The sequence below is a fragment of the Pongo abelii genome, chromosome 21, assembly GCF_028885655.2.
Source record: "Pongo abelii isolate AG06213 chromosome 21, NHGRI_mPonAbe1-v2.0_pri, whole genome shotgun sequence".
Lineage (NCBI taxonomy): Eukaryota > Metazoa > Chordata > Mammalia > Primates > Hominidae > Pongo > Pongo abelii.
In genome coordinates this window covers 60,445,940-60,518,028 of record NC_072006.2, presented here as the reverse complement: position 1 = coordinate 60,518,028, position 72,089 = coordinate 60,445,940, and the positions used below count along the sequence as shown (strand labels likewise).

At 40.7% G+C, this 72,089-nt stretch overlaps 2 long non-coding RNA genes across 2 annotated transcripts; one reads left to right on the top strand and one right to left on the bottom strand.

Moving 5' to 3' along the window:
• Positions 1-13,871: 13,871 nt before the first annotated feature.
• Positions 13,872-22,775, bottom strand: LOC129052157 (uncharacterized). The gene is made up of 4 exons (XR_008517029.1): positions 21,526-22,775; positions 20,822-20,995; positions 19,792-19,921; positions 13,872-14,367 (listed from the first exon to the last, which is right to left on the bottom strand). It is a non-coding gene; the product is annotated as an uncharacterized LOC129052157 (long non-coding RNA).
• Positions 22,776-25,917: 3,142 nt separating this feature from the next.
• On the top strand, positions 25,918-59,622 carry LOC134760789 (uncharacterized). The gene is made up of 3 exons (XR_010138766.1): positions 25,918-26,153; positions 32,582-32,709; positions 59,551-59,622. It is a non-coding gene; the product is annotated as an uncharacterized LOC134760789 (long non-coding RNA).
• The last annotated feature ends 12,467 nt before the right edge of the window (positions 59,623-72,089 follow it).

The window sequence follows — 72,089 nt, the reverse complement described above, 5'->3', positions numbered from 1 at the left end:
TTTCATGGCTGTATAGTATTCCATGGTATATATATACTGCATTTTCTTTATCCAGTCCACCATTGATGGGCACCTAGGTTGATTCTATGTTTTTGCTCTCATGAATAGTGCTGTGATGAACATGGGAGCGCATGTGTCTTTTTGGTAGAACAATTTGTTTTCCTTTGGATGTATACCCAGTAATGGGACTGCTGGGTCAAATGGTATTTCAGTTTTAAGTTCTTGAGAAATATCCAAACTACTTTCCACAGTGGCTGAACTAATTAATTTACATTCCCACCAACAGTGTATAAGCATTCCCTTTTCTGTGCGGCCTTGCCAATATCTGTTGTTTTTTTGATTTTTTAATAATAGCCATTCTGACTGGTGTGAGATGGTATCTCACTGTGGTTTTGATTTGCATTTAGCTGATGATGAGTGATGATGAGCATTTAAAAATGTTTTTTGGCCACTTGCACATCTTCTTTGGAGAAGTGTCTGTTTATGTCTTTTGTCCATTTTTAAATGGGGTTATTTGTTTTTTGCTTGTTCAATTGTTTAAGTTCCTTATAGATTCTGGATATTAGACCTTTGTTGAATGCATAGTTTGTGAACATTTTTCTCCTATTCTGTAGGTTGTCTGTTTACTCTGTTGATAGTTTCTTTTCCTATGTAGAAGTTCTTTAGTTTAATTAGGTCTCACTTGTGAAATTTGTTTTTGTTGCAGTTGTGTTTGAGGACTTAGTCATAAAGTCTTTCCCAAGGCCCAGGTCCAGAATGGTATATTTCCTAGGTTTTCTTCCAGAATTATTATAGTTTGAGGTCTTCCCTTTAAATCTTTAATTCATCTTGGGTTAATTTTTGCATATGGTGAAAGGTAAGAGTCCAGTTTTATTGTTCTGCATATGGCTATCCAGCTATCCCAGCATCATTTATTAAATAGGGAGTCCTTTCTCCATTGCTAACTTTTATTGACTTTGTCAAGGATTAGATGGCTGTAGATGTGTGGCTTTATGACTTGATCTCTCTTAATTCCAATTTCTTTATTAGTAAGTAATGTAATGTTGCCTGTCTTACAGAAAGATGGAGTTGAGCAAATTATTGACGGAATGGTCTAATGTAATGCATTTAGCACATACCTGGCACCCAGTGCATGTTTACCCAAGGATGAGGATGAGCCTGATGATGATGATGATGATGATGATAATGATGATACATAGCAGCACCCATTCTTCCAGATATATTCTTATAAACATCTAGGGTTGGTAGCTGGATGGGTAGGCATAGGCTTGGGCTTGAATCCTGGATATGCCATCTATTAGTGTGATGTTACACACATTGCTTAATCTCTGTGAGCCTCAGTTCCTTTCTCCGAATAGAAGAGGATAATAGAAGCTTCTTCACGTTTTGTGTGTGTGTGTGTGATAACCAAATGGTTTAATATGTAAAAGTCTTAGCTGAGTGTCCCAGAGAAAGTGCTCAATAAATGGTGGCAGTAATTGCTGCCGTTGTGATTATTATTGACAAAATGTAATGTGTGAGCATGTCTATCTTCTATCCACGTTAGAAGACTGAAGGCTTGATGGCAGTTCAGCTCCGGTATCTGCAGTGAGAGAAGCATTCCTTGCTTGTGATGGAGCAAGGGTGGGATGCTTAGCTGCACAGGGTAAATGGCTAGGGGCAGACATGCTCGCCCAAAAGGGGAGGTACTTTGAAGAAACTCCAAAGCGGGATAGACTTCCCTTTCAGACTTATTATCTCCAAATACACAGTAACATAAGATTTTAGTAACGTTTTCAACAATGTAGAACTGAAAAGCACACATTTTCTCAGGCTGAACTGTTAGTAGTTTGTTGAATTTCCTCATAGACCCTTCCCCATGCACACAGAATCATTTAAATTACATATATGTAAGTAAAACTTACATTATTGATTATGATTTTTGTTATTTTTAAGTGGGATTGTGTTACATGTGTTTCTTTAATCTGCTTTCTTCCCCTAACCCTGTATCATGGACATCTTCCTAGGCTTTAGAATACATGATACGTTTTACAAATGAAAAAGCTAGAATAAGGGAGTTGGATGATTCTGTTTCCTTCTGGCTTTGTGGTATGTTTGTCTGTGTTTGTCTTAGGTATTGGTGAGACGACAGGAAACAGAACCAAGTTTCTCTCCTGTTAGTATCCATGAAGGTAAGGGGATGCAGGTCTGTGCGTGGGGACAATAGCTGTCCACTGAAAGCTGCTAAACAAATTGTACGCACAGCAGTTTGTCCAAAAAAAGATGGAAGGCATTTCTAAGTAGAGCTTTTAATGATTTCTCAAGATCTGGTATCTTTAACACCAAAAAACTTCTGATGTTATTCCTCTGGCTGTGCCTTAGTGGAGTATAATGGTTAAAATTTTGCTCTTTGGAGTACGTATGACTTGAGGTCAGTTCCTAGCTTTACTACTGACTTGCTGTGTGACTTTCAGAAAGTTACTTAATCTTTCCAAACTTTACCTCTTTAGTTGTTAAATAGGCAGTAGAATAGTTCAGACCTCATAGAGGGGTGGGAGGATAGATTGAGATGATGCTCGTGAAGTGGTCAGCATGGTGCCTGCTGATGGCAGGTGCTCAGTAAATGGAAAGTATTCTCAGAGCGAGCTTTGAACCATCTGGGTGCACTAAAGAGGCTGGAAAATAATATGCAATGATATGGGACATCTGGCCAATAAATTCTACCAAAGAACTGCTTGCTGAACACCCAGCGAGTGCCCAGTGCTATATCCAGCAATAGAGTGAATGGGAAAGTGATGGTAGCCATCCCTGTTTTGGAATAGTTTACAGTGTCTTTGGGGAGGGAGATGAATTAAAGCCTAATTCAAACAACCAAACAATAAAAATAGGCTCAGAAGAAGACTGGATGCATGTTCCAGGGATGCTGAGGAAGGAGCCATATGTAATTCTCACCATGGAGATGGTTAATTCTTGTCTTACCGCTTCTTCCTTGGTACCCACCTCTTCAGTAGCTCAAGTTGCAAGCTCAACTTAGCCAACTGATGTGCTTTGCTGTTTTTTTTAATGTTCTAATTTTTAAATTGGCTGTAAATAATTTGAAAAAAATCAGGCATATTTTGCATAAAAATACAGAATTCCGGCTTTTCTTGAAAGGTAATCAGCTGCAGTTGAGTAGTTACTGCCTTTTTTTTTTTTTTTCTGGGATGTACTTTCTTGTTTCCTAGTCCCCACCTGTCCTGCTCCTTTCATGCATGTCACCTGTCTGGTCCCTGCTGTGATACCTTGTTCTCTCCAAGGGCACAGAACCATTGCTTACACATGCTCTGTCTTTGGGACACCCTGCCCTCCCTCGTTTGCCTGGTTAACTTCTGCTCTCCTTCCCATTCGGGCTCCAGCTGAACATCTTCCTGGAAGTCTTGCTGAGTGACCTGATTGCTTTTGCAATCTTGATTTCCCTCTTGTACTCTCTCATCCCATGGTGAATCTAAGAGGAAGGTTGGTGAAAGTGCTCTACCCCAGGAGGAAGAAGAATTTAATTAGCAATAATGTTTGAGTTTCTGACAATAAGAAGACTGACTGACTTCTAAATCCCCTACAGACAAAGCACCACTTACTGCCTGCACCTCAGAGAAGACCACTCCCACTGCCCTGCTCCACTCACCATGCCTCTTATTCAATATAAATACAGTACGTTTACTTTGTTTGTCTAATCATTTGATTCAGATTTATCTCTCCCACTGTAAAATTTAGCTCACCATTGTGTCTGCTGAGCCTACCACATTGCCTGCCCCACTGGCAGTGCTTAATGAATATTAAATAAATGAAAAACTAAGTAGTTTGGTTGAATTCTTCACTTGAGAAATTGCACTGCATAATTGGCTCTGTTGATTTGGTCACGGAAACTTCCTGAATATTTATGTTCCTCTCAGAGAAGATGGGAGGTATCAAGGCAAATTCCTACTTTCTCCTCAAGACGAAATTAAAAATTAGGAGGGAAATTTGCACCTCTGGATCAATATATGGCAAAATTTCAGCTCTGTAACCTTAAAACCCTAGCAATTAACTTTGTTTGAAAAGGTCAATGGTAGTTGTGCTCTTCTTCTCTGACAAGCTGAGCTGTCCAACAGAACTCAGTTTAAATTAGAAATATCTTTAGCAAAGTTAATCAGACCTTGCGTAGACTGTCATCCTGCAGGGGAGGTATATCTCTCAGGATTCCAAGCTGCTCTGGGGAGCAGTTTTCTTTTGCCATTCTGAATACGGCATGGAAATCTTGCCACCACCCATCAAAGAACCTAACAATAAAAGTAGCCGCTGTTTTTGAGTGTCTGCTCTGGGCCAGGCCCTGTAAATTCCTTTATATATATTCATGAAATTTTCATCACTTGTGAGGTTAACATTATTAATATTCTTATTTCAGGCAGGGGAAACTGAGGCTCAGAGAGGGTAAACCACTTGTCCAAAGTCACACAGTAAGAGATAGAACCTCTTACTGCTCAAACCTGGATTGTCTGATTCCTCCATCCACGATCTCTCAAATTCTGGGCTGAGGGAGAAATACCTTGGGTTCCAGAGGGAAAGCTGGCTCATTGTATTATGTCCTGAGTATTTGTCCCTTAAATTTCCTGCATGTTTATGGCTTTGGGGTAATGCAGTACAGTTTGGACCAAAGAAACATTCCAAAGGAGTCTGGGAGAGTAAAGGGGGTAGAAATAAAAACTCTTTCACGGGTGTCTTAGTCTGTTCAGGCTGCTATAACAAGTATACCATAAACTGGGTGGCTTATAGACAACAGAAATTTATTGCTCACAGTTCTGGAGGCTTGGAAATCCAAGAGCAAGGTGCCTGCACATTCAGTGTCTGGTGGGGGTTCAGTCTTGGGGTTCATAGATGGTACCTGCTATCTGTGTCTTCATATGGTGGAAGGAAGAGCAAGGCAGCTCTCTAGGGCCTCTAAAGGCACGAATCCCATTTATGATGGCTCCACCTTCATGATCTAATCATCTCCCAAAGGCTCCATCTCTTCATACCATCATCTTGGGGATTCAGACTTCAACACATAAATTTTGGGTGCACACAAAAAATCAGACCATAGTAGTGGGTGTCACTGTAAGGAAATTCTGTATTAAATGTAAACTCTGTCTCCATGTAGTAGACAGGAAAGACAGTAGGTCATGGGGGTAGAGAAGGATACGGACTTTGGATCATCTGGGACCCAAGTTCAAGTCTCAGCCTTTTCACCTACAAGCTGGGTGATCTTGGGCAAGTTACTTAACCTCTCTGAGTCTCAGTTTTCTCTTTCACAAAAAGATCTTTATCTATCTCACAAGGTTGTTGTGAAGACAGAGACATTGTTGAGAAGCCACTAAAATTCTGATTTGGCTTACGTTGTGTACTGGCTATACAAAAGTTTATTGTTGTCATAGAACTTATAATGTTGGGGAAAGATGAACCAAAAAAGACAACTATAATAAGGTGTGCTAAATGCTATTATGGGGGAAATATTGCAGGCTGTGTAAACAGAGAGGAGTCTCTAACCCAACTTCAAGGTGAGGGTGTAGTGGGTGGGAGAGACCTGAAGACAGACTAGCAATGCACACCAAGATTCAGAGGGGGGCTTTCAAGAATATATTATTGTTGCTATTAATATCCAGTTGCTCAGTGGATATCTCCACTGTGTGTCTTTTAGGCATCTCTCATTTAACATGCCCATTACTCAATTTTTGGTTCCCCTCACTCAAGTTACTCCATCTCCCTACATGAAACTCCATTTTTGCATTGGTTATACCAGCAACTCTGAAGTCACCTGTGATTCCATGCCTCTTTTAAATTCCATTTCTAATCCCTCCATAAATCCTGTCAATGACATCTTCAGAATGAGACCACTTCTCATCACCTCCACTGCTGCCTCCCTGCATCAAGACACCATCGTGTCCTGTCTGAACTGTCTTGCGGTGGAATCCTAACTGGTCTTCCAGCCTCTGTCCTGGCTCTCTACCTTCCATTCTCTGCCCATCAGCCAGGATGGTGTTTCTACTGCATAGACAAGGTCGGCTCCTCTGTTCAAGCCTGTCCAGGGCTAATCCTGTACTTCAGAGTCATTGCCAACATCCTCACCCCTGGTCTCCTGGCTGCCTGCTAATCACACCTCCTACCACCTGGCCTTTCACTCACCTCTGGCCAAACTGGCTTCCCTGCTGCTCCTCAGATGTGCTGGTCAGGCTCTATGGACTTTGGATCATCTGGGACCCAAGTTCAAGTCTCAGTCTTTTCACTTACAAGCTGGGTGACCTTGGGCAAGTTAGATGGACGATAAAGATGGCCTTTGCCATCCATCATTGATTCTGCTGTTTGGCATATTTTTCTCCCCGGATAGACAAATTGGGTTGCTCCTTCATTTTATGCAGGCCTTTCCCAAGCATCCACTCTATTTACAGACCCTCCTGGGCTTCCTGTGTATGTGGCCATTTCATACCGCCATTCTCTGTCCTCTTTCTCATGGCATCCGTGACCACCTGCTATGGCATGTCTTTGCTTACTGCCTATCTATCTCCTTCAACCACAGTATCAACTGTGAGAGTAGAGAATTTGCCCATTTTATTCTCTGTGTCTTCAGCACATAGAACTGTACCTGGCACACAGTAGAGACTTAATGAACCTCCAGCATCCTTGGAGGGCAGATGTGTCTCCAACATTGTTCTGGTTATGAAGAGTTTCCTTGGCACCCTCAGCCAGCAACAGAAAGGATGGAATTCTTTTACTAGGACATGCTTGTTCTACCCAACAAGATAAGAAATTCCACGTGCTTTTCACAGTGGGGCTGGACATCTAGTCTATCCTGCCATTTCCCAAAGGACGGCATGTGGGGAGCAAATGAGATGGTGGGAGGTGTTACTTGGAAAAGATCAATTGCAATAGTTATTCCTTTTAATGTGCATCAGCTCCACAAACCATGTCTTATGGCTGTTACTTCTTAGATCCTGGCTTCAGCAGTGGAGAGGACCATGCTGTATTCCAAATGGGTAGTCCTGGCTTATGTGAGAAGAGGCCTAAAGATGCATTACAGGGTGATTTTACCATAAAATGAGACTGAATAACACAGTCAGAAAGTTACCCTGTTATCCATTCTCTTTTAATGTTTCTGATTACAGGAAGAAGCATCTAGCTTGGTGCTTAAACACTTGCCAACCATTTTTATTAAGACAGTAAGTTCAGGCTTAGACCATTCCACAGGCAGTAATGTCTAGCCAGGATCTAGCAACAGGGCTTGTTTTCATTGTATTTATTTTAATCGCTGCTTTCTATTCATGGCAAATGATGCTGGTTTTCCATTGGTGGTTGTGATATAAAATGGCAATCAAAATGCATTAAGATATTGAGTGGACATAAATAAAGAAAATTAAGTAAATAATAGAAGAGCAGGATGTGAGTGATAAAAAAAAAAATCATGAAGTTAGGGCACAAAGGACCGCTGCTGGGGAAGTCTTGCTCCAGCCTGCCTCATTGCAGCAGGGGTGGCGAAGGCCAGGCTGAGCTGGACTCTGGGTTGAGTTGTGCCATCCGTCTGGGTAGGCTCTGGCTACTGGTCCTGTTTCGAGCCCATTATCACCTCCCAGTGACTTCGAATTGGGTCCATCAGCTGCTTTTCTGCCAGCGATTCAGACCTTGCAGCCTATCCCCTGTCCTCTGGAAACCATGGTGACCCAATTACTCCTGTTTAAGTGGCCCTCCTGTCAGCATGCAGGGACTCATTAAAACATAGTTGGAGCAGTCATAAATGTGGCATACAATGTTGCCCTTTCTAAGAACCACAACCTGAAGTCAAAGCACGTTTCTGGTAATGTCACCATGTGCAGATTCCCGTTTTCTTCTTGTCCTCCCTCATGCTTTTGCACATTCAAAGACTTGTCTGGGCAAAGTGTGACCTCAGGAGGAGCATATGTGATGTGACAAGACTCCATGACCAGTTCCATTCTCTGAATGCCACCAAGGGGCTGGACAACTGCAGCAGTTGAACGAGCCAAGTGATTCTTTTGAACCAAAAAGTCGAACACATTATTGGTGAGCAATGCTCACTACAGCAGCTCCGCAGGGCTTTGTTGCATGAAAAATGGGTTAGGTGGTATCTCTGTGGACGCTTCTGGCATCCTCTGTGTGTCTGCCTATTGAACTAGTGATTACCGTAACACCAGGGCTGCTGACAGTACAAATGGAATTATGATTCTAGTTGGTTTAGCAAAATGAGATACTTTACTGATGGAGTTCTAGTAGTGATGATTTAGTGGGCCCTTACTATGTACCATGTGTCTTATATAAGTAAGCTTTCATAAGTTTATTATCATTGAATTTAAAAAAATTTTTTTTGAGATGGAGTCTCACTGCGTTGTCCAGGCTAGAGTGCAGTGGCATGATCTCGACTCACTACAACTTCTGCCTCCTGGGTTCAAGTGATTCTCATGTCTCAGATTCTCGAGTAGCTGGAATTATAAGCAGTTGCCACCACACCCAGCTAATTTTTGTATTTTTAGTAGAGAAAGGGTTTTTCCTTGTTGGCCAGGCTGGTCTCGAACTCCTGATCTCAAATGACCTGCCTGCCTCCACCTCCCAAAGTGCTGGGATTACAGGCATGAGCTACTGTACCCAGCCCTATCATTGCAATTTTATGTTGTGTGTGGTATTTTCCCCACTTTGCAGATGATGAAATTGAGATACAGAGATTCAGTCACTTTCCACAGGATTTGTAAGCAGCAGAGCTGACCTCTGGCTCCATTTTGACCTGATCTGTTCACTCTGACCATGTGAGGGCACATCTCTAATCTCTGTGCTTATGCTATCTGAGAGGAGGAGTAATTGATTCATTAAAATAAGTAATTTCAAGGTCCTGAAACTTAATGTCCCAGAATTGTGTCTGTTAGCACACTGGCTGGAATGAGATGGAACACTCAAAGTGGATGAATAAAAAGAGTCAAAGGAAAGAATTGTTTATAAAGGTGTGGGCAGAATTAAGGAATATTAAGTTGGTGCAAAAGTAATTGTGGGTTTTGCCATTACTTTTAATACAAGCTGGGACTGGGGAAGTGCCCCAGGGCCAGCAACAGCAGAAGGCAATTTATGCCTCTAGGCCTGACAGGTGGGGGATGGGGGTGGGGGGAGAGAGAGACAGAGAGAGAGAGAAAGAGAAAATGAATGAGAATGAGAGAGAATCCTGAGAGACCTGAAGCTATAAGAAAGGGATCAATTGCTAGGAGCTGTGGCCTTGGGTAGAGAAATGCAGTCAGTGTCAAACTGCATCCTAGCAGGGAGAGCTGAGATATGCTGACCCCTGTTTCTTTCTGTGCTCTGACTGTCTCCTGGGGCCACCCATTGGCCAAACCAGAAGCCGGAGCACAAGGAGGCTGATTGAGTAGCTCATAGAATTCACTTCCAGGGCAAATAGAGATAGTGGAGATTGAATCTGCAGGGGTCAAGGGAGAATATACAGTACAGAAGCCTTAACCTTTCTGAGCCTTAATGACTTGCATTTGTCGTCTATATGCAGTGCAGCACATTAGCACAACACTCAGAGGCTTGAAACAATAGTATTTATAATCTCACAGTTTCTTTGGATCATGAATCCAGGAATGGCACAGCCAAGTCCTTTGCTGCAGAGTCTCTTAGAGGCTGCAATTAAGGTGTTGGCTAGGAAGCAGTCATCTCTAGACTGAACTAGGGGAGGGTGTGTCTCCAAGCTCACATGCTTGTTCACAGGACTCAGTGTCTTGCACACTGTTGTTCAGAGGCAGCCCTCAGTTCTCTGCCATGTGGGCCTATCTGACACACATCTTGCCTCATCAAAGCATGTAAGCCAAGAAGGCAGTAGATAGGATCTGCTAGCAAGACTGAAGTCATAACCTTTTGTATCCTAATCATGAAAGTGACAGCCTTTGCCATATTCTGTTGGTTAGAAGTGAAGGGTTGGGCTTATACAAAGGCATGAATACCTTTGTTGCGGTGATGGGGGCACCTTAGATGCAGCCTACGACAGTAACCTCATCTGAAAATGAAGACAATCATATAGTGTAACATAACCCAACAGATTTTCCTTAGAGGTATGTATGAGCCATTGAAAACAGAACCACACACATAGGATACCTTCTGAAAATTTAATTCCCAGAAGTATTATGGTGAGGGTCATGTAACATTGTTTATATGAAAGTGCTTTGCAAACAAACAATTCTCAGTAGTTACCAATGACCTCTGTGTTACAAAATCAAGGGGCATATTTTGAACCTAAGCTTATTTGGTTTCTCTGCATATCTTGGGACTCTTGAACACTTCTTATCTCCTTTACTGTGTCATTATATGTGGAGAAACCAAACTCTTGGCCCTATACCCTTTTCTCTAGGCAGTTGTATATGTGTGGATGGCTTCAATATGCACAGTTTGCAATTTTTCACCCACAGATCCCTAGTCCCCAAACATCACACTCATATGTCCAACTGCCTACTTGATATTTCCTCTTAGATCTTTCAAAGACATTTCAATTTCAGCTTGTCCCCAATTCACCCCTGATATTCTTCCCCAAAATGGTCCCTCTCAGTGCTTTTATTCTCAGGGAATAATTTTACTTTCGTTTTGTTATGTAAGGGAGAAATCTGGAGAGAAATCTTCCATGACGTCTCTGTCCCTCACCGATGCTCATCTATTACCGGGTCCTGTTGATTTCCCTTCTAAAATAACTTTCAAAGCTGTACTCTTTTTTCTCGTTCTTAATTTTTTATTTTTGAAATAATCTTAGATTTATAAAAGAGTTGCAAAAGCAGTGCCCTCACCCAGCTTTTCCATAGTACATAACCAGAATGTCATTAGGGAAACTGGGAAATTAACATTGATACAATACTATTATCTAATCTACAGATCATTTTCAACAATTGCCCATTTGCCCTTTGTCTCACTAATGCTGTGTTTTTTTTTTTTTTTTAGATGAAGTTTCACTCTTGTCGCCCAGGCTGGAATGCAATGGTGCAATCTTGGCTCACTGCAACTTCCGCCTCCTGAGTTTAAGCAATTCTCCTGCCTCAGCCTCCCGAATAGCTGGGATTATGGACACACACCACCATGCCCAGCTAACTTTTGTATTTTTAGTAGAGATGGGGTTTCACCATGTTGGCCAGGCTTGTCTGGAACTCCTGACCTCAGGTGATCCACCCACCTCGGCCTCCCAAAGTGCTGGGATTACAGGCGTGAGCCACCACACCCAGCCTACCAGTGCTCTTTATTATGTTCTAGGATTCAATTCAGAAGCCTGCTTTGTGTTTTGTTGTCACATCTCCTCAGTGTACTCCAATCTGGAAGAGTTCCTCAGTCTTTGTTGTTCATGACGTTGAATATTTTCAAAAGTGTCAAGAGTACTGGTCAGTTACTTTATAGAAGGTACCTCTATTTGGGTTTCTTTGATTTTTTTTCTCTATGGTTAGACTTAGGTTATGCATTTTTAATAAGAATGCCACAGAAGTGCTGTTGGGCCCCATTGCCAGTGCTTGACATCAAGAGTTACATGAAGCAAATATGGCTCATTACTGGTGATGTTAGCTTTGGTCACTTGATGAAGGTGGTGTCTGCCAAGTGTCTCTACTATAAAGTTACTATTTTTTCTCTTTGTAGTTAATAGGTATCTTGTGGGGAGATATTTTCAGACTTTTATTTTCTTTGAGACAGGGTTTCTCTCTGTCGCCCAGGCTGGAGTGCAGTGATGTTATCTTGGCTCACTGCAACCTCTGTCTCCCGGGTTCAAGCGACCCTCCCACCTCAGCCTCCCGAGTAGCTGGGACTACAGGCGTGTGACACCATGCCTGGCTAATTTTTTGTATTTCTTGTAGAGATGGGGTTTCGTCATGTTGCCCAGGCTGGTCTTGAACTTTTGAGCTCAAGTGATCCACCTGTCTTGGCCTCCCAAAGTGCTGGGATTACAGGTGTACACTACTGTGCCTGGCTGAGATTTTTCTAGTATCCTTTCTCATCATACTAATTTTCCCACTAATTTTAGCATCTTCCGAGGATTCATGCCTATAACAATCATTACTTTGGTATTTGCCAATCATTAATTTGGTATTTGGTATATGCCAGAGGATCTAAGAGGAGATGCCAAGTGATTTTCTATTTCCATCATTCCTTCTGCAATTGTTAACTAGAATTCTTCTATAAGAAAAAGCTGCATTTTTCAGTCATTTATTTGTTTCTTCAATTCTTTATATTAGTATGGATTTATGGATATTTATTCTGGGTTTTAATCCATTACTATCATTACAACCCAATTATAAAGGGTTATAATCCATTACTATAATTATTTATTTTTTGGCTCAAGTTGTTCTGGAATTGATCATTGGCCAAATGCCTCCTTCCAATGGCTCCTTTGTCCTTACGACATACTTGCATTGCTTTTTGAACATGTTGTTACTCTCTACCACCAAAAGATGTTCCAGGTTCATCTTTCCCTGCCCGAGCCATGGAATCTATTGTGGGCTGAGTTGTGTTCCCCAAAACAATATATCCAAGTTCTAATCCCTGGCCCCTGTGCATGTGATCTTATTTGGAAATAAAATCATGCAGACATAATCAAGTTACAATGAAGCTGTCCTGGATTGGAGTGGTCCTTAGTGAAAGACTAGTGTCCTTATAAGATGAGGATGGTTGGGACACATACACAGAGAGGAGAATAGCACGTGAAGGGACAGAAGAGACATCAGGGGAGAGGCAATGTGATGACAGGGGCAGAGATTGGGGTCATGTGGCCACAAGCCCAGGAAGGCCCAGGATTGTCAGCAACCACCGGAAACTCAAAGAAAAAGGAAGGATTCTTCTCTAACACCTTCAGGGAGAACACGGCCCTGCTCACACCTTGGCTTCAGACTTCTAATCTCCAGGACTATGAGAGAATAAACTTCTGTTCTAAGCCACCCAGTTTGTGGTACTCTGTTTGCAGTAGCCCTAGGAAACTCATACAGAATCTGTCATTTCTCCCTTTCATATAAGCAACGTTACATGACCCTAACCATAATACTTCTGGGAATCAAATTTTTGGAGGGTACGCTATGTGTGTGGCTCTGTTTTCAATGCCTTATACATACCTCTAAGGAAAATCTCTGAGAAATGGATCTTTGTGTTGGAAAACGGTTTTTGGATGCCAAAATCTGGGTACCAGGATCTTTTTCTCTGTCTTCTTTGCAGAATCATCTCATTTATTGCATCCTTATAATGTTCGGGTTACTCAACTCTTGATCCTAGGCATTCCTCTCTTCTAGCTTCATACCCTTCTAGATAATGGCATAGTGTTCTTTTTCCCAAGTTTATTTCCACTACCACAGCCCAAGCCACCACCTTTTTCTGCCTAGGCAATTGCAACAGCTTCCTAACTGGTCCCCGCCCCACTAGCCCCACCAACTCTAGTCTTTCCTATGTGGATCTTGATTGATAACATTGTCAAAACAATCTTGTTTAAAAGTGGTTTTTTTTTTTTTTTGAGACGGAGTCTTGCTCTTGTTGCCCAGGCTGATGGCACGATCTCGGCTCACCACAACCTCTGCTGCCTGGGTTCAAGTGAGTCTCCTGCCTCAGCCTCCCGAGTAGCTGGGATTACAGGCACCCGCCACTATGCCTGGCTAATTTTTGTACTTTTAGTAGAGACGGGGTTTCACCATATTGGCCAGGCTGGTCTCGAACTCCTGACTTCAGGTGATCCACCTGCCTCGGCCTCCCAAAGAAAAGTAGCTTTTTATGCTAGAACAGTTTTAGATTTATAGGAAAATTGCAAAGGTGTACAAAGTATTCCCATATACCTCACACCAAGCTTTCTCTATTATTAACATATGGTACATTTTTCACAATTAATGAACCATTTTTCATACATTATTATTAACTAAAGTCCACACTTTATTCAAGTTTCCTTAGTTGTCACCTGGTTTCCCTTTTCTGTTCCTGAATCCCATCCAGAACATCACATTACATTTAAGTAGTCACATCACTTTCGGTTCTTTTCAGCTGTGTTAGTTTCTCTGACTTTTCTTGTTTTGATGACCTTGACATTTTCCAGAAGTGCTGGTCACGTATTTTGTAGCATGTCCCTCAGTTGGGATTTGTCTGATGTTTTCTCATGAACAGACTGTGGCTATGAGTTTTTGAGGGGAAGAGCACAGAGGTAAAGAGCGCTGTTCTCATCACACAATAGCGAAGGTACATCCAGCTGACGTGATTTATGACTGTTGATGTGAATCTTGATCACTCGGCTGAGGTAGTGTTTGTCAGGTTTCTCCGCTGTGAAGTTACTCGTTTTTTCTTCCTTCCCATCCTGTACTCTTTGGAAGAAAGTCACTACGATCTCACACGTAAATGGTGGGGAGTTATGCTGTGCTCCTAGAAGACAAAGTATCTCCGTAAATTATTTGGAATTCTACACAGCACATTTCTCTATTCTCCTGTTTGTTTATTTATGTATTTATTCAATCATTTGTTTACATCAGTATGGACTCATGGGCGTTTATTTTCTACTTTGGTTTATAATTTAATACCACTTTATTTATTTTGTTGCTGAAATTGTTCTAACTTCGGTCATTGGGAGGTGTTTCAGTTGGCTCCTGCATCCCTTGGACAGACCCTGCCTGTGTGTGTGTGTGTGTGTGTGTGTGTGTGTGTGTTTTGAACACTTCCTTACTTTCTGTACTACAAGATGCTCTGGGCTAAACTTGTATCTTCTCTATCTCAATTCTATTAGATTGGTGCAAAAGTAATTGCGGTTTGGGCCATGACTTTTAATGGCAAAACCGCAGTCACTACTTTTGCACCAATCTAATAGAATCAGCAATTTCTCCCCAAACTGATTTTTTTCAAAGTGCAAATCTGATAATTACCCAGCTGCTTCAAAGTCCTTACCTTGGCATTCAATGCCTGGTACACCTTGGCTCCCGTTTACCTTCTCAGGCTCAACTTGTCTCCCCTGTGGAACCCCTCCTCCCAGCCACGTTAGCCTCATTTCAGTGTGTTGTGTGTGTCATGCTCTCTCCTGCTATAGGATTTTAACTATTCCCTTTGCTGGGCCACTTTCCCAGCAGTTTCCCCATCTGTTTTGCCATATTAATTCCTCCTCATGCTTTAGTTCTCAACTACTTGGTTAGCTTTCTTTGACCTCCTTGACCAGGCTGTTTGCCTTATTACATCTCCAAATACTACTTCATTGTAACTTCTTTTTTCAATTTTCTTTTATTTTAAGTTCTGGGATACATGTGTAGGACACTCAGATTTGTTACATAGGTAAACGTGTGCCTTGGTGGTTTGCTGCACCTATCAACCCCTCACCTAGGTATTAAGCCCCACATGCATTAACTGTTTATCCTGATGCTCTCCCTCCCTCTCCTGCCTCCCTTCATTGTAATTTTACACTTCTTTGTGAAACTATTGGAATAATGTCTGTCTTCCACCATGCTATACCCTCCATGAAGGCAGAGTCTCTATTCATTTTTACTCCTATTATACCCTGGCTCAGTGTCTGTAATATGGTGGGTGCTGAATGCCTACCTGTGGAATAAATGAATATGAGTGAATTACTCTATGATGGTTTTATTCATGTCATTATCTTACTGAGTGCCTAATAACAGCTGTGCTAAATTCTAGGAAGAGAAAAGTACATGGTCTCCATTCTCTCACAGTCAAGAAATTTAATTTCCTCAAGTGAGCATTTCTTTAAAAGTTTTTTTGAGCATAGAAGAACTTTTAACACCATAGCACAGCTATTAACATCATATGGTATTAGATTCTGCAAAAAAAGTTAGACTGCTGTGTTAGAATTCCCATGAGAGCATGGATCGCATATCATCAATTCATTTGTTCACCCATCCAAGTGTCCATCTGCCCAACCATAAAGCATTGCACCCAACACATATTTCATGCAGCTTGTGATGTGTCTGGCACTAGAGACTTAGAGCTGAGTGAGATGAGCTCCCTACCACATGGTGCTTACATTCAGGTGGAAATGATAGGCGATACAGATTTAATGTTTGTGGGTAGACCACAAGGTCAGGAGTTCAAGATCAGCTTGGCCAAGATGATGAAACCCCACCTCTACTAAAAATACAAAAAATTAGCCAGGCATGATGGCAGGTGCCTGTAATCCCAGCTACTTGGGAGGCTGAGGCAGAGAATTGCTTGAACCTGGGAGGCAAAGTTTGCAGTGAGCCGAGATTGCACCACTGCACTCCAGCCTGAGCAGCAGAGCAAGACTCCGTCAAAAAAAAAAACAAACAAAAAAAACAAAAAACAAAATAAGAATTATATATATATATATACATATTTTAACTAATCTAGATCCATATTCAAATAACAGTATATGCTTCATGTGCCTTATAACAGAGTTTGCCAATTTCTTCCCTCCTGTCTCAGTGATGTTACTATAATTCATTTCACTTACCCATGTGCTATAATCACCAAATACATTGTTACTATTATTACTTTAGATGGATGCTTATCTGTTAGATGAATTAAATATAAGGAAACTGATATAGTTTGGATATTTGTCCTCACCCAAATCTCATATTGAAATGTAATCCCAATGTTGGTGGTGGGGCCTGGTGGGAGGTGATTGGATCATGGGGGTAAATTTTTCATGAATGGTTTAGCATCATCACCCTTGGAACTGTCCTCACAACAATGAGTGAGCTCTTGTGAGATCTGGTCATTTAAAACTGCAGCACCTCCCCACTCCGTCTCTTGCTCCTGCTCTGGCCATGTGACATGTCTGCTTCCCCTTCCGCTTCCACCACGATTGGAAGCTTCCTGAGTCCTCCTGAGAACCTGAGCAGATGTCAGCATCATGCTTCCTGTACAGCCTGCCTAACCATGAGTCAATTAAACCTCTTTTCTTTATAAATTACCCAGTCTCAGGTATTTCTTTATAGCAATGGGAGCACTGACTAACATAAAAACCCAGAAATGTTCTCTTCATTTATTTCTTTTATGATGCTCTTCCTTTCTTTATGTGGATTCAAGTTTCCGATCTGTATCATTTTCCTTCTGCCTGAAGAACTTTTAACATTTCTTCCAGGGCAGGTCTGTTGAAGATAAAGTCTTCCAATTTTTATTTGTTTGATAAAGCTTATTTCTCTTTGCTTTTGAAAGATAATTTCACTGGGTATAGAATTTTAGAATTCCACCCCCCCAACACTTTAAATATTTTATTCCACTCTCTTCTGGCTTGCATGGTTTCTGAAGTGAAGTCTACTGTAATTCATATATTTGTTCCTTTATAGGTGAGATAGTTTCTCCCTCTATGGCTTTTTTGAGATTTCTCTCTGTTTCTCATTTTCTGCCGTTTGAATATGATATGCCTGTGTGTGTGTGTGTATTTGTGTGTGCGTGTGTGTGTGTGTGTATTTGTGTATGCATGTGTGTGCGTATTTTGGTATTTATTCCAATTGTTTTCAGAGCTTCCTCTATGTGTGGTTTGGTGTCTGTCGTTAATTTTGTGAAGTTCTCAGCCATAATTCAATTATTTCTTCTGCTCCTTTTTTCTTTCTTTTCCTTTTGGTATCCAATTATAAATATGTTACACCTTTTGTAATTGTTCCACAGTATTTACTCTGTTTTCTACTTTTTTTTTTTCTTCAATTTTCTTTTGTCTTTGCATTTCAGGTTGGGAAGTTTCTTTGACCTATCTTCAAGCTTGCTGATTTTTTTCTTTGTCTGTGTTCAGTTTACTGATGAGCTTGTCAAAGGCTTTCTTCATTTCTGGTGCTGTGTTTTTAATTTCCATTTAATTCTTGCATGTTGTCTTCTTTTTTTGAGAATAAGGGGTTAACACATTAATTACAGTTATTCAACATTTTTTATCTGATAATTCCAACATCAGTGTCATATCTGAGTCTGGTTCTGATACTCTCTTTGACTCTTCAGACCATGCTTTTCTTGGTATTAGGAGCTAGGAGCTGACGTGAATAGGCCTTTACTGTGTGGATTTGTCATAATATGGATAAGAATCTGAGTGTTTTGTGTTTAATGTTTGCTGTAGCTGTAGATACCAGAGGCTTCAAATTTGTCCTTGTTTTCTTCTCTCCTCTTAAGCTTATACTCCTCAGAGAGAGTCCTTGTTTTGGAGCTCTTTTAGTTGTAACACACTATCATTACACTGGAGTCCCATTGGCATGGTAGTAAGCAATAGGGGAGGGGGAAACTTCTAAAATCTACCAGTTAAATGCCAGTCCTTTACTGCACCTGTCTCCCTGGGCTGTGGCTTTCACAAGTGTTTCTCCATAATTTTATTCACTCAGACCCTACTCTCTTCCCTGAATGCAGCATTCCCAGTCCATATTCTTGCAGTCATGACCCTTCATGACTATGTTTTTCCCCTCTTAGGTGAGGCAGGAGGATTGGTGGGGCTGGAGTGGGAGAATGCCCTTCTACCAGCCAGGATAAAGCTCTGGGAATGTCTTTATCCTGGAGAGGAGTCCCCGCTCCCCCACTTTTTATCCCTATGTGCTCAGTTAGGATTTTATTTATTTATCTTTCCATCTTTACTGAGATAATTAACAAATAAGAATTGTATATATTTAGGGTGCACAATGTATGTTAATTAGCTTGACTGGGGCAATAATTTCAAAATGTGGGCCTTTGTTTTGAGGAAGGCTCTGGATTTATTGCACAAGGATTACAGTTCTTCTCCTGCCAGAGTCACCTAGGGATCTTACTTGGATCTTCATGAAAACCTGGTGGGGTTTCTGGAGGTAAAGTCCATGGAATCGTGGGATTCCCCTAGGATAGCAGCTCCCAATCTAGACCCTACTTAGCCTCCAGCAATTCATCAAAATTACCATCTAAGTATTCCTGCCAGTTATAGTCCCAGTGGCTTTTTCTTCCTCTCTGGATTTTGGGGCTACAGTTTGCCCTGCAACTTCACTTCTTTGATGGGTCCAAGAAAAGTCATTGATTTTCAGTTCATCTAGCTTTTTCTTCTTGTGAGGATGGGAGTAACAGCTTCCCAACTCTTTACTTGTGATAGCTGAAACTAGAAGTTAACACACTGACAATGCACACTTAAACAAAGACACAGTCCGATTTTGTTTTGTCTCCACCCTGAATAGACCTCATTGTTAGGACTTCCTAGATGCCCTTAAAAACTTGATAAATGCTGACTAGATCGAAAGAAGCTTGTCTCACAATTTTAATCTCATATTCTGAGCCCTAGGCTCAACCAGGCTCAAACACTGCCAATGTTTAGGAGGTGAGAGGGAGTCAGCATTGAACCAACTTTCTCTTGGTAACAGGGGCCCAGAGAAAAAACTCAGTGAGAAATACAGCAAAATAAGTTGATTTGCATCAAAATTAGACCTTCTTAAATCTGCCCAGCCCTTCAGCTGCAGAGTGAGTATGAATTTCTACCCTCTAAACTAAGAGCTAGTTTATTGTTAAATGGGTCGACTTGGACGCACACAGCAGAACACCATGAGTGCAGAGAATGAAGAGAACTCTTTGTGTTAACATCTGTGCGGTGGCGAATGATTCATCAGTCAGCTACATGCTGGCCTCCTCCACACTCCCGGAAATCACTCATGAAGTTCTCTGAACTAGTCTTAAAGGCCCCACACTACCACGTCTCAGGGTCATGATATACCCTAGATGTACCCCTTCCCCTCAGCCAGCCACAAAATGGGCCTGACCTTATCCCACTTATTGTTATGTGCACATCTGGATTTTAGGCTGTTGTAAGAGTGAACACCCAGGCCTGACTCTTTTCAAAGAGCAAATTGGCAGAGGTCTCATCCTGAGGCCTCTCTTGAGTGAGGAACTACTTACCAGTCACATGAAAGCACAAATCAGGGCTTGCGCCGAGCTGAACTTCCCGGCTAAATAAAATGGATCGATGGTGCCATGTTGACCTGGTATGTTAGATGATGAGAAACCCTTTCAATTATTCTGCGAGTGGCTGTTAAGAGGATGAGAAATCATCTGTGTTCAAACTTGGCTTTAATTTCTCTAAACGAGATAATTTGCCAAAGAACTTTTGCCTATATGAGGACTGTTACCTGAGCAAGACATTTGGGTAATTGGGCATTTGATGTTGGTTTGGCGTCACTTTTATGCATATTGATGATCATGTGAGTCTAAAGACCTTGTTTTACTTTAATTGGAATTCCTGCATGGGAGGGGCTATGGTGAGCTCTGGCTGGTAGCAGAGTTCTCTTAGAAGGGCCAGTGTGGATAAAGAAATATCTTTGGCATTTTTCCTTTTGTGTTTTAGTGAAGACACTTCTGGATGTAAGGAAGAAAAACAAATTTATGATGTATTTAGCAAAAAAAATTAAAAAAAGCTTGAGGAGTTTTAGTCTTTTTTAAATGAGGCTATAGTAATGTCTTCAGCGAGTTAAATGTTGGAATGCAGTCACAGCTCAGAACCAGAGCTAGGAGATGGACTGTCAGGACTATCAGGAACCCTGGTAGTTACTCTGTCTCCATCCCCTGATTTCTCTGCATACCCATCTCATTCCTTTATCTCTCCCAACTAGCTTTCATTCCCTCTTTACAAACATGTCACAGGATGGCTGTCCCTGAAGTTTGCAAGTTTGCATCACCTTCTTTTGAGTCACACTCAGCAATATGACTGGTTATGTCTGAATGCCAGTTCCAAACTCTTGAGACAATCTGATTTGAAAAGGTGCCCAGTCTGATAGAGGAAGGTGCCCTGTGGGTGGCTACTTTTCGGAGAAAAGGGACATCTCGAAAGACTGCCTATAATACACTTCCCATCTGGCATTGTCCCCATTTTATAGATGAGAAAACTGAGAAAAATGAGAAAAGTTCCTCAAGGCCACATAGCTGCACCTACCTTTTCTTCCTGAATGACGATTATCATGAGAAAATAATTTTATTTTGGATGAAAATTGGTGATATTCATGTTGCAGCTATTTTTGAAGGAAGGGAGTTATCTTTTGTTAAACGAGATGCATTGTTTAGCAAAAATCATTTTACTTTGTAATTTTATTGAAAGGAAACGCTCTTTCTGAAAATAAAATGAGAGTAAATGAGAGTAAAATTTTAGTAGCAAAGAGAAGGATTCCTAAAATAATCCAGGACAGTTATGCAATTGCAAAATTCTCCGATATTTCCGCATTCAAGAAAAATTAAATGCAGGAAATGAATAAGAAGGGGATAAAAATTCTTTGCAAAAGTCAAAGCCACCCCATTGGCCAAAAGTTGGAGGCATCCTAAGACTTTTTAGAAGCAACAAGCTACTTTGCAAACCAAAACATGAGGTTTATAAACATGGGAATTGAGCCATTAGAGAGAAAGTGAAAGAGAGAAAAGTCAACTTCTGATCTGACTTTTCTTATTCTCCAGTTTTCTCATTAGATTTTTTTTTTCCTCCCAGAAGAGCAGTGTTGGGAGTTTCAAAAATAAAATCAAGTCAAATTCAGAAAAATAATTATATCAGATCAAATTTTTAAAAATTAAAAGTATATTATGTTTACAAAGGAACAGTTGGCCGATCTTGAACCAGGAAACTTCAAATGAAGATAGTAAGAAGCTCACCTTATAGCAGTTACAGCATAGCTTATAAAGCATCAAGAAGAAGTATTTTGACCTTTTTTATGGTTGGCTGTTATGCATTAATGTTCTTGTTAAGGCAAGCAGAGTTGTTTAAGCTGATTTATCTATAGCTGTTTGGCTTAATTTCACTGAATCATATTGACAAGAATGTAAAGCTTACATGTTGTGTTTCATTGTGATTTGAGATAGCATCTCAGGGAAATCAGGATAACTAAGTTTTGGTTACGTGGTATGTGGCTATGGGTGGTTGGCCTTGGGGTATCTCTCAACTTTGGCTTCTATGGTAATTTCAAGACAGCATGAGACCAGGAGGGTTTAAATGGCTTCATTTGTCTTTTCATTCCTACCAAAAGAATGCCTGAACAACAGTCACACGTTGCCATCCTCCTGGGATCCTCTCTGTGGTCCCGTACTCCCTGCCCCCTAGCGTCTCCATGGTCCCGTGCTTCCTGGTCCATCTCGTCTCCATGGTCAGGTGCTACCTAGTCCACCTCATCTTCGTGTTCCCTGGTCCATCTTGTCTCCATGGTCTTGTGCTCCCTGCTCCGTTTCATCTCAATGGCCCGGTGCTCCCTGCTCCGTCTCATCTCAATGGCCCTGTGCTCCCTGGTCCATCTCGTCTCCGTGGTCCCATGCTCCTTGGTCCATCTTGTTTCCATGATTTCGTGGTCCCTGCCCCGTCTCATCTCAATGGTCCTGTGCTCCCTGGTCCACCTTATCCCAATAGTCCTGTGCTCTCTGGTTGATTGGGTTCTACAATGGAGAGGTCACTTGTGATCTTTTGGCCTATTCTTTGTAGGCTATACCAGGTTACCCTTCCAGCAAATGGTAAAGGGTGACTTATATGACTTTTCCTGGGGCAGATGGGACTACGGAAAAATCCATCAAAACAATGGCTTATTTGCTGATAGCTCATGAGCTGTCAATAACAAAGGGTGTGCAGGAGCTTGGCCAGTGCTGGGTTTGTGCTTCAGGACTCCTCTATTTCCAAGCCACTGCTGCCCCTCAGGCTGTCCTCCTGGCCTGGACACCACCCTCCTGGCTCTGTGCCTGGCTAAGGGGAAGAGTTACAAAATAGACTAGAATGTACATGTCCCTTGAATATACAGTCTCCCTTGATGCGACTGGGAGCACCTACTTTCCCACAGAGTGTTGCTGTCCATATAGTCCTGCTATGGACCTGGTTTCAGAGCAAATGAGATGAAACGCTAGTCACGATGGAATTGGATCAGACCGACCTATATGGGGGTCAACAACACAAAGCAGAGACTAAAGAAAGGCATTTTTAAAGAATTGTTGTTCCTAGCAAAATTGGTAATCTTTGTTCAGATGGTGGTAATATTAATTCATTCATCAAATATTTATTGAGCTTTTACTGTGTGCTAGAATCTCATTGGGAATGTTTGTAGAAATGCCAGATCCTAGTCATTGTGTGAACTCTGAAAGTTTATTTGAACAAAAATGAAAGTTTTAGTGAATCTTTCCAAATCGGATGAAAATATTGCTTTCAAAGTTTAAATAATTTGGTTCTTTCTCCTTTTCCCTTCCATGGTTCACTATGCTTGGAATCTACAAGCTCTAAGAAATATGAGGAAAGAATTTGACTTTGGTTAGGATTTGCATTTTTAAGTCATTAGGAGCTACCCAGCTTATTTCTTTTTTTAGTATTGATTAAAATAAAGACAGGAAAGGCATCTCCATCACAACACGTTGTAGTTTGCTTTTGTCTCACTTTAATCCTTTGCTCTTGAACACATTTTTATTACCTAAGTTATTGTTCTGTGCTCGTTTTTCATAAATTAGAACTACCCTAAGGATTTTGTTTCTAATGAATACATACTGAGAGCACATTTTGCTTAGCAGCCTGTTTCAATCTGCCATACAATGCAAAGCCTACTTAAAATAACCTTTTTTGGGGGGCATGATGATTAGAGCTTTGAAGTCAATTAAAAATATGCAATGTGTAAATACAGAAGAAAGAGCAATCTACTAACTTAACAAGGACCCCAGAACATTTTCATATAAACACTGTAGATTTCAGTTCTCCATGCACTGAAAATGGACAAAAAAAATATTTTAAAAAGATTTAAAATTATTAGCACTTTGTGCCGTTTTTGGTAGCTCATGCCTGTAATCCCAGCACTTCGGGAGGCCGAGGCAAGCAGAACACCTGAGGTCAGGAGTTCGAGACAAGCCTGGACAATATGGTAAAAACCCCATCTCCACTAAATATACAAAAATTAGCCAGGAATCATGGTGCACGCCTGTAATCCCAGCTACTCAGGAGGGTGAGGCAGGAGAATCACTTGAACCCAGGAGGCAGAGGTTGCAGTGAGCTGAGATCACGCCACTGTACTCCAGCCTGGGCAACAGAGTGAGACTCCGTCTCAAAAAAAAAAATTATTAGCACTTTGTATGTATTTATTAAGTGATTAAGAAAGCTTACCTTCATCAATATCTAAAAATGCCAATGAGACTTCCATTTTACAAAAATAGACAAGTTTCTCTTTGGTCAATTTGTGGAGACATAAGTATATAAAAGAGTTGAGAGAAAATGACCTCACAACAGCTGATATATGCAGACAGAATGACTGCAGTTTATATTGTTTAAGGTTAATGATGTTTGTCTAGCAGTCTCTTTTTTCTTATGAGAAGAGAAAACCGTTACATGTTGGTGCCAGGGATTTCGGGTCTTATTTTGATATTTTGCCTTATGTATTCCTCAAACAAATACCTACTTTACTTTTGTTGTTTGAGATTCCTCATATGAGTAATTATTTAGATCAACCTCCTGTCTTGATTGACCTAGGCAAGACCTTTGGAAATGTTCTTCCCACTATTTAATGCTTCTGGTATAACTTAAAACTTGAAGGAAAATATTTTCTGAGTTATTGGGGAAAGCATAATTAGAAACCTATCGGCAACAGCGAGACTCTGTCTCAGAAAAAAAAAACCCTACAAATCTCTATGAATTGTAGAAATTGGCCAGTTATGCTTCTTTAAACATCAGCCTCCAAATCTCAGTGGCTTAACTCAATAGAAGTGGTTCTTTTTTTCTCATGCAGACCTCACATCCCGTTGTAGGTTGCCAGAGGACTCTGCTCCATAGAGTCTCTCAGGGTCTTAGGCTGATGGCTTTGCTGTCATTTTTAGCTGTAGCTGCACCATCTGGAATACATGGCATCCCCTGTTGCTACAGAGAGGAGGAGAATTCAACCTGGGCTTTTTGCTGTCTCAGCCAGAAGTGACACACATCACTTCTGCCCACATGTCACTGGCTATGACTGGTTAATGGCTAGTTGCTAGTAGGCTGGGAAATGTGGAGGAGGAAATGGGAAGAAAATAAAACATAAGAGAGTTTGCTTTGGATCCGAATCCTAGATAGAATTATAAATTCTGGTATGCAGACAGCTTACGTACAATTCATCATAGTATTCTTAGGCCATTGGGGTATCATTTTCAAGCATTCAAGGCTGATGATAAAGATCCAAACATAGACCCTGGAGCTTGAAATGTCCAATCTCCAGCCTTTATTTAATGCTAAAGAATTACAATAAAAAAGCTCCTGTCTTGCTGACCTTCCTAGCGAAGTATGCTCTACTAGTTGGACTTATACATACGAATAGGAAAAGTCCCAGGGTAAAACTGGCTCCTTGCTTCAAGCTATTTCAGCAGTAACTAGTGCCTTTCTGCATTCTGGCTTTCCTCGGTGTGTTGGCTTCATTCTGATGGTCCCTATAGTGGCATGAGAGCTCCAGTGACTCCAGCTTTCTATTCAAGTTCAGCAGGGAAGAGCAAGTGTCTTTTCCAGTAGTTTTTGAAGAAGTCCTAAGATTCATTCTTGCTGGGCTGACTTAGCTTATGTGCCCACTCCTGAACCACTGGCCAGGGATATTCTGATTGGCTCTGGCCAGGGTCACATGCTCCATGCTTGGGTCCACTAAGTGTGAGGACAGAGTCCTAGAGCCTCACTGTTGTCAGAAGAGGGGAATTTTCAAGTCAGGGAGGAACACTAGAAATGTCACTGCACACACACTTCCCAGACTTTCTTTCCTGAAGAAAGTTCCAGGCCTATATGCTCTAGGAATAAGCCTATACACTCTGAGACCTGCCCCATAGCCAATCTGCCCTGTCATTCAATTCAAGCAATTGACATGTATTTAGGACACCCATTGATGTCTTTTATGAGCCAGACACTGCTCCAGTATCTTAGTATGCAGACATGAGTTAGTCTCAGGCTCTGCCCTCACACAGTTTATAATCCAGTTGTGAGTAAGTAGAAGATGACTTCATGGTGTTCTGAAAGAGAGGAGAGGGTGAGAATCGGTTGTCATGGGAACTCTCTGATACATACTCACATCTGTTTGAGTGTCTTCAAGGTTAGAGATTAAATAAGACGGAGAAGTGCTCCCTTCTGTTGCCTCCTGTTTTCACCTAGGAAGTCAGACCAAAATGATCCGTATATTACTGGATCAAAGAGACCTAAAAGCAAGTAACCCTATTTCCTCCTGAAACTGGCTTTTCTTACATTTAGTTTGTGATAATTGAAAGCCACAAAAACCACCTGATTGATAATCTGAGCCATTTAGCTGGACCTAGGCAGAGTCCAGGTAGGTACGTTATATATTTAGGTGGGTACAGTATGTTCTGTTAGTCAAATATATGTTACACAAATAGCTTTTAAATAAAGCCAAGGTGCATAATGGTATTGACTTCAGTTTTTGTTCATTCTAAGCAAAGATCACTTATCACAAAATATATGAAAATTCTCTGATTCTCACTCATATTAGCTGTGGTAGAGAATTCTTGGCTCAGGTGTATCCTGCTTTCCTTTTTTTCTTGGGCATATGGGAAAATTAAACTTCGCAGCCTGCCTGGCAGTTTGTCAGGATCATATGATGAATCCTAGCCAAAGAAATGAGAGTGGAAGTGATACATATTTCACTTCCATTCTGAGACGTTTAAGAGTAATTGTGACACATCCATAAGAAACGAGCCCAAATTTCCAACAAGCTGGATGCCCATAGAACAGAAGCTTGAGAAACTTACATTTGTACATTCAGATGCACCTGCTGCATGTCAACCACATCCTCTTTCTCACCCCTCCCTAATTCCTTCTTCCTTCACGTGATTACAAAGAGATGCGAGACCCCTCATTTGACCACCTGCTGCCTGTTGACCAACTCCTCTTCCTTCCCCCTCCTGTTTTCCTTCTCTGCTATATAAACCCCTAGCTTTAGTCAGGGGAGAAAGAAGGGTTTGAAGTTTTCCTACCGTCTCTTCAGCTGATGTCACCCATAATAAAGCCTTTTTCCCTGGCATTACTCATTGTCTCAGTGATTGGCTTTCTGTGTGGGAAGCAATGGGACGTAGGCTGAATGCCTGGCCTTTGTTAACACATAATCATATGTTGAGATGGTAAAGTCACAGGGTGGAGGGATCCTAGGTTCCTGAGTCACTACATGGAGAAGAGTTTCACAATAGAGTTCCAGACCTGTGTTGCAATACATTTGAGAGAGAAATCAACTTATGTTATGTTAAGCTACTGGGATTTTGAGTGTTTATTTGTTATTGTGGCATTGCCTAATTTAGCTTGACAGTATATTTTCACTTCTTGAAGGTTGTGAGAATCTCCTCTTTATCTTCTTTTTGGACATCCTCCTCAAATATTTCCAGAAAGAATCTGGACAGCTCAGATATAAGTTTTGGTTATACAGAAGCAGTTTAGAACAGCAGTTGGCAAACCATGGTGCATGGCCCAAATTTGGCTCACTACCTGCGCTTGTAAATAAAGCTCCATTCATTTATGTATTACCTATGGCTGTTTTTGCTTCACCGTGGCAGAGTTGAGTCATTGAAATAGAGACTTCATGGCCCCCAAAGTCCAAATATTCACCATGTGACCATTTACAGAAAAAGTTTAACATCTCCTGGTTTTGAACAAAATTTTTAGAGTGAGACAGACCTGGGTTTGAATCTCTGGGCAAGTTACTCAATGTCTCTGAGTTCTAGTTTCTTCCCACGGTTATTAGAAGGATTACATGAGCTAGCATCTGTAGTAACTTTCACCCCATGCCTAACTCACAGTAAGCACTTAATACATGGCTACTAAGATTATTGTTAGAATTACCCCGATGTTGGACGTTTAGGCCATTTTTAGTTTTTCACAGGATGCTATGATTAAGTCACTCATTTCTTTTTTTTCATTTTTTAAAATTTATTATTATTATACTTTAGGTATATCTCCCAATGCTATCCCTCCCCCCTCCCCCCACCCCACAACAGTCCCCAGAGTGTGGTGTTCCCCTTCCTGTGTCCATGTGTTCTCATTGTTCACTTCCCACCTATGAGTGAGAATATGCGGTGTTTGGTTTTTTGTTCTTGCGATAGTTTACTGAGAATGATGATTTCCAATTTCATCCATGTCCCTACAAAGGACATGAACTCATCATTTTTTATGGCTGCATAGTATTCCATGGTGTATATGTGCCACATTTTCTTAATCCATTCTATCACTGTTGGACATTTGGGTTGGTTCCAAGTCTTTGCTATTGTGAATAGTGCCGCAATAAACATACGTGTGCATGTGTCTTTATAGCAGCATGATTTACAGTCCTTTGGGTATATACCCAGTAATGGGATGGCTGGGTCAAATGGTATTTCTAGTTCTAGATCCCTGAGGAATCGCCACACTGACTTCCACAATGGTTCAACTAGTTTACAGTCCCACCAACAGTGTAAAAGTGTTCCTATTTCTCCACATCCTCTCCAGCACCTGTTGTTTCCTGATTTTTTAATGATAAGTCACTCATTTCTTATGCTGCATTCATAAAGGTGGAATTCCTAGGTTGAAAGGCATATACATGTAAAGGATTTTGTTGCAAATTGTAAATTAACCTCCGGAAAGTTAGTAACAATAGGATCTCTCTTCCCCCAGCCAACACTAGGTATCACCATGGTCATAGGTAACGGACTTGCAATTGCAACTTTACTGACTCCTACTCATTCATTAGGTAGAATGAGGCTCGCCAGGGTTCTATGGCATCTGGCTGACCCAGGTCTTCTTCCAGAATACTCTCCACAACCCCCACTCTCATCTTCCTAGGAGACCACCAGGACTAGGTCTGCCACCTACCACATCCCTGGTTTTGTCAGTCACCACAAAAAGCCAAAAGCTCCCAAGATCTACAATCTGGCTCTCATCCTCATATAAACCCGTATACCTGCTTTTCTGACCCCATCCTGACTCCCATCTGCACTGTGCCCTCTGGAGCTTAGGGTCCATCAACATCTTCTTCTTGAAGTATTGCAAGAGCTGCTTAACTAGTGATCCTGCTTCTATCTGTTCCCTAACTGTCAATTTCTCAACTCAGCAGCTAGAGAGATTTCGTAAAAATGTGAATCAGGTAAGGCCATTCCTCTCCAAATCCTTCATCTTTCCATTTCATGTGGAAGAACATCCAAAGCTGTTGTCAAGGCAGGATAAAGTTCTAAGCTCACTTTCTGATCTCTCCTACCATACTAGCCCAGCCTCCTTGCTTCTTCTTGAACAAGACAAATACATTCCCACCCCAGGGCCTTGGTGCTTGCTGTGGGCTCTGCCTGGCATTCTCTCTCTCTAGCCATCTGCACATCTGACCTTTTTACTTCCTCAGGTCTTTGATAAAATGTCATTTAATCAGAGATACCTTCTCTGACCATCCTATAAAAGTGACAACCTCATCAAACTAGCACTTTCTATCATTCTCACCTTACTTAATTATTCCTGTAGTATTCATCACCATCTGGCAGAATGCATATTAATGTGATTATTCGTTTATTGTTAGCCTCTTCCCACTAGAATAGAAGGCCCAGGAAAGCAGAGACTCTTTGATTCACACTGAGTCTCTACCATCCAGTGCTTGCATGTAGCGAATGTTTACTAGATGACCAAATAAATCTACAAAATAACACATAGCTCCTTTATTTAGTGTAATCAAGCTAATCTTCCTAATAAGTGCCAGTTACTGATATTGTTGTCTTTCTGATCTGCAGAGCCTCTATTTTTTTTTTTTTTTGAGACAGAGTCTTACTCTGTTGCCCAGGCTGGAGTGCAGTGGCGTGATCGTGACTCACTGCAACCTCCGCCTCCCGGGTTCAAGTGATTCTTCTGCCTCAGCCTCCTGAGTAGCTGGGATTACAGGTGCCTACCACCATGCCTGTAGTATAAATAATTTTTGTATTTTTAGTAGAGATGGGGTTTCACCATGTTGGCCAGGCTGGTCTCAAACTCCTGACCTCAAGTGATCTGCCCACCTCAGCCTCCCTAAGTGTTGAGATTACAGGCGTCAGCTACTGCATCCAGCCCACAGCCTCTTTTGGATCAATGCCCAGTGTTCTGATTTCCAACTCCTGCCTTCAGCACAAGTGGCTTTTTTGGCACTTGGTCAGTGAGTGGGAGGGATGCATAGGGTTACATAACCCAGCTGGGACTGGAGGTCATGGAACCTCAAGTCCACAGCTGCTGGGACATTTACTGGCCTCTTCTACTGAAGTCTGCAGCTGATGGATTCGTGGTCAGCTTCCTTACCTACTTAAGTTTAGACTTGGTGGTTTTCTCTTGCTGAGTCAGCCATGCTCTGGTTTTCTCTGACACTGACCTTGGTTATGTTTTCAATCCAGCTCCTTGTCTGAGTCATCTATGTCTTGATCTCCATGTTGAGGTAGCTTGGTGGCCACCCATGGTGGTTCCAAGTAGGGTCAACTGGCTCCCACCTTCATGAAACTCAGCAGGTATGCAGAACTTTTGGGTTCTTTCCGTGCTACATTGGAACTGAAGGGTGTTGGGCGGGTTCTTGTGGTCTTCTTTCTACTTAATTGCCTTTCCATTTTCACTGGCTCCAGCTCTCTAATGTTAGTGATAGACAATTTTCCATGGCATTCTTCTCTAAGAATTAAAATTGGGTATGTAGGGGCACAAGCATTATCCATTTTCAGCATTCCTCTCAGTACCCCCCTCCAACTTTAGGATTTCAGTCCTAGGAACCACCCATTTAAGTTCAGGCTATCTGTATCTCATGTCTCCTCCTCTGAGTACTCCCAAAGGGGAAGGCTTTGTCTCCTGTTAGAGCCCAAGTTCTGTCTTCAATACCACTTTAGAGCCTGGATGCAGAGCTCACGTTTAATGGATATGTTTATGGCAACTTTAGAAATTTCAAAAACAATTTCTTCTTGAGTCAATAAACTTTGAGACCATTTTCTTGAGGCCAGAGTCTCAAAAAAACAAAAAAACAAAAAAAACAAAAGAAAGCAATTCTGATAGAGTCTAAACATGGATAGCTGTCTTTTTTTTTTTTTTTCTAATTCATTTGTAGAATTCCTAAACTTCCATGAAGCAAATGGGTGATGTTAGCAGAACGGGTGTGGAAGGTGGGGGTGAGGTGGGGAAAAGCAAAAGAAGAACATGTCGTTGATATGTTTCAAATAAAATTAATCTCTGTGCATCATTGAAAGAGAATAAACATCTCATTGCTACGGGTGAAAACTGAATGGCTTCATGCTCTACATTTCTTGGATTACTAGCATGAGTGTGTACAGTTTTGCACTTCCCTTACTCTTTACTGTGAAGTGCTTTTTCATGTCCTTTGCCTTTTTTTTTCAATGGAGTGTTTGCTTTTCTCTTACTGATTCATGTGTGATTTATACACAGTAAGGGGCTAGTGCTTCCTCATAAGTTCTTTCTTAGATGAGAAATGCCTTTCAATCTTGATCATTGTGTTTTTTGACAAACAAATATTTACAATTTTTACATAGTCAAATCTATCAGATTTCCCTTACACTATCACACTTGGATTGCAACTTAGAGAGTCCTTCTCCACTCCAAGTTTGGTAAATATTGACCATCATGGTGAAACATGGATACAGGCACAAGGTGCTTTCCTGCTCAACCCCCTCCCAGCCATGTGACCTTGGGTAAGTCACTTCAGCCTTCCTGAACCTCCACTTCCTTAGAAGTAAATGGGATACAAATTGCACTTACTTCAAAGAGTGATGGCGAAGAGTAAAGGAGAAAATGCATAGAAAGCATTTAACTCGGCAGCTGGCTCAAAGCAAGGATTTGTTGGAGACAACAAAGGTTCTAAGTGGCTGATTTGTGTTCAACTGTGTTTTAGGAAAAAATAGGAACATGTAAACACTAGAATCACTTTTAGCAAAGTGAAGGATCCTGAGAGAACACAGACGAAGGTTCACGGCTGAGTTCTGCATTACGCATAGAAAGCACAGTGCCTAAGGCAGGTGATACCTTTAGGAGACTGAAAATGTTTGCGTGTATTTCTTTTTTAATCAGAAGAAAAAAGTGAATATAGTAACAATGCATATTTATGTATTTATTTATTTATTTTGAGACAGGGTCTCTCTCTGTTGCCCAGGTTGGAGTGCAATGGCACAATCTCAGGGTACTGCAACCTCTGCCTCCCAGGTTTAAGTGATTCTCATGCCTCAGCCACCTGTGTAGCTGAGATTACAGGTGCGTGCCACCACGCCCAGCTAATTTTTATATTTTTAGTAGAGACACGGTTTCACCATGTTGACCAGGCTGATCTTGAACCCCTGGCTTCAGGTGATCTGCCTGCCTTGGCCTTTCAAAATGCTGGGATTGCAGGCATGAGCCACCATGCTTGGTCTAGTAACAATGCATATTTAATAATGAACCCAGCCTAGATGATATTTGTCTTTATATCAGTGAATGATAAAACACAACTATTAATATGTTTTTTTTATGAAAGAAGGGGCCTATGAAGGCTAAAGTGGCCAGGGCCCACGGCAGTACAGTGCAGCTTGGGTGGCACAGCTACCCTGCTCTCACTTAGGATCACATGCTCATTGACGAAAGCGGCAGGTGGAATCACCTGGAAGGTTTGCATTGTTATTTCCTCTGCCCACACCTTAGCTGAGCATGTTTGAGCCTATGTAGGTTAAATGATGCAATTATTGGGACATGACATACTATTCTCTGGTATTTTGTTATATTATTAATTATTAATTAATTAATTTATAGGCACAGAATCTCCCCTTGTCCCTCAGGGTAGAGTGCAGCCACATGATCATAGCTCACTGCAGCCTCCAACTCCTGGGCTAAAGCAATGCTCCTGCCTCAGCCTCCTGAGTAGCTGGGACTACAGGTAGGTGCCATCACAACTAACTATTTAAAAATTTCTTTTTCGTAGTGACAGGGTCTTGCTATGTTGCCCAGGCTAGTCTCAAACTTCTGGCCTCAAGGGATCCTCCTGCCTCAGCTTGCCAAAATGTTGGGATTACAGGCATGAGCTTTCACTCCCAGCCTGGCATTTTGTATACTAGGAAGATTGATGCAAAACCTCTTCCTGTATGAAAGAGGGATTGGCTAAGGATGTGATGGAAATGAGGAAGAATGATTTACACAGTTTTGGGCAAGCATAATTGTTTTCTTACAAAGATACATGCAAACAATGACTAATGTTATAATAAGATGCTTATTTTATAATAAGATGCTTTGGCATCTTATTATAAAATCAGCACCCTTTGTGGTTTTGTTGTATTTCATAACTTACATTTTTCCTGTTTCAGACTGGTTATCTCCTGCAATCCAATTAATATAAATTATTTCATTAACATTGAAACATGTTATTTATTAGAAAAGCAAAAGCTGGGGAAGGGTGGAATTAGCCTGGAAAAATTAAAACTATGTTCACACAAAAACCTGTATGTAGTTGTTTATAGTAGCTTCATTCATAATCACCAAACATGGGAAGTGAACCCAAAATCCTTCAGAGAATAAATGGACAAACAAACTGTGGTGCATTCATGCAATGGAATACTACTCAGCAATAAAAAAGAACAAACTATTGAGACATGCAAGAACATGAGTAATTTCAAAGGCATTGTGCTGAATGAAAGAAACAAGTCTCAAAGGTTAGATATATGGTATGATTTCATTTATATGATATTCTGGAAAAAGTAATAACTAGAACTGGTATAGATCAGTGGTTGTCAATGGCTAGGTATAACTGAAAAAGGGCAGCATAAGAGAGTTCTTAGGGGGATACAAACTTTCTGCATCTTGATTGAGCATGTGGTTATACAAATCTATATGTGTATTAAAACTCATGGAACTGTGTACCAACATAGGTCCATCTTACTGTATGTAACTAAAAACAGTATCCTATGTATTTTAGAAAATGTGTGTGTGTGTGTTTTTGTATGTGGTGTGATATGGTTTGGCTGTGTCCCCACCCAAATCTCACCTTGAATTGTAATAGTCCCCATGTGTCAAGGGCTGAACCAAATGGAGATAACTGAATCATGGGGGTGGTTCCCCCGTACTATTCTCATGGTAGTGAATAGCTCTCATGATATCTGATGGTTTTATAAATGGGAGTTCCCCTGCACAAGCTGTCTTGCCTGCCACCATGTAAGATGTGCCTTTACTTCTCCTTTGCATTCTGCCGTGATTGTGAGGCCTCCCCAGCCATGTGGAACTGTGAGTCCATTAAACATTGTTTTCTTTATAGATTACCCAGTCTCAGGTATGTCTCTATTAGCAGCATGGGAACACACTAATACGGTAAATTGGTACCAATAGAGTGGGGTGCTGCAGTAAAGATACCTGAAAATGTGGAAGCAACTTTGGAACTGGGTAACAGACAGAGGTTGGAACAGTTTGAAGGGCTCAGAAGAAGACAGGAAGATGTGAACAAGTTTAGAACTTCCCAGAGACTTGTTGAATGGCTTTGATAAAAATGCTGATAGTGATATGAACAATAAAGTCTGAGCTGAGGTGGTCTCGGATAGAGATGAGGAACTTCTTGGGAACTGGAGCAAAGGTGACTCTTGTTATGTTTTAGCAAAGAGACTGGTGGCATTTTGCCCTAGAGATTTGTGGAACTTTGAACCTGAGATAGATGATTTAGGATATCTGGCAGAAGAAATTTCTGAGCAGCAAAGCATTCAAGAGGTGACTTGGGTACTGTTGAAAGCATTCAGTTTTATGTAGGTTTGGAATTGGAATGTTTAAAAGGGAAGCAGAGCATAAAAGTTCAGAAAATTTGCAGCCTAATGATGCAGTAGAAAAGAAAACCCATTTTCTGGGGAGAAATTCAAGCTGGCTGCAGAAATTAGCCTTAGTAATGGGGAGCCAAATGTTAATCACCAAGACAATGAGGAAAATGTCTCCAGGACATGTCAGAGGTCTTCATGGCAGCCCCTCCCATCACAAGCCAGGAGACCTAGGAGGGAAACATGGTTTCATGGGCCAGGTCCAGGGCCTTGCTGCTTTGTGCAGTCTTGGGACTTGGTGCCCTGCATCCCAGCTGTGGTTAAAAGGGGTTGACGTGCAGCTTAGGCCATTGCTTCATGGGGTACAAGTTCCAAGCCTTGGCAGCTTCCACGTGGTTTTGAACCTATGGGTGCACAGAAGTAAAGAATTGACGTTTGGGAACCTCCACCTAGATTTGAGAGGACATATGGAAATGCCTGGATGTCCAGGCAGAAATTTGCTGCAGGGGTGGAGCCTTCATGGCGAACCTTTGCTAGGGCAGTGCAGAAGGGAAAGGTGGGGTCGGACCCCCCATACAGAGTCCCCACTGGGGCACAGCCTAGTGGAGCTGTGAGAAGAGGGTCACTGTCCTCCAAACCCCAGAATGGTAGACCCACTGACAGCTTGCCCTGTGCACCTGGAAAAGCTGCAGACACTCAATGCCAGCCCATGACAGCAGCCAGGAGAGGGGCTGTACCCTGCAAAGCCACAGGGGTGGAGTTGCCAAAGGCCATGGGAACCTACCTTTTGCATCAGCGTGCCCTGGATGTGAGACAGGCAGATAAAGGAGATCATTTGGACCTTTATGGTTTGACTGCCTCATTGGATTTTGGACTTGCTTGGGGCCTGTAGCCCCTTCGTTTTGACCAATTTCTCACATTTGGAGTGAGTGTATTTTCCCAGTGCCTGTACCCCATTCTATCTAGGATGTGACTAACTTGCTTTTGATTTTACAGGCAGAAGGGACTTGCTTTGTCTCAGATGAGACTTTGGACTGTGGACTTTGAGTTAATGCTGAAATGAGTTAAGAGTTTGGGGAACTGTTGGGAAGGCCTGATTTGTTTTGAAATGTGAGGACATGAGATTTGGGAGGGGCCAGGAGTGGAGTAATATGGTTTGGCTGTGTCCCCACCCAAATCTCACCCTGTATTGTAATAATCCCCACATGTCAAGGATAGGGCCAGGTGGAGATAATTGAATCATGGGGGTAGTTTTCCTCATACTGTTCTTGTGGTAGTGTATAAGTCTCACGAGATCTGATGGTTTTATAAACGGGAGTTCCCTTCCACAAGCTCTCTTGCCTGCCACAATGTAAGACAACCCTTTGCTTCTCCTTTGCCTTCTGCCATGATTGTGAAGCCTCCCCAGCCATGTGGAACTGTGAGTTCATTAAACCTCTTTTTCTTTATAAATTACTCAGTCTCAGGTGTGTCTTTATCAGCAGTGTGATAACAGACTAATACAGTCTGTGTGTCTGTGTGTGTGTTTGTGGGGGGCATTATAAAAATTTTCCTGAACTTAAATGTACATAATATGATAGTACTTAGATTTAGTTTTCTCTTTGGCTATCGTCTAGCTTTCTGGGGAGCTTTTTAACACTACAAATGTTGGGATATGTGGCCAAATCCTCTGTTTTAGGAGGCTTAGGGTGGGGTCCTAATTCTATGTGTTTTGATTTCCAGGGAACATCCAGGGCTAAGGATGACAGACCTGGGGACCCATAAAGTTTAGGAGACCTCAGATCAAAGGCTAGTATTAACTTCAGATCAAAGGATTGTTCATTGCTGCACCATGTATGATAATAAAATACCAGAAACAACCTAAAGACCAATCAGTAGGTGACTGGTAAAATTAATTATGGCCCATCTGTACAGTGCATTATTATACACCAACTAAAAATGATGGTACTGTGCAAGCTTTTTGAGTTCATGATTTTATTTAATGCTAAGAACAAATCTGTAAGGTAGGCACTATTATTATCATCTCCAGTTTTTGTATGAAGAAACTGAAAATCAGAGAAGTTACTTGTTCAAAGTCACAGTACATGATCATGTCAGTATTTGAATGCAGGGCCTTGGACCCTGAGTGGGTGGGGATTTTAGTAACCATGCCCTGCTTCTCTCTGAACCAAACATGTTATCTAGTTTTCTCTTCCTGGAATGCCTTTCCCTTCTCTGCCCTTTGCTTTTTCATCTCCTGTTTATCCTTAAGATCTTATCTCAAATGCCACATCCTCAGGCATGAGTTCCTGACTTTTCTGAGTAGCTTACATACCTTTATTATTTTCTCCTAGTATGTGTACTTCTAATTACAGCCTGGATATTTCTGATGACTTATATGATCATTGGATTATTGTCTTTCTCCCACTATGCAGGAAGCTCCCTGAGGGTAGGGTTCTTATACATTCTTGTACTCTCATCTCTCAGCACAGTGTCTGATGCATAGCTGTCACTCAATAAATATTTGTTGAATAAATTAAAGAGGAACAGAGAAGTACTCAAGCCAGCTCAAGAAATGAGTAGCTTGTTGTAAGGCCGTGACTCATGAGCATCCCGGACAGGGACTGCCGAGTTTCAGGAGATGTGGTTATTCTTCTTGCCTCTCCACGGCTGAATAGTCACAAGGTTCCTGCTTTTTCCCTTTGCATTTGCTCCAATTGTTCTTGTTCCTTATGGAACAGCTTCCTTTGCTTCAGCTTGTTCCTGTCCAGTAATGATTGCCCCATCTTTTCTAAACCAGGCTTTCTGCTTCTGAAGCTGCTAATGATCAACCCTTATTCCCAATGCAGTAAACCCAGCTCACCATCTCAAGCTGGGTCACGTCAGTCATAGGCACAGCCAGCCTATGGATGAGTCACACTGGTCCTGATAGAGGTAGGTGAGGGAATGAGTCATGCAGAGAGAAATGTAGACATCCAGCAAAGCAGAGTCTGTGACCAGGATAGCCCTCTGCCTGAAGGAGGTATGGGTTGTTCAGATACCCTGAAATATAGTTATATCATCTGCTGAAAATCTCAGTCCGTTAAAATTTCTCATCCCTGTTTTGAATATGGCTATACCTTTTACTGTTCAGAGAGGAAAATAAAAGGGAATCTGAACTCGAAAGATGACATGAGAAAGGTATACATTTTCTGTTCAATATCTTTTGGTTATTTTTGTTGTGACTATTATTCTTTTATAAGTGTCTCTTCATATTGTGCCATCTCACTTTGCAATTTGGCTTAGAAGAAATTCATCATGGTTGTCAGTGTTATCTTGGGGTTTCTTGAGCTCAAAAGATGATGCTAACCAAGTTACCTTTTGAGTAGAATCATGGTCTCAAGCCTCATCCTGGTAAGCTTTCCTTCTGGATGAGGCTTAGACAGGGAGATCTGTAGGGAACTCTCTGGGCAACTACCTGGGTCAAGAGTGAAATAGACCTTCACATGAGACCTTCACAGTGAAGTTGTAATATCAAAATGACTAGTTTGTGTAATTGACTATACAAATTGGTCAATTCAATTAAAAATAGTCAGTGATTCTAAGTTGCATAATTAGAATCTTATTCTGCAAGACATGGGCTTCTTTAAGAACATTGAGTAACAGTTTTTCTGAGTGTCACTAGTTCCTTCAACACCTCATGAAGTGGGGTGTGTGCACGCATGTGTGCGTGATGGGGCTTGAGTATAGGAAGGGTGAAGAGGAAATACCTTGTCAGTGCCATCCTGCTCCCTTGCAACTATCAGGCTATTCCTGTAATTTTTTGACTCTTTAAAAATTCTTTTAGCTCATTTAAAAAAATTAAAATGTTTAAATATATTTTATAATTGCAAAAACAATACATGCCTTTTGTAATTTCAGGCCCAAGTCCACTTGCTAGGTGACACTTGTAACAGTTTGACATGTCCTTAAAGAACTTTTCTTTTTATTTTATTTTATTATTATTTTTTTTTAGCTTTTTTTTTTTATAAATAATAATTATTTTTTTTTCTTTTATTATTATTATTATTATTATTATACTTTAGGTTTTATGGTACATGTGCGCAATGTGCAGGTAAGTTACATATGTATACATGTGCCATGCTGGTGCGCTGCACCCACCAACTCGTCATCTAGCATTAGGTATATCTCCCAGTGCTATCCCTCCCCCCTCCCCCCACCCCACAACAGTCCCCAGAGTGTGATGTTCCCCTTCCTGTGTCCATGTGTTCTCATTGTTCAATTCCCACCTATGAGTGAGAATATGCGGTGTTTGGTTTTTTGTTCTTGCGATAGTTTACTGAGAATGATGATTTCCAATTTCATCCATGTCCCTACAAAGGACGTGAACTCATCATTTTTTGTGGCTGCATAGTATTCCATGGTGTATATGTGCCACATTTTCTTAATCCAGTCTATCATTGTTGGACATTTGGGTTGGTTCCAAGTCTTTGCTATTGTGAATAATGCCGCAATAAACATACGTGTGCATGTGTCTTTATAGCAGCATGATTTATAGTCCTTTGGGTATATACCCAGTAATGGGATGGCTGGGTTGAATGGAATTTCTAGTTCTAGATCCCTGAGGAATCGCCACACTGACTTCTACAAGGGTTGAACTAGTTTACAGTCCCACCAACAGTGTAAAAGTGTTCCTATTTCTCCACATCCTCTCCAGCACCTGTTGTTTCCTGACTTTTTAATGATTGCCATTCTAACTGGTGTGAGATGGTATCTCATTGTGGTTTTGATTTGCATTTCTCTGATGGCCAGTGATGGTGAGCATTTTTTCATGTGTTTTTTGGCTGCATAAATGTCTTCTTTTGAGAAGTGTCTGTTCATGTCCTTTGCCCACTTTTTGATGGGGTTGTTTGTTTTTTTCTTGTAAATTTGTTGGAGTTCATTGTAGATTCTGGATATTAGCCCTTTGTCAGATGAGTAGGTTGCGAAAATTTTCTCCCATTTTGTAGGTTGCCTGTTCACTCTGATGGTAGTTTCTTCTTAAAGAACTTTTCAATGCACATATAAACATATACTAATGACATTTATTTTTAAAATAACTATACTGCAACTTTTTTGCCATATTAATATAGCATCTTCCCATCTAAGTATATATCATTCTACCTCATTCTTTTCAATGCTACATAAAATTCCATATATTCTCCAATTTATTTACTCATTTTTCTATGGTTGTACACTTAAGATGATGACTCTGCAAAAACAGAAAAAAAACCAGGCTGCAATAAATGACTGGTGTGTGTGTGTGTGTGTGTGTGTGTGTTTACATAGACTTTTAAATTCTTCCTCATGCTTCTGTATAATGAAAAATTTCACTTTCTTATGAAAACCCCCAAAATAGGGCCAATAGTTCCTTATAGAAGTTGACACTTTCTGAATGGTTTCTTTTTCCTTTTTTGCCAGTTAATCCAACAATGTGTAGAGTTTATTCCTTAAGTGAAGTGGGCATTGTGTGAAACATTCCATTGCTTAATTACCTCTGAATCACTTGTCATAGCCCTAATAAAAATGTACACCCATGGCCGCGAATGCTTAATCGCATTTGCTGGAAGGAGAGTAAACTGTTGAGAGAGAAGAATGGGAGGATGTTAAATGTTGGGTCTTGTTTAGAATATAAAACACTTTCTCCACACTGGCAATGAAATGCCTCACCTGAGACCTGTGGGTTGGGAGTTACAGAGCTAGTACTGGTGGTCTCCAGAGAATCCCAGGCCCTTGTCTGAACATGTAGGGCTTGGGGGTTGGAGACTGGAAGAGGGGAGTGTTTAATTTTACAAAAGTATTCTGCTTCTTATAAAAGATCAGCCTCTGGCCTTCTTTCAGATAACCTGTTTGTATTAAGTTCAACAAATACTTACTGAAACCCTACAATACACACATTCTTGGTACTGAGATCAAGTGGTGATCAAAGCAGGTAAGAAACCTACCTTCATGGAGTTTGCATGTGAATAGCAGGGCACAGATTTGAACAAAGCCACTAATAAAGATACAGCATCAGAGAGGCCAAGAAATACAGTGTGTAGAGGCGAGTGACAGAGAGGGGTGGGATGGTCAGTGGTCAGGGGAAGGCCCTCTTCAGAGGAGCCAGTGAGTAGGGTTTAAATGAGGTGAGTAAATGGGCCAAGCAGTATCTTGGGACAGATCATCTGTTTAGGACCAAGGATCATTCATTAATTCTCCTGGTGAAGATGCTGCCTTCAAGACTTGATCTTGGGAGTTTCTTCACTTCATGGGGAGCAAAATTTTTGAGAGATTTCCCAATAAGTAATCCTTGTAGCTTTGCTATCCAGCGTAAGTACTCAATATCTACACATAGCTAGTAGATACCATATTAGACAGCAAATATAAAGAACCTTTCTATCTTTGTCAAAAATTGACAGTGTTGTCCTAGAGGATTTTTAATGGTTAGATGCATTATTGCCAATAACACAATACTGATGATGATATGTAATGGTAATTCATGATACCGATATTATTTATCATTTACTAGGCATGTAATATATGCACTTTACATATATTATCTTATGCCAACCTCATCAAAACCCCATTTAAACAGGTAGATTTACTCTCATTCTACAAATGAGAATTCTCAGAGGGTTGAGTAAGTTACCCAAGGTAGTACTGCTAATAAATGGGGGAACTGGGGTTACAACACATTTTGGCTGAAATGAATGCCCATGTTCTCAGCCACTGTAGTATGTGGCTTATGCTGCTTTTAGATCCATGGGATAGTTCCCAGAGCTGAAAAAATTCCCAGAAGGGACAGCCAGGATGGCTTTTAGTAGGGAGATGACTCTTTATTCTATTATGGAATAACTGGAATACTCAGTTGATGTATCAACCACTTTAAACTTCTCTGCAGCTGAAAGTCTAATGAAAATTTCAACTGGTGTCCCCTTCTCAATATACTTTGCTGTTATCTGTTGAAAACTTGTAACTGTACAAATGTTCAGTGTCTATAGAGTAATAGGAGTTCCTGGAGTTGTGCAAGAAGCAATCTGAACAATGCTAGGTGGTGGCTAAGTTCTATGTGGTCTTTTGTTAAGTGTAGGGAGACGTTAAGACTTACTAAAAGTAAGTGACTGAAGCTTGTCTAAGAAAAAGTAAAATATTTAACAGGTGCTCGTCAGTGATTCCTGCAGAAACCGCCCACACATGCTGATATTTCAGGGCTGGGACTCATTCTCACTCTACAGGCTCTTGATGGCGTGACTCAGCTGTCATGAGGCCCAAGACATAACTTAAAGCATAATTTGTCACTGCAGCCCACAGTCAAGAAATATTAGGGCTGAGCAGATCCGGAGTAAAGAAGATGGAGGCAGGGAAGGAGAGGAGGAAGAGAGAATAAGCTAGAACAAGAAGTCTAGTAATAGTAATGACAACCACCATTCATTAAGTCCCTGTTGTTTACCAGTCACTGGAGAAGTTACTTTACAACAATCTCATAAGGTAGGTTTTGTTACTTCAATTTACAAATGGGAAAGTAAACTAACAGAGTTAGTGCAACAGCAAGCAAGTGAACCTTGGTATTCCTGATCCCAAGATTATAGTATTTCTTTGAGTCAAATCAGAGAGACAGAGTGGGCTAGAAGGTGAGTGGTCAAAGCATAGAGTTCAGTTGTTGGGAAAACCAATCAGGGGCCCTTATTAGAAATGAGTAGAACAGGTAAAGTTGAGACAAGGACTTCTACTTCCAACTAAGAAGAAAGATTTTTCTTCCTGCCTGAAATAAGCAAAAAGGAAACAAAATATATAAAACAATGGGTTTTCAAGACACTGGACATCAGACAATGAAGGACAGTGATCCCCGACAGATGGGAAACAAAAATCGTGAGCCCTACATTTGCTTCAGAAACCTGCAAACCTGAGAGAGTTTCCAGATTGTGGCACAAAAAAGGAACCCGGGGTAGAGCCCAGCGAACTCCTTGAATTGAGGAGATGGAAATGAAAGTTTAGAGAAATCAGAGTGGGAGAATTTGTAAGAAGTGGGAGAGCACTGCTTAGAGAAGAACTGCAGAGATCTGCAGAGGGTTGCTTTTGAGTATTCAGCTGAATACTGATCAGCACATGCATATGACTAAACTACCCAAGGTCATGGAAAAGACCACAAAAAAAAAAAAAAGGTGAGAGATAACATGACCTGACATTTATATAGGGCCAGAGATGGTGCTTGCTCCCACCAGTGAGATGGGAAAATCTCATGATTTAATGAACGTGGGTAGAGTACACAGAAGGGTCTTGCTTCAATAGTGGGGAGTAATCATCTCAAGACTGAGCATTGCTTACATCTCATTTAACAAATCTTAAAATCCAGACATGAAAAGATCAAACTGTTTCCAAGTAACTAACTGCATCTCAGGACAAAGCTTGAGAATATTGGAAAGAATACAAGAATAGCCAGCATTCCACAATAGAAAATTCATAATATTTGCATCTAATAAAAATTGCCAAGCATGCAAAGAAGCAAAAAACCCATATAACCCAGAATAAAATTTAATCAATCAAAATGGATCCAGAACTGACATAGAATTATCAGTGAAAGGTATATTGAAATAGTTATTATAACTGTAATGTATATATTCAAAAAGTCAAGTAGAGGCATGGAAGATATTTTTTAAAACATCAAAAATATATTTTTTTAGCTGTGTAATTATACTGTGTAAGTTGAAATTAGTAACCTGGAAGACATAAAAGTAGAAATTATACAAAATGAAATACAAGGAGAAAAGAGAATTTAAAAAATAAAGCATAAATGAACCATGGAACAACTTCACATGGCCTCATATATATGCAACTGGAGTACTAGAAGAAGGCAGAAATGGACAGAAAAGGTATTGGAAGTAATGATGGATGAAAATGGCTAAAAACTATAAATTCACAAATCTAATCAAGAAACTCCAAACACAAGAAACTTAAAGAAAACTACACCAAGTTATATCATCATCAAATTGCTGAAAACTATTGTTAAAGAAACCTTAAAAACAGCAGAGAAAAAGAACATAATGCAGAGAGGAACAAGTATAGGGATGACAGCAGATTTCCTGCTGAACGATACAAGTGACAAGGCAAGTGCAGAAACATTATTAAAGTCCTGAAGAGGGAAACTGTCAATCCAGAATACTATACCTAGAGGAAATATATTTCAAAAAAAGGGCAAAATAAAGATGTTTTTAGACATGGAAAAGCTGAGAGAATTTGTTACCAGCAGACTACTAAAAATGTAAAAGGAAATTCTTTAGGCAAGAGGCATATAATAGCAGTTGAAAATAGGAATGCACACAGAAGAATGAAGAGCACCAGAAATGGTAACCATATGAGCAAATACCTAGAGTTTTAAAAAATTATTTAAATGTCTTAAAAGACAATTGACTCTTTATACAAAAATAGTAACAATGCAGTGTGGGTTTTATATCATATGCATGATTAAATGTGTAATGATAATGCAAAGGTTGAGAGGGGAGGAATAGAATTATACTATTGTAAAGTTTTTATACTGTATGTAACATGCTATAATATCATTTGAAGGCAGACTGTGAGAAGATGTATACTATAAACCCTACAATAACCACTAAAATAACAAAACAAAGAATTATAGCTAATAAAACAATAAAAGATAAATGATATAAAAGATTCGATTAACCTAAAAAGGCATAAAAAGAGAAAAAAAACCCAAGTAATATGTGGGACGACTAGAAAGCACATAGAAAGATAGATTTAAATTTAGCAATATAAATTATCACATTAAATACAAATGGTCTAAATATCCCAATTAAAAGACAGAGGTTATCAGATTGGATAAAAAAGCAACACCCAATTATATTCTGCCTACAGAATTGCACTTTTAATATAAAGATACAAACAGGTTAAGTGTAAAGGGATGGAAAAAGATACACAATTCTCATGATTTGAGGATTCCATATTTATGAATTAGCTTACTCGGTAAGTTTTGCTTGTAACTTCAAAATCAATACTCTTGGTGCTTTTGTGGCCATTTGTGGAGATGCACAGAATAGCAAAAAATTTGAGTCACCTAATGAACGCCCCATTACTGGCTGAGAACAAAACAAATAAGGCAAAACTTTGTGTTCTTGTTTTAGCTTTTAAAAAGAGATAACCAGAGGATAAAGAAAGTAGGGGATAGCACAGTGTAGTGCAAGAACACTCTTGGGTCGGTTGAATGAAATTTGAATCCTAACTCTGTCACTGTTAGTGAGACAACCTCAGTTAAGTTACTTAACACTTTTGAACCTTATTTTCTCTTTGTAAATATCAAGCAAATAGAATACATCATGATGAACTGCTTTTAGGATTTAAGATTATAATTTATGTGAGATATGTATATACATATTTATTTTAGGTGCAATGGTTCAATATTTGCTACTTCAGTGTTCACAGTGACTTTATAATACACAGCTACTACACATGATAAGAATAGACTGTACTATACTAACACCAGTCAAAAGAAAGCTGGAAGAGTTATATTAATGCCAGAAAGGTAAATCTCAGTTCAAAGAATATTACTAGAAAGAAAGGTTGTAATTTCATTGTCATAATGGAGTCAATTCTTTAAGAGAATATAACAGTCCTGAGGGTTTATGCCCTTAATAACAGAACTTCAAAATACCTGGGCAATAACTGATAACATTATTAAAAATGTACACATCTGCAACTATAGTCAAATATATTAAATAACTATTTCTCAGTAATTTCTAGAATAAGTAGACAGAAAATCAATAAGAATATAAATATCTGAACAACACTATCAACCCACTTGACCTAATTAAGTTTTATAAAATGCTCCACCAAGTGAAGGTAGAATATACATTGAACATTTATCAAGATAGACTGTATTCTGGACTGCAAAGCAAGATTTAATAAATTTACAAAAGATTTAAATCATGCAAAAATATGAAAGTAACTTATAAATCAATAACAGATTTCTGGAAAATCTCCAAACAAGGTAACACACTTTTAGACAACCCATGGGTCAAACAAGAAAATAAATGAAAACTAGAAAGCATTTTGAACTAAATAAAATAAAATGCAACACATTGAATTTACAACGTACTGCTAAATAATACTTACGGTGAATTTTATAATACTAAATGCTGATATTAGAAGAGAAGGAAGGTCTTGAATCAATGATCACAGCTTCCAGGTTAAGAAACTAGGGAAAAAACCCAAATTAAACTCAAGATAAGTAGAAAAACATTAGAACAGAAATCAATAAAATAGAAAGCAGAAAATAAATAGAAAAAATAAAACTAAAAGGTGTTTTTTTGAGAAGATTAAAAAATTGATATGTGTCCAGTGAGGCTGACTAGAAAATAAAGATAGAAGACACAAATTACCAATATCAGATGTGAGAGGTGACATTAATGTAGATAATACAATTTTAAAAGGTTAATAGGGGAATATTATAAACAACTTTCTGTAAATAAGCTCAACAACTTAGATAAAATGGTCAATGTTCCATGAAAGATATGAACTACCAAAGATTACTCATGAAGAAATAGATAACCTGAGCCTGAGTATCCCTATATCTGTTTAAGGAATTTAATTTGTTGTTTAAAAACCTTCCATCGAAGAAAACTTTTGGTCCAGATGGTTTTATTGAAGAGTTCTACCAAACACTTAAGGGGGTAATGATAACAATTTTATACAAACTCTTATAGAAAATTGAAAAGGGAGAACTGTGTCCCAACTCGTTAGATGAGGTCAACATTAGCCTATATCAAAACCTAACTAAAATATTATAAGAATATAAAATTATAGATAAAAATATTTCATAAGCATGAATAAAAATTATAAACAAGATTTTGACAAGTGAAATTTAACTAATATACACATATATACACATGTATGTGCATGCACACATATACACACACACATCATGATTAATTGGGATTTTTCCCAGAAATGCAACATTGTTTCAATACTCAAACTTAATCGATGTAATTCACCATATTATAAAATAAAAAATAAAATGTGAGGATCTCAATAGATGCAGCAAAAAGCATTAAAAATATTCAACATTCATTCTTGATTTAAGCTCTCAGCAAACTCATAGTATTAATGGAAGGAAACTTCCTCAGCCTAATAAAGGACAGTACAAAAAACCTACAGCTAACATCATACTTAAAGTTGAAAGATTAAATGCTTTTCTCTAAGATCAGAAACAAAGCAAAGATGCGTACTCCCACCACTTTTATTCTACATTGTACTAGAGCTTCTAGCCAATAGAATAAGGCAAGAAAAAGAAAGAAAAAACATTCAGATTGGAAATGAAGAAGCAAAATTGTCTTTGTTTGCAGAAGACATGATTATTTATGTAGAATCCAGAAAAAAGCATCTTGAACTTGTAAATAAATTTAGTGTACTTCAGATTTGAGATTAATATAAAAAGTCAATTTGCCACAGACAATTGGAAATCTCAATTAAAAAAATACAATTTACAACAGTATCACAGACATGAAGTACTTGGGAATAAATCTGAAAAAAATGTAAAGGACCTGTGAATTGAAACTACAAAAATAAAGGACTATGTATGAAAACTATAACACATTTCTGAGAGAAACTAAATAAGTTCTAAATAAATGGAGAGAGATGTTCATGGGTTGAAAGATTCACTTTTGTATAAGATGTGAATTCTCCACAGGTTGATCTATATATCCAATCTGATCTCAATTAAAATCCCAGTGAGAATTTTTTCAACTTTTATTTTAGATTCTGGGGCTACCTGTGCAGGTTTATTACCTGTGTATATTGTGTGATGCTGAGGTTGGGGTATGAATGATCTTGTCAACCAGTTACTGAGCATAGTATGCAACAGTAAGTTTTTCAACCCCTGCACCTTCCTTCTCCCCACTGCCCCACCAGTAGTCCCCAGTGTCTACTGTTGCCATCTTTATGTCCATGAGTATCCAATGTCTAGCTCTCCCCTGTAAGTGAGAACATGTACTATTTGGTTTTCTGTTCCTACATTAATTTGCTTAGGATAATGGCCTCCAACTGCATTCATGTTGCTACAAAGGATGTGATTTCTTTTTTTTTAATGGTTGCTAGTATCCCCTGGTGTTTACGTACCGCATTTTATTTTTCCAGTCCTCCATTGATGGACACTTAGATTGATTCCATGACTTTGCTATTGTGAATAGTGCTGCAATGAACATGCAAGGGCATGCTTCTTTTTGGTAGAAGGATTTGTTTTCTGTTGGATATATACCCAGTGATGGGATTGCTGGGTTTTGAATGGTAGTTCTGTTTTCAGTTTTTTGAGAAATCTCCAAACTGCTTTCCACAGTGGCTGAAAAAATTTACATTCCCACCAATAGTGTATAAGCATTTCCTTTTCTCCGCATCTGTTGTTTTTTTTGACTTTTTAATATAACCATGCTGATGGGCATGAGATGGTATCTCATTGTGGTTCTGATTTGCATTTCTATGATGATTAGTGATGATAAAAATTTCTTCATATGTTTGTTGGCTGTTTGTATGTCTTCTTTTGAGAAGTCTCTGTTCATGACTTTTGCCCATTTTTTAAACATGGGGTTGTTTTCTTCTTGTTCTGTTGTTTAAGTTTCTTATAGATTCTGGATATTAGGCTTTTTTTTGTGTGGTATAATTCGATTTTTATAAATTAAAATATGATGTTTTTTATTTCCTTCTACATTGCTGATGGGAGAGTAAAAAGTTCATTTGCTGTGGGAAACAGTCTGGCAGTTCCTCAAAAAGTTCAACATAGAATTGCCACACGACTCAGCAATTCCACTCCTAGGTATACACCCAAGAGAACTGAAAAGAGAGACTCAAATACTCATACATGGATATTCATAACAGCACTCTTCCTATAGCCAAAAGGTGATGTGTTGGTTTCTTTTTTTTTTTTTTTGTATTATTTTATTTTATTATTTTTTTTTTTTATTAAGCACTTATTGATCATTCTTGGGTGTTTCTCCTAGAGGGGGATATGGCACGGTCATAGGATAATAGTGGAGAGAAGGTCAGGAGATAAACACATGAACAAAGGTCTCTGGTTTTCCTAGGCAGAGGTCCCTGTGGCCTTCTGTAGTGTTTGTGTCCCTGGGTACTTGAGATTAGGGAGTGGTGATGACTCTTAAAGAGCATGCTGCCTTCAAGCATCTGTTTAACAAAGCACATCTTGCACCACCCTTAATCCATTTAACCCTGAGTTGACACAGCACATGTTTCAGAGAGCACGGGGCTGGGGGAAAGGCCATAGATCAACAGCATCCCAAGGCAGAAGAATTTCTCCTAGTCAGAACAAAATGGAGTCTCCTATGCCCACCTCTTTCTACACAGACACAGCAACAATCTGATCTCTCCTTCCTTTCCCCACACTTCCCCGTCTTCTTTTTAACAAAACTGCCATCGTCCTCATGGCCCGCTCCGACGGCCGCTGTCTCTTCGGAGCTGTTGGGTACACCTCCCAGACAGGGCGGCGGGGCAGAGGCGCTCCTCACCTCCCAGACAGGGCGGCCGGGCAGAGGCACTCCTCACTTCCGAGACGGGGCGGCCGGGCAGAGGTGCTCCTCACTTCCCAGTCGGGGCGGCCGGGCAGAGGTGCTCCTCACTTCCTCTCAGACGGGGTGGCAGCTGGGCAGAGGCGCTCCTTACCTCCCAGGCAGGGCAGCCGGGCAGGCGCTCTTCACCTCCCAGTCGGGGCGGCCAGGCAGAGGCGCTCCTCACCTCCCAGACGGGGCGGCCGGGCAGAGGCGCTCCTCACTTTCCAGACGGGGCAGCCAGGTAGAGGCGCTCCTCGCTTCCTCCCAGACGGGGCAGCCGGGCAGAGGCGCTCCTCACCTCCTCCCAGACGGGGCGGCCAGGCAGAGGCGCTCCTCACCTCCCAGACGGGGCGGCCGGGCAGAGACGCTCCTCACCTCCCAGACGGGGCGGCCGGGCAGAGGTGCTCCTCACCTCCCAGATGGGGCAGCCGGGCAGAGGCGCTTCTCACATCCCAGACAATGGACGGCCGGGCAGAGACGGCTCCTCACTTCCTATATGGGATGGCGGCTGGGCAGAGGCGCTCCTCACTTCCCAGACGGGGCGGCCCAGCAGAGGGGCTCCTCACATCCCAGAGGATGGGCGGCCAGGCAGAGACGCTCCTCACTTCCTAGACGGGGTGGCGGCGGGGCAGAGGCTGTAATCTTAGCACTTTAGGAGGCCAAGGCAGGCGGCTGGGAGGTGGAGGTTGTAGCGAGCGGAGATCACTGCCGCTGCACTCCAGCCTGAGCAACATTGAGCATTGAGTGAGTGAGACTCCATCTGCAATCCCAGCACCTCGGGAGGCCGAGGCGGGCAGATCACTGGAGGCCAGGAGCTGGAGACCAGCCCAGTCAACAGAGCGAAACCCCGTCTCCACCAAAAATACAAAAACCAGTCAGGCATGGCAGCGCGCGCCTGCAATCCCAGGCACTCGGCAGGCCGAGGCAGGAGAATCATAGGAGCCGGAGGCAGGGAGGTTGCAGCGAGCTGAGATCATGGCAGTACAGTCCAGCTTTGGCAAAAGAGAGAGACCAAAAAAAGAAGGAGAGAGAGACCGAAGAAAGGGGAGAGGGAGACGGAGAGGGGGAGGGGGAGGGGGAGGGAGAGGGAGAAGGAGAGGGAGACCGAAGAAAGGGGAGAGGGAGAGGGAGAGGCTGGATATTAGACTTTTGTCAGATACACAGTTTGTGAATTTTTTCTCCTATTCTGTAGGTTGTCTGTTTACTCTGTTGACAGCTTTTTTTTTTTTAATTTCTTTTTTTTAATTATTATTATTATAGTTTAGGTTTTATGGTACATGTGCGCAATGTGCAGGTTAGTTACATATGTATACATCTGCCATACTGGTTCGCTGCACCCACCAACTCGTCATCTAGCATTAGGTATATCTCCCAATGCTATCCCTCCCCCCACCCTGCAACAGTCCCCGAAGTGTGATGTTCCCCTTCCTGTGTCCATGTGTTCTCATTGTTCAATTCCCACCTATGAGTGAGAATATGTGGTGTTTGGTTCTTTGTTCTTGTGATAGTTTACTGAGAATGATGATTTCCAATTTCATCCATGTCCCTACAAAGGACATGAACTCATCATTTTTTATGGCTGCATGGTATTCCATGGTGTATATGTGCCACATTTTCTTAATCCAGTTTATCATTGTTGGACATTTGGGTTGGTTCCAAGTCTTTGCTATTGTGAATAGTGCCGCAGTAAACATATGTGTGCATGTGTCTTTATAGCAGCATGATTTATAGTCCTTCGGGTATATACCCAGTAATGGGATGGCTGGGTCAAATGGAATTTCTAGTTCTAGATCCCTGAGGAATCGCCACACTGACTTCCACAAGGGTTGAACTAGTTTACAGTCCCACCAACAGTGTAAAAGTGTTCCTATTTCTCCACATCCTCTCCAGCACCTGTTGTTTCCTGACTTTTTAATGATTGCCATTCTAACTGGTGTGAGATGGTATCTCATTGTGGTTTTGATTTGCCTTTCTCTGATGGCCAGTGATGGTGAGCATTTTTTCATGTGGTTTTTGGCTGCATAAATGTCTTCTTTTGAGAAGTGTCTGTTCATGTCCTTCACCCACTTTTTGATGGGGTTGTTTGTTTTTTTCTTGTAAATTTGTTGGAGTTCATTGTAGATTCTGGATATTAGCCCTTTGTCAGATGAGTAGGTTGCGAAAATTTTCTCCCATTTTGTAGGTTGCCTGTTCACTCTGATGGTAGTTTCTTTTGCTGTGCAGAAGCTCTTTAGTTTAATTAGATCCCATTTGTCAATTTTGGCTTTTGTTGCCATTGCTTTTGGTGTTTTAGACATGAAGTCCTTGCCCATGCCTATGTCCTGAATGGTAATGCCTAGGTTTTCTTCTAGGGTTTTTATAGTTTGGGTCTAACGTTTAAGTCTTTAATCCATCTTGAATTGATTTTTGTATAAGGTGTAAGGAAGGGATCCAGTTTCAGCTTTCTCCATATGGCTAGCCAGTTTTCCCAGCACCATTTATTAAATAGGGAATCCTTTCCCCATTTCTTGTTTTTCTCAGGTTTGTCAAAGATCAGATAGTTGTAGATATGTGGCATTATTTCTGAGGGCTCTGTTCTGTTCCATTGATCTATATCTCTGTTTTGGTACCAGTACCATGCTGTTTTGGTTACTGTAGCCTTGTAGTATAGTTTGAAATCAGGTAGTGTGATGCCTCCAGCTTCGTTCTTTTGGCTGAGGATTGACTTGGTGATGCGGGCTCTTTTTTGGTTCCATATGAACTTTGAAGTAGTTTTTTCCAATTCTGTGAAGAAAGTCATTGGTAGCTTGATGGGGATGGCATTGAATCTGTAAATTACCTTGGGCAGTATGGCCATTTTCACGATGTTGATTCTTCCTACCCATGAGCATGGAATGTTCTTCCATTTGTTTGTATCCTCTTTTATTTCCTTGAGCAGTGGTTTGTAGTTCTCCTTGAAGAGGTCCTTCACATCCCTTGTAAGTTGGATTCCTAGGTATTTTATTCTCTTTGAAGCAATTGTGAATGGGAGTTCACTCATGATTTGGCTCTCTGTTTGTCTGTTATTGGTGTATAAGAATGCTTGTGATTTTTGTACATTGATTTTGTATCCTGAGACTTTGCTGAAGTTGCTTATCAGCTTAAGGAGATTTTGGGCTGAGACAATGGGGTTTTCTAGATATACAATCATGTCATCTGCAAAGAGGGACAATTTGACTTCCTCTTTTCCTAATTGAATACCCTTTATTTCCTTCTCCTGCCTAATTGCCCTGGCCTGAACTTCCAACACTATGTTGAATAGCAGTGGTGAGAGAGGGCATCCCTGTCTTGTGCCAGTTTTCAAAGGGAATGCTTCCAGTTTTTGCCCATTCAGGATAATACTGGCTGTGGGTTTGTCATAGATAGCTCTTATTATTTTGAGATACGTCCCATCAATACCTAATTTATTGAGAGTTTTTAGCATGAAGGGTTGTTGAATTTTGTCAAAGGCCTTTTCTGCATCTATTGAGATAATCATGTGGTTTTTGTCTTTGGTTCTGTTTATATGCTGGATTACATTTATTGATTTGCGTACATTGAACCAGCCTTGCATCCCAGGGATGAAGCCCACTTGATCATGGTGGAGGAGCTTTTTGATGTGCTGCTGGAGTTGGTTTGCCAGTATTTTATTGAGGATTTTTGCATCAATGTTCATCAAGGATATTGGTCTAAAATTCTCTTTTTTTGTTGTGTCTCTGCCTGGCTTTGGTATCAGGATGATGCTGGCCTCATAAAATGAGTTAGGGAGGATTCCCTCTTTTTCTATTGATTGGAATAGTTTCAGAAGGAATGGTACCAGTTCCTCCTTGTACCTCTGGTAGAATTCGGCTGTGAACCCATCTGGTCCTGGACTTTTTTGGTTGGTAAGCTATTGATTATTGCCACAATTTCAGCTCCTGTTATTGGTCTATTCAGAGATTTAACTTCTTCCTGGTTTAGTCTTGGGAGGGTGTATGTGTTGAGGAATTTATCCATTTCTTCTAGATTTTCTAGATTATTTGTGTAGAGGTGTTTGTAGTATTCTCTGATGGTAGTTTGTATTTCTGTGGGATCGGTGGTGATATCCCCTTTATCATTTTTATTGCATCTATTTGATTCCTCTCTCTTTTTTTCTTTATTAATCTTGCTAGCAGTCTATCAATTTTGTTGATCCTTTCAAAAAACCAGCTCCTGGATTCATTAATTTTGTGAAGGGTTTTTTGTGTCTCTATTTCCTTCAGTTCTCCTCTGATTTTAGTTATTTCTTGCCTTCTGCTAGCTTTTGAATGTGTTTGCTCTTGCTTTTCTAATTCTTTTAATTGTGATATTAGGGTGTCAATTTTGGATCTTTCCTGCTTTCTCTTGTGGGCATTTAGTGCTATAAATTTCCCTCTACACACTGCTTTGAATGTGTCCCAGAGATTCTGGTATGTTGTGTCTTGGTTCTCGTTGGTTTCAAAGAACATCTTTATTTCTGCCTTCATTTCGTTATGTACCCAGTAGTCATTCAGGAGCAGGTTGTTCAGTTTCCATGTAGTTGAGCGGTTTTGAGTGAGATTCTTAATCCTGAGTTCTAGCTTGATTGCACTGTGATCTGAGAGATAGTTTGTTATAATTTCTGTTCTTTTACATTTATTGAGGAGAGCTTTACTTCCAAGTATGTGGTCAATTTTGGAATAGGTGTGGTGTGGTGCTGAAAAAAATGTATATTCTGTTGATTTGGGGTGGAGAGTTCTGTAGATGTCTATTAGGTCCACTTGGTGCAGAGCTGAGTTCAATTCCTGGGTATCCCTCTTGACTTTCTGTCTCGTTGATCTGTCTAATGTTGACAGTGGGGTGTTAAAGTCTCCCATTATTAATGTGTGGGAGTCTAAGTCTCTTTGTAGGTCACTCAGGACTTGCTTTATGAATCTGTGTGCTCCTGTATTGGGTGCATATATATTTAGGATAGTTAGCTCTTCTTGTTGAATTAATCCCTTTACCATTATGTAATGGCCTTCTTTGTCTCTTTTGATCTTTGTTGGTTTAAAGTCTGTTTTATCAGAGACTAGGATTGCAACCCCTGCCTTTTTTTGTTTTCCATTTGCTTGGTAGATCTTCCTCCATCCTTTTGTTTTGAGCCTATGTGTGTCTCTGCACGTGAGATGGGTTTCCTGAATACAGCACACTGATGGGTCTTGACTCTTTATCCAATTTGCCAGTGTGTGTCTTTTAAGTGGAGCATTTAGTCCATTTACATTTAAAGTTAATATTGTTATGTGTGAATTTGATCCTGTCATTATGATATTAGCTGGTTATTTTGCTCATTTAGTTGATGCAGTCTCTTCCTAGTCTTGATGGTCTTTAAATTTTGGCATGATTTTGCAGTGGCTGGTACCGGTTTTGCCTTTCCATGTTTAGCGCTTCCTTCAGGAGCTCTTTTAGGGCAGGCCTGGTGGTGACAGAATCTCTCAGCATTTGCTTGTCTGTAAAGTATTTTATTTCTCCTTCACTTATGAAGCTTAGTTTGGCAGGATATGAAATTCTGGGCTGAAAATTCTTTCCTTTAAGAATTTTGAATATTGGCCCCCATTCTCTTTTGGCTTGTAGGGTTTCTGCCGAGAGATCCGCTGTTAGTCTGATGGGCTTCCCTTTGATGGTAACCCGACCTTTCTCTCTGGCTGCCCTTAACATTTTTTCCTTCATTTCAACTTTGGTGAATCTGACAATTATGTGTCTTGGAGTTGCTCTTCTCGAGGAGTATCTTTGTGGCGTTCTCTGTATTTCCTGAATCTGAATGTTGGCCTGCCTTGCTAGATTGGGGAAGTTCTCCTGGATAATATCCTGCAGAGTGTTTTCCAACTTGGTTCCATTCTCCCCATCACTTTCAGGTACACCAATCAGACGTAGATTTGGTCTTTTCACATAGTCCCACATTTCTTGGAGGCTTTGCTGATTTCTTTTTATTCTTTTCTCTCTAAACTTCCCTTCTTGCTTCATTTCATTCATTTCATCTTCCAGGGCTGATACCCTTTCTTCCATTTGATCGCATCGGCTCCTGAGGCTTCTGCATTCTTCACGTAGTTCTCGAGCCTTGGTTTTCAGCTCCATCAGCTCCTTTAAGCACTTCTCTGTACTCGTTATTCTAGTTATACATTCTTCTAAATTTTTTTCAAAGTTTTCAACTTCTTTGCCTTTGGTTTGAATATCCTCCCGTAGCTCAGAGTAATTTGATCGTCTGAAGCCTTCTTCTCTCAGCTCATCAAAGTCATTCTCCGTCCAGCTTTGTTCCGTTGCAGGTGAGGAACTGCGTTCCTTTGGAGGAGGAGAGGTACTCTGGTTTTTAGAGTTTCCAGTTTTTCTGCTCTGTTTTTTCCCCATCTTTGTGGTTTTATCTACTTTTGGTCTTTGATGATGGTGATGTACAGATGGGTTTTTGGTGTGGATGTCCTTTCTGTTAGTTTTCCTTCTAACAGACAGGACCCTCAGCTGCAGGTCTGTTGGAGTACCTGGCCGGCCATGTGAGGTATCAGTCTGCCCCTGCTGGGGGGTGCCTCCCAGTTAGGCTGCTCAGGGGTCAGGGGTCAGGGACCCACTTGAGGAGGCAGTCTGCCCATTCTCAGATCTCCAGCTGCGTGCTGGGAGAACCACTGCTCTCCTCAAAGCTGTCAGACAGGGACATTTAAGTCTGCAGAGGTTACTGCTATCTTTTTGTTTGTCTGTGCCCTGCGCCCAGAGGTGGAGCCTACAGAGGCAGGCAGGCCTCCTTGAGCTGTGGTGGGCTCCACCCAGTTCGAGCTTCCCATCTGCTTTGTTTACCTAAGGGAGCCTGGGCAATGGCGGGCGCCCCTCCCCCAGCCTCGCTGCGGACTTGCTGTTTGATCTCAGACTGCTGTGCTAGCAATCAGCGAGACTCCGTGGGCATAGGACCCTCTGAGCCAGGTGCGGGCTATAATCTCCTGGTGCACCGTTTCCTAAGCCCGTTGGAAAAGCACAGTATTCAGGTGGGAGTGGCACAATTTTCCAGGTGCCATCTGTCACCCCTGGAAAGGGAACTCCCTGACCACTTGCACTTCCCGAGTGAGGGAATGCCTTGCCCCTGCTTTGGCTGGCGCATGGTGCACTCACCCACTGACCTGCGCCCACTGTCTGGCACTCCCTTGTGAGATGAACACGGTACCTCAGATGGAAATGCAGAAATCACCCGTCTTCTGCGTCGCTCATGCTGGGAGCTGTAGACCAGAGCTGTTCCTATTCGACCATCTTGGCTCCTCCCCCCTGACAGTTTCTTTTGCTGTGCAGAAGTCCTTTAGTTTGATTAGGTCCCACTTGTGAATTTTTGTTTTTGTTGCAATTGCTTTTGAGGACTTAGTCATAAATTCTTCCCTAAGGGCCATATCCAGAATGGCGTTTCCTAAGTTTTCTTCTAGGATTTTTACAGTTTCCAACAAGAATTTGATAGAAATCAATAAGCTGATTCTAAAATTCATATGGAAGGACAAAGGATCTAGAATAGCCAAAACTACTTTGAAAAAGAAGAAAAAAGTTGGTAGATGAATTTTACTTGATTTTGATGCTCATTACAGACCTATGATAATCAAGACAGTGTGGTACTGGCTTAAAAGATAGATAAACATGTAAATGGAACAGAATAGAGAGTCTAGAAATTGACCCTTACATATATAGACAACTGCTTTTGACAAAGGTGGAAAGACAATTCAGCGTAGAAAGGATAGTCTTTTCAACAAATGGTGCTGAAACCATCGGCTATCCACATGTAAAGAAATGAACTTCGGTTCATATCCATAATCATATAAAAAATTACCTCAATCAGAATCTTAGACCTAAATATAAAGCCTAAAACCATAAAAAGTCTAGGAAAAAAGCCATAGGAGAAATTCTTCGAGACCTGATTTGGGTAAAGATTTCTTAGACACTAAATCAAAAGCATGATCCATAACAAAACAAATTGATAAACTTCATCAAAATTAAAAATATCTCCTTTTTAAAAGACACTGTAGAAGAATAAACAGACAAGAAACACACTCGAAGAAAATATTTGCATATCATATATCTGATAAAGAACTTATATCCAGATTATATCAAAAACCCTCAAAACTCACTATTGAGAAATCAAACAACCCAACTAAAAAATGGGCAAAAGATTTGAAAAGAGGCTTCATCAAAGAAAAAATATATATGACAAATAAGCATCTGAAAAGATGCTCAGCATCATTATTCATTAGGGGAATTAAAATTAAAATTATATTGAGATATCACTGCATACCTAGTAGAATGGGCAAAATCAAAAAGACTGACCAAGCCAAGGATTGGTGAGGATGTGGAGAAACTGGGAAGAAACACACACTATTGAAGGGAGGGTAAAATGGTACAACCATGTGGAAAGCAGTTTGGGAGTTTCTCAAAAGTTAAACCCACAGGAACCATATTTAGCCATGTGCCCAAGATAAATAAGAGCATGTGTTCATACAAAGATGCACATATGAATGTTCATAGCAGCTTATTTTTAATAGCCCCAAACTGAAACAACCCAAAAGCCAGTCATCAGGTGAATGGATAAACAATCTATGTTTTATTCACATAATACTACTCCTCAATGACAAAGGATGAACCACTGATACATGCTACAACATGGATCAATCTCAAAATGGTTACGCTGCATGAAAAAAGCCAGACCAAAAAAGAGTATACACTGGATGGTTCCATTTATATAAAATTCTGTAAAATGCAAACTAGTCTATAATGACAGTGCAGATTAGTGATTGCACAAGGATGAGATAGGGAAGGAGGTGACCGTGGTAGGGATTACAAAGGAAGTTTATCTTAATTGTGGTGATGGTATTTTTTTTTTTTTACAGGTATACACGTTTCAAAAGTTATCGATTTTTTTTTTTTTTTTTTTTTTTTTTTTGAGACGGAGTCTCACTGTGTTTCCCAGGCTGGAGTGCAGTGGCGCGATCTTGGCTCACTGCAAGCTCCGCCTCCCGAGTTCACGCCATTCTCCTGCCCCAGCCTCCTGAGTGGCTGGGAAAAAGTTATCAAATTTTATACACTAAGTGTCTGCTGTGTATTTATTTCAAATATAACTCCTAAAGCTGTTGAAAAAAAAAAAGACTTGAGTTGTTCAACAGGATTTTACAGACCAAGACTGCCACTTCTGATCCTGGGAAAATTGTTATTTTTAAAAAATTAGCAATGATCATCATCTCCATTCATATAGTACTTATAATATGCCAGGCATTGTTCTAAATGCTTCATATGTATTAACTTATTTAATCCTCATAACCACCCAGAGGTAGGCAGTATAATGGTCCCCATTTTACCTATGAGGAAATTGAATCATTGTAAGGTTAAGTAACTTGTCTAAGGTTTCAGATCCAGGAGTGGCAAAACTGGAATTTGACCCCCAGCAATCTTGCATCCATTTCCATGTTCTTAATTACTGGCAGTAGGTGATACCTACCAGAAGGGCAGAGGCCTGCAGAAAGAGACATGATACTCTTGGGTGAAGCTGGAGCAGGAAGAATTTCCTTATATAAATATGATTCTAAGCTTTAGTTTTGGGAAAAGGAATGAGCTGTAGAGAAAAGCCCCCTTCTTAAGGCAGAAGTGGAAATTTGTGCAGCTGGTACAGGCTACTGGTTAGGTTTTTGTTTTCTTTCAAAACATTTTAGTTATGTTTCATCTCTTATTGAAAATCTTTCCTTATTTCAGTCCAACTCCGCTCCTTCCCATTTAGGCCTTCCTGTGTACTCTCAAAGCTCTAGTGCTAATAAATATCACAGCATTTATCCCATAAGTTTGGAATTATTGTTTTCGTTTCTTTTCCTAGTCTGAAGCCTCCTACAAAGTAATAGTAAAGCTAACATGATATGGCACTGCCACTATTCTAAGTATTTTACAAGTATTAACACATAATATTTGTCCAACGCTGTGATGGGTAGTATTGTTATCCACATTTTGCAAATGAGGAAAGTTAAGTGATGTCACAGAGTAGTGAGTGGCCAAATGAGACCTTTGCTGTCTGGCTCCAGGGATGAATTTCTAGTAATAGTTTGGAGTTGTCTCTTCCTGTCTTCATATTTCAGAACCTAGCACACAATAGGCATCAATGTGTACTTAGTGAACTCAACAGAGTAATGGGTCACCATTCATGTGAGGCTACCATTCAGCTGAACAGAACACAGGGTTGTGGGAATGGAAAGATAAGATAAATGAGGAAATTAAATATTGATGAATACTCAGAATAGAAGGGTTGGGGTTTTGAGAGAACATGGGATCTTCAGGCCGCATTTTTTATTCTTCTTTGCTGTGTCTGGCTTTCTCTTTCCTATGAATAAAGTCTCAACATCTGAGAATAATTCATACTTTATTTAAAATCCATTCTGTTTGCACTGGCTGCGGCAGTAATTCTCTCATTACACTCTGGGTTTCTTTTTAATCATCTTCTAGGTAGATGAGTAAAATTCTTCACTGGGGCCAAAAGTTGGATTCCCCCTCTAATGATAAGATTTCCAGGATACATGACTGATCTCCAGCCTGTAAGTAGTGGCCACACTTACTTTTTGTTCCTGTATAATTGAAATCTATCAATTAGATACTATTAAAGAGCCCAATGCCAATTGTAAAAATTTTTTTTTACAGGAAATGAGCCTTTCCCCTGAAATAAAGAGTCTCCTACTTTAATACTGCTGCTTTGTACTGTAATGATCCAGCCTTAGCTGCAAGAAGCCATTTGCTGCGTTACTTAGAGGCAGTTTACAAAAGGGTTTTGATCTCTGCCTTACAGCTTTTAAAGCCGAGGGGAACCTAAGTAGAATGGAACTTAGATAGGGTGGGTTTGAAACACAGTCCCCTCTCCTTTCAGATTCAAAATCTGCCCTAGTGTAGGCTTGTTTATTTTTATCACACAGGACCTCAGTTAGAGTCCTCTGGTTGTGTTGCAGTATCCCCTCATCTTCTATTACCACCAAGCAGAAGCACCCAAATATCTTCAAACTTCCTTGAAACTCCATTACATGCAAATTCATTATAAATGGTCTCAGGAACAAGAAGGAGGCAGAAACCCAACAGACAGAGCAACCAATCAACCAAAAGCCAAACAAATAAAATCAACAGAAAGATTTGAGGGGCTGGATCTGACCTGAAAAGGCTTTACTATTTACTTCCCACAGTGCAGTTTGATCGCCTCAGACATCATGATTTTAGACTGCAGTAGCGGTGAAATGATCAATTATGCAGGTGTTCTAATGCAATTAAGCCTCATTTACTTTGTACTTTACATTCATTCACTGGAGCTGAGGCTCTCTAAGCTCTCTAAGATACAGGATTATTTTAGATATTTATAATTTCTCTACATGTCTCCTTTGAGAATATTGTGAAACCCTAGATATATAGAATTGTTTAAAACCTGCTTGTTTATTTCAACTGGGGAATTTTCTTCATGATTAAATGATTCATTTTATTCAAGGCTTATGACCGAACTTAACTAAGATTTCTATGTTGCAGTTATTAAAGCAGAAAATTCAAGCATGAAAACAGCTAAAACCCAGCCAGGCATTTGCAGTGGTATTAGAATATCTTGTAGCCATCAGTAACTACTTAAATGAAAAGCTGGGAAAGAGAAAGCCAAAGGACTCCGATTATCTTTTCCTTGCAGATTGAGGTAAAATTTCCTGCCTCTGTACCAGGAAGTTGTACCGGTTTCCCAGAATGCATCACTTAGTCAGAGACACTATCTTTGTTTCCATTTCTGACATAACAGCTATTAGAGGGAAAGGGCTGTTTTTGGGAGCCAGAAAAGGATAACCCATTACAATAGAAGAGGATACAGACCTTGAGACCCTCTCTGAGACCCTTGCAGCTCAGCAGCAGCAATTAGTGATGCTTCTTATTATGGTGGCTGCCTTTTTTCTTCTTTCTTTCATCCTTTTCTCTCTTTTTTTTCACTCCCTTCTTCCCCTCTCTTCCCCATCTCCTTCATTCCCTTTCCTTCCTTCTCCTCCTCTTCTCTGATTTCCATTCATTGCACACATAATTATTAAGCTCCTACCACATCCCAAGAACTCTTTAAATGCTGGGATATAGTTAGTGAATGAAACAAAGTCCCTGCCCTGGTGGAGCTGACAGTCTTGTTAGGGAGACAGATAATAAGCAAACAAACAAATCAATACATAATAGAATGGCAGGTACTATGAAGAGTTGAATTAAAAAAAAGTATGATAAAGTGGGAGAGGGACGAGGTGCTCTTTTAGATTAGTGTTTGCAGAAAGTATCTCTGATGAGGTGAAATTTGGATAGAATGATGTATTAGTCCATTCTTGGATTGCTAAAAAGAAATACCTGAGACTGGGTAATTTATAAAGAAAAGGTTTAATTGATTCACAGTTTCCCAGGTGGTACAGGAAGTATGGTGACTTCTGCTTCTGAGGAGGCCTCAGGAAACTTACAATCATGGTGGAAGATGAAGGGGAAGCAGCACGTCTTACATGGCAGGAGCAGGAAGAAGAGAGATGGGGGAGAGGTGACACACACTTTTTAACAACCAGATTTCATGAGAATTCACTCACTATCATGAGAACAACACCAAAGGGTTGGTGCTAAGCCATCCAAGAGAAACCTGTCTCCATGATCCAGTCATCTCCCACCAGGTCCCATCTCCAACACTGGGGATTAAAATTTGACATGAGTTTTGGGTGGGGATACAGATCCAAACCATGTCAAATGGAGTGAGACATTTGAATGTCTAAGGGAAGAACATGGGAAGCAGGGAGCAAGGACATAAGTGGGAGGAGAATAGAGTCAAGGCTCAGATTATATGGGTCCTTGGAGGCCTTAAGAAGAGCTTTGGCTTGTATCCTAAGCATGATAGAAAGTCATCTAAGAGTTCAGGGAAGAGAAGTGAAATGACCAGATTCATATTTTAAAAGGAACAGTTTGGGTGTTGACTATCAAGGGTGCATTATAAGCATGGTGCTCCATGCCATTCAGTCATGGAATCATCCAGCCTTTACTGGGTGTGATGCTACTTCAAGTTAGGCACTTGGCTAACACAGGGGCTGTAAAGTAGACAGAACATGATCTCTTCCTTCACGAAGCTCAGAATAGGAAAGATCTCTCAACTATTTAAGTGTATCCTCAAGGTCTACTGTCCACTGTCCACATGGTGATTTCTCTGATTTTTTAATGTATCAATCTAGACACTGACTCTAGAAACTCTTTGCATTCTCCCAAAACAAGCCATCTACAACAGAAACATTGGTAAACAATGCAAAACTTACTTAAGATTTCATAGGCTAGATTTAAGAAAGTGTTTATGTCACACACTTTCAAGATCTTTGGATCTCATTATACTTTTGTGTGGCCGGCCACAGTTTCGTGGATGCTAGCAGAAGACATGAAACTCCTGGGTCAGAGACAAAGGGCATTTTGTTATTCATAGCAATAATAATTGTCAGAGTATCAGCATCTGTTTTGGTTCCCTGAGTCAAATCCCACAGGGTGACACAAAGAGAACCAGATAACATCTGCACATGCAGCACATTGGTTACAAGAGAAGAACACCAAATTTAGGAAACTTGAATTTTTTAGAATTTAATTTTTTAATTTTTTTAGAGATGAAGTCTCGCTCTGTCACCTAGGCAGGAGGCAGTGGTGTGATCATAGTTCACTATAGCCTTGAAGTAATCCTTCCACATCAGCCTGCCTAGTATCTGGGACTACAGGCTTCACCATGCCACCATGCCTGGCTTTTTTTTTTTTTTTTTTTTTTTTTAGTTTTTAAGAGAGAGGTTTCCCTGTGTTGCCCAGGCTAATTTTGAAGTCCTAGTCTCAAGTGATCCTCTTGCTTCAACCTCCTGAGTAGCTGGGATTATAGGCCCAAAACACCATGCTCAGCTGAAACTTGAATATTTTCTAATGGGCAATAAGCCTGCCAGATATTTTCTCTGGGGTAAACATTGTCTTTTTTATATTAGAAATGAACAAATCTGCCATTTGCTCTGGAAGGAGGCACTGCCTCTAACTTTCAAAGCTCTTTGCTATACAAGTGTCCTTGGAAAGACAGTCTGAGACAAAGGTCAGTGCAGAAACACAAGAGACCAATGGAGAGCTAGCCTTCCATCACATGCCTGATAACAAATTCCTCAAAACCTTCACTACATTTCATTGAGTTCCATAATTTCTCTCTCCTACATCCTTACTGGCATTTTTCTTTCTCCTTCCTGCTTCCTTTACAGAGCATTTGGCCTTTTTTTTCCATTATGTGAGCAGTTCAGCTTTCCTAACAAACTTGAATGCCCATATTTCTACAAACCCAAAGTCTCCCATTTTCCTTTTTTTTTTTTTTCTTTTATTATTATTATTATTGTTATTATTATACTTTAGGTTTTATGGTACATGTGCGCAATGTGCAGGTAAGTTACATATGTATACATGTGCCATGCTGGTGCGCTGCACCCACCAACTCGTCATCTAGCATTAGGTATATCTCCCAATGCTATCCCTCCCCCCTCCCCCCACCCCACAACAGTCCCCAGAGTGTGATGTTCCCCTTCCTGTGTCCATGTGTTCTCATTGTTCAATTCCCACCTATGAGTGAGAATATGCGGTGTTTGGTTTTTTGTTCTTGCGATAGTTTACTGAGAATGATGATTTCCAATTTCATCCATGTCCCTACAAAGGACGTGAACTCATCATTTTTTATGGCTGCATAGTATTCCATGGTGTATATGTGCCACATTTTCTTAATCCAGTCTATCATTGTTGGACATTTGGGTTGGTTCCAAGTCTTTGCTATTGTGAATAATGCCACAATAAACATACGTGTGCATGTGTCTTTATAGCAGCATGATTTATAGTCCTTTGGGTATATACCCAGTAATGGGATGGCTGGGTCGAATGGAATTTCTAGTTCTAGATCCCTGAGGAATCGCCACACTGACTTCCACAAGGGTTGAACTAGTTTACAGTCCCACCAACAGTGTAAAAGTGTTCCTATTTCTCCACATCCTCTCCAGCACCTGTTGTTTCCTGACTTTTTAATGATTGCCATTCTAACTGGTGTGAGATGGTATCTCATTGTGGTTTTGATTTGCATTTCTCTGATGGCCAGTGATGGTGAGCATTTTTTCATGTGTTTTTTGGCTGCATAAATGTCTTCTTTTGAGAAGTGTCTGTTCATGTCCTTCGCCCACTTTTTGATGAGGTTGTTTGTTTTTTTCTTGTAAATTTGTTGGAGTTCATTGTAGATTCTGGATATTAGCCCTTTGTCAGATGAGTAGGTTGCGAAAATTTTCTCCCATTTTGTAGGTTGCCTGTTCACTCTGATGGTAGTTTCTTTTGCTGTGCAGAAGCTCTTGAGTTTAATTAGATCCCATTTGTCAATTTTGGCTTTTGTTGCCATTGCTTTTGGTGTTTTAGACATGAAGTCCTTGCCCATGCCTATGTCCTGAATGGTAATGCCTAGGTTTTCTTCTAGGGTTTTTATGGTTTTAGGTCTAACATTTAAGTCTTTAATCCATCTTGAATTGATTTTTGTTTAAGGTGTAAGGAAGGGATCCAGTTTCAGCTTTCTACATATGGCTAGCCAGTTTTCCCAGCACCATTTATTAAATAGGGAATCCTTTCCCCATTTCTTGTTTTTGTCAGGTTTGTCAAAGATCAGATACTTGTAGACATGTGGCATTATTTCTGACGGCTCTGTTCTGTTCCATTGATCTATATCTCTGTTTTGGTACCAGTACCATGCTGTTTTGGTTACTGTAGCCTTGTAGTAGAGTTTGAAGTCAGGTAGTGTGATGCCTCCAGCTTTGTTCTTTTGGCTTAGGATTGACTTGGCGATGCGGGCTCTTTTTTGGTTCCATATGAACTTTAAAGTAGTTTTTTCCAATTGTGTGAAGAAAGTCATTGGTAGCTTGATGGGGATGGCATTGAATCTGTAAATTACCTTGGGAAGGATGGCCATTTTCACGATATTGATTCTTCCTACCCATGAGCATGGAATGTTCTTCCATTTGTTTGTATCCTCTTTTATTTCCTTGAGCAGTGGTTTGTAGTTCTCCTTGAAGAGGTCTTTCACATCCCTTGTAAGTTGGATTCCTAGGTATTTTATTCTCTTTGAAGCAATTGTGAATGGGAGTTCACTCATGATTTGGCTCTCTGTTTGTCTGTTATTGATGTATAAGAATGCTTGTGATTTTTGCACATTGATTTTGTATCCTGAGACTTTGCTGAAGTTGCTTATCAGCTTAAGGAGCTTTTGGGCTGAGACAATGGGGTTTTCTAGATATACTATCATGTCATCTGCAAACAGGGACAATTTGACTTCCTCTTTTCCTAATTGAATACCCTTGATTTCCTTCTCCTGCCTAATTGCCCTGGCCAGAACTTCCAACACTATGTTGAATAGAAGTGGTGAGAGAGGGCATCCCTGTCTTGTGCCAGTTTTCAAAGGGAATGCTTCCAGTTTTTGCCCATTCAGTATGATATTGGCTGTGGGTTTGTCATAAATAGCTCTTATTATTTTGAGATATGTCCCATCAATTCCTAATTTATTGAGAGTTTTTAGCATGAAGGGTTGTTGAATTTTGTCAAAGGCCTTTTCTGCATCTATTGAGATAATCATGTGGTTTTTGTCTTTGGTTCTGTTTATATGCTGGATTACATTTATTGATTTGTGTACATTGAACCAGCCGTGCATCCCAGGGATGAAGCCCACTTGATCATGGTGGATAAGCTTTTTGATGTGCTGCTGGATTCTGTTTGCCAGTATTTTATTGAGGATTTTTGCATCAATGTTCATCAAGGATATTGGTCTAAAATTCTCTTTTTTTGTTGTGCCTCTGCCAGGCTTTGGTATCAGGATGATGCTGGCCTCATAAAATGAGTTAGGGAGGATTCCCTCTTTTTCTATTGATTGGAATAGTTTCAGAAGGAATGGTACCAGCTCCTCCTTGTACCTCTGGTAGAATTCGGCTGTGAATCCATCTGGACCTGGACTTTTTTTGGTTGGTAAGCTATTGATTATTGCCACAATTTCAGCTCCTGTTATTGGTCTATTCAGAGATTCAACTTCTTCCTGGTTTGGTCTTGGGAGGGTGTATGTGTTGAGGAATTTATCCATTTCTTCTAGATTTTCTAGTTTATTTGCATAGAGGTGTTTGTAATATTCTCTGATGGTAGTTTGTATTTCTGTGGGATCGGTGGTGATATCCCCTTTATCATTTTTTATTGCATCTATTTGATTCTTCTCTCTTTTTTTCTTTATTAATCTTGCTAGCGGTCTATCAATTTTGTTGATCCTTTCAAAAAACCAGCTCCTGGATTCATTTATTTTTTGAAAGGTTTTTTGTGTCTCTATTTCCTTCAGTTCTGCTCTGATTTTAGTTATTTCTTGCCTTCTGCTAGCTTTTGAATGTGTTTGCTCTTGCTTTTCTAGTTCTTTTAATTGTGATTTTAGGGTGTCAATTTTGGATCTTTCCTGCTTTCTCTTGTGGGCATTTAGTGCTATAAATTTCCCTCTACACACTGCTTTGAATGCATCCCAGAGATTCTGGTATGTTGTGTCTTGGTTCTCGTTGGTTTCAAAGAACATCTTTATTTCTGCCTTCATTTCGTTATGTACCCAGTAGTCATTCAGGAGCAGGTTGTTCAGTTTCCACGTATTTGAGCGGTTTTGAGTGAGATTCTTAATCCTGAGTTCTAGCTTGATTGCACTGTGATCTGAGAGATAGTTTGTTACAATTTCTGTTCTTTTACATTTATTGAGGAGAGCTTTACTTCCAAGTATGTGGTCAATTTTGGAATAGGTGTGGTGTGGTGCTGAAAAAAATGTATATTCTGTTGATTTGGGGTGGAGAGTTCTGTAGATGTCTATTAGGTCCGCTTGGTGCAGAGCTGAGTTCAATTCCTGGGTATCCTTGTTGACTTTCTGTCTCGTTGATCTGTCTAATGTTGATAGTGGGGTGTTAAAGTCTCCCATTATTAATGTGTGGGAGTCTAAGTCTCTTTGTAGGTCACTCAGGACTTGCTTTATGAATCTGGGTGCTCCTGTATTGGGTGCATATATATTTAGGATAGTTAGCTCTTCTTGTTGAATTAATCCCTTTACCATTATGTAATGGCCTTCTTTGTCTCTTTTGATCTTTGTTGGTTTAAAGTCTGTTTTATCAGAGACTAGGATTGCAACCCCTGCCTTTTTTTGTTTTCCATTTGCTTGGTAGATCTTCCTCCATCCTTTTATTTTGAGCCTATGTGTGTCTCTGCACGTGAGATGGGTTTCCTGAATACAGCACACTGATGGGTCTTGAGTCTTTATCCAGTTTGCCAGTCTGTGTCTTTTAATTGGAGCATTTAGTCCATTTACATTTAAAGTTAATATTGTTATGTGTGAATTTGATCCTGTCATTATGATGTTAGCTGGATATTTTGCTCGTTAGTTGATGCAGTCTCTTCCTAGTCTCGATGTTCTTTACATTTTGGTATGATTTTGCAGTGGCTGGTACCGGTTGTGCCTTTGCATGTTTAGCGCTTCCTTCAGGAGCTCTTTTAGGGCAGGCCTGGTGGTGACAAAATCTCTCAGCATTTGCTTGTCTGTAAAGTATTTTATTTCTCCTTCACTTATGAAGCTTAGTTTGGCAGGATATGAAATTCTGGGTTGAAAATTCTTTTCTTTAAGAATGTTGAATATTGGTCCCCACTCTCTTCTGGCTTGTAGGGTTTCTGCCGAGAGATCCGCTGTTAGTCTGATGGGCTTCCCTTTGATGGTAACCCGACCTTTCTCTCTGGCTGCCCTTAACATTTTTTCCTTCATTTCAACTTTGGTGAATCTGACAATTATGTGTCTTGGAGTTGCTCTTCTCGAGGAGTATCTTTGTGGCGTTCTCTGTATTTCCTGAATCTGAATGTTGGCCTGCCTTGCTAGATTGGGGAAGTTCTCCTGGATAATATCCTGCAGAGTGTTTTCCAACTTATTTCCATTCTCCCCGTCACTTTCAGGTACACCAATCAGACGTAGATTTGGTCTTTTCACATAGTCCCACATTTCTTGGAGGCTTTGCTGATTTCTTTTTATTCTTTTTTCTCTAAACTTCCCTTCTCGCTTCATTTCATTCATTTCATCTTCCAGGGCTGATACCCTTTCTTCCATTTGATCGCATCGGCTCCTGAGGCTTCTGCATTCTTCACGTCGTTCTCGAGCCTTGGTTTTCAGCTCCATCAGCTCCTTTAAGCACTTCTCTGTATTCGTTATTCTAGTTATACATTCTTCTAAATTTTTTTCAAAGTTTTCAACTTCTTTGCCTTTGGTTTGAATATCCTCCCGTAGCTCGGAGTAATTTGATCGTCTGAAGCCTTCTTCTCTCAGCTCGTCAAAGTCATTCTCCGTCCAGCTTTGTTCCGTTGCTGGTGAGGAACTGCGTTCCTTTGGAGGAGGAGAGGTACTCTGGTTTTTAGAGTTTCCAGTTTTTCTGCTCTGTTTTTTCCCCATCTTTGTGGTTTTATCTACTTTTGGTCTTTGATGATGGTGATGTACAGATGGGTTTTTGGTGTGGATGTCCTTTCTGTTAGTTTTCCTTCTAACAGACAGAACCCTCAGCTGCAGGTCTGTTGGAGTACCTGGCCGGCCGTGTGAGGTGTCAGTCTGCCCCTGCTGGGGGGTGCCTCCCAGTTAGGCTGCTCAGGGGTCAGGGGTCAGGGACCCACTTGAGGAGGCAGTCATCCCGTTCTCAGATCTCCAGCTGCGTGCTGGGAGAACCACTGCTCTCCTCACAGCTGTCAGACAGGGACATTTAAGTCTGCAGAGGTTACTGCTGTCTTTTTGTTTGTCTGTGCCCCGCCCCCAGAGGTGGAGCCTACAGAGGCAGGCAGGCCTCCTTGAGCTGTGGTGGGCTCCACCCAGTTCAAGCTTCCAGGCTGCTTTGTTTACCTAAGCGAGCCTGGGCAATGGTGGGCGCACCTCCCCCAGCCTCGCTGCCAACTTGCTGTTTGATCTCAGACTGCTGTGCTAGCAATCAGCCTGACTCCGTGGGCATAGGACCCTCTGAACCAGGTGCGGGCTATACTCTCCTGGGGCACCGTTTCCTAAGCCCGTCGGAAAAGCACAGTATTCGGGTGGGAGTGGCCCGATTTTCCAGGTGCCGTCTGTCACCCCTGGAAGGGGAACTCCCTGACCCCTTGCGCTTCCCGAGTGAGGCAATGCCTCGCCCCTGCTTCGGCTGGCACACGGTGCGCTCACCCACTGACCTGCGCCCACTGTCTGGCACTCCCTAGTGAGATGAACACGGTACCTCAGATGGAAATGCAGAAATCACCCGTCTTCTGCGTCGCTCGCGCTGGGAGCTGTAGACCGGAGCTGTTCCTATTCGGCCATCTTGGCTCCTCCCCCTCTCCCATTTTCCTTAGAAGGTGGTTTCACAGTCTTTTCTTAATAACCTAGAATGCTGTTTGGGGTTCATCGTTTATTCAAGTGGCTAATGAAAGTATCTCATCCAAATCTATACTTCTCCCCGTAGGAACATAATTATAGCATGCTGTGAATGTTCTTATAAAAAGTCTGTCCTGGGTATAGTGAGGACGTGAGTTGAGAGAAGTCAGTTTTTCCAGTGTGAAGAGAATGGGAATTGGTGTGAATGATTTGCAAGAGGAGAAGGAGCCATAGTGTTTGTAATGATGGCTTACATGCTTCCTAATTTTCTGCTTCTTGATGTATCTTAATCTATTTACCATTCTTCAGTGGTAGTGCATTTGGATGAGTTCGTGTCTTATAGTTGTAGAGAGCAAAGTAATCATGTCTGCAATATTACTGTGTTGTGAACATTATTGAAAATGTGCTGGGTGCCTGACCTGGTGTTATTCTGGAGTTAATGAGGTAAATAAGGCATACCTTTATTTTCAAAGAGCTTGTAGTTTAGTGGAGCAGACAAACTTATGTGTGCCAACAGATCACTGACTATCATAGAGAGACTTAGTAAGTACTTGTTAATTAATAGTTGCTCAATGAATGGGCCAAACTTATGTTCAGTGTCTATTGGATTCACTGGGGTGAGCTCCCATGGAATGGTGGGCTTCAGATACATGCTGAGTCTGGAGGATGGAGGAGGGAAAGGGGAGGCCCACTTGGCAGGATAAATGGAGAGAGTCAGATGAAGAGGTGAGTATATGTGGGATGGCTTTGAGAAACAAGTTAGTAGTTTGGTTGGGTTGTGGAGAGAAAGGTTGGGGAGTGTGGTTTGAGATGGAATAGTGGTGGACTTTGAATAATAGGCTTTGGTCTTTTGAACGATGTGAGAAGCCCCTGAAAATTATTATTTTCAAAGAGGCATGACATCCTTTCTCAGATGTGGTGCATATTTGAGATCAAAAACTATTAATCTAATGGTTTAAAATACCAAATGGGAAATTCTTGGTGGCCTGATTGAAACAACATAGGGGAAGTTCAATTGTATGTGTTTTAAATCTTTCTAGAAAGCAGAGTAGCAAGTCTTAAATAATCAGAGAACACTTTTTGGGGAGGGAAATCACAAAAAAATTTCCTTAACATAATGCAAATCAAACCTCTGTGTTCTAGGGAAACACTGGCAGAGAAGATACTTGGGAGGAGTCGGAGAGCAGCTCTTCTTTCATTGGCTTTGTGCTCCCATCGTAGTGTTTGCCTGTGTGTATTTGTGTGCTTCTATTCATGTGCAATCTAGAATTGACGAAGATTTGCTCATTAATCAACGAGTCTCTTTGGATTTCATAACCACGTTTGACTTTTACCAAATTTGTTATTTCAAAGCAGTAAGCCCAGTCTGTCACCACTTTCACACACTGGCTCCTGTGATCAAGAATGAGTTAAGCATAGGAATGATTCTCTAATGTGGCATCCTATGGTGTGACAAAGCTAAAAAAAAAAAAAGGAATTTATATTCAGACAGACTGGGTCCAAATTCCAGCTCTTTTATTTACTAGGGATGGGACTTGGGCCAAGTTACCTAATAGCTTTGAACTTCATGATTTCCTTGGTACAAATTTTACAAAACACAACCCAATTACAGGATTTTGAGAATTAACGGGGACAAAGTTTTAGTATGCAATGGCCTCCATCCCTCCCTTCTTTGTATTCTCTTTCCATTCTTTCCCCTTCAGTAATTGTGTTAGTAACACAGTTACGGAGAATTTTCTGGGACATTTACACTGGCCTGAGCCCTTGCACCATCCTATGATAGTTTTTCTTCTCAGGAGTGGAAAGTGCGTTCTTCAAACAGAGCATAACCGCTGTTGTGCTCCACCTTGTTTCCTACAGGACATTCAAAGGTCTGTGTTGAAGAAAATGAATGCCCCAGTTCCTCTGGTGAAAGCCTCTTTTGTTTAGAAATATAACATTCTTGCATCTCTGTAAATAGTGGAACCATGACCCAATAATGAAAATGAAGTTGGAATCAGAATCCACCCTGGGCTCCCAGTTACTTTCCTTAAAAGACCAATCATAAAAGATCAGATCATCACAACCCTCTTGACTGGAGTGTTTGCCTGGTTAACACTAGACCAGTTTCTCAGCCTCAGCACTGTGACATTGTGGGCCAGATAATGCTTTGTTGTGGGGGCTATTCAGTGCATTGTAGGATGTTTACCAGAATCCGTGGCCTTTACTCGTCAGATGCTGGTGGAACCCTTTCTAATTCTGACAATGAAAAATGTCTCCAGACATTGGCAATGTCCCCTGGCAGGCAAAATAACCTCCCTGTTGAGGACCACTGGCTCAGAGGTTTAGCTGTAGATTATGGGGAAATCCCCTCGGTCCTTATCCCCACCCTACTCCACCAATTAGCAATTGGGTTTCAGACCACTGTGATCAAAAGGAATCTCACCTATGTGAGGAGGGCTAAAAGCGGTGTACACTATACAGAAAAATGAACAAGTGTACTTCTGTGATCAGTCTTTGCCTTTTCGTTTTTTTCTCCCATATTGTGTTTAAATTATTCAAAATCTAATATGGTTTAGAGAGAGAGAGGGCAT